The sequence below is a fragment of the Crocodylus siamensis genome, chromosome 1, assembly GCF_052110815.1.
Source record: "Crocodylus siamensis isolate JL-2025a chromosome 1, ASM5211081v1, whole genome shotgun sequence".
Taxonomy (NCBI): Eukaryota; Metazoa; Chordata; order Crocodylia; family Crocodylidae; genus Crocodylus; species Crocodylus siamensis.
In genome coordinates, this window is record NC_143395.1 from 210,009,650 (window position 1) to 210,079,290 (window position 69,641).

Consider the following 69,641-nt stretch of genomic DNA (forward strand, 5'->3'; position numbering starts at 1 on the left):
CCCTGGTGGGGGGTGGGAAACTACCAAGAGCTCTTTGTATTAAGGTATCACTCTCTTTGTTTTGCAAATTTACTATCTCTTTGTTACACTAAATCATACTCCCTTTCATGCTCCCTTCACTTTCTTATGTAGATAAGAGAAATTGCAGTTTTAATTAGTTGTGTCCTTGGGACAGAGAGAGTTTGAACTTTTGACGACCTAAAAGAGCTTTCTAAGCATGCGTAATTAGCTAATGCATATAAGCCTATCCGCCCCGCATACTTAAGTAGTTAATTATAATGCACATGGGACGTATGAAGTGACGTATTTACGTATATGTTTGTATGAACTGGAAATGAGTTGTAAGAGTTCCTGCTTCTGCACACATGCTCAGGAGAGAGAGGATGAAAGCCAGCTGAGAGTTGTCCTCAGCGGGCGGAGTGGTCCTTTGTTTCCACTCCAACCCTATTTGCAAATATACCTTTTGTGTTGCTAATAGAGTGTGTCTGAGAGTTCTTCGCCTCCCGAGAAACGAACCCCGATTTCTGCAACAACCATTACCTAACTCTATTCCCAGCCACGTGCATGTGTGTACATGCACAGGGCACCCCCTGCACCCCGCTCCCCCAGCCCCAAGCAGCCCTTTGCAGACTGGAACTCTGCTAGCCTGCAATGGGAAACCCACTGTTTCCTGCAGTTTGCTGCTTCAGAAGAAGAACATCTGTATTTTTTCACAGCCATCTGAAAACCTGGATCCCTGCACATGATACTGGAATGAAATGTTGTCATTCAGCCCAGGACTGGGACTGGGACTTGATGCTTATATTTCAGGACTGTTCTGCCTGAAGGCTAGAAAATGACATTTAGAGGTTAGCTTTTGGGAATGCCTTGTAGGTAAATATATATATATACTAGCCAACTGCCCATCAAGAATGATGGGGGGAAAGTGGGGAGGAAGACCTGGGCCACTGCAGCAGGGGGGTGGTGGGCCTGGGCCACCCCAGTGGCAGCAGTGGGACAGGAGAAGCGAGCTTGGGGCCAATGCAGGGAAGCGGGGGTGGGGCAGGACTGGGCCTGGCCCCAGCAGGAGGAGGAGGCTGGCTCCTACCCTCCCTCCACAGCAGCTGTGTTGGGCTGAGCCAGGCTGAGCTGGGCCAGGCCTGCTGCCCACACCCATCACTGCCGCGGCAGGCTGGCTTTTCCCCCCCCCTTGGGCTCACTCCCCTGCATTGGGCTTGCGCCCACTCCCCCTCCCCCGCACCCTTGCATTGAGCCTGGGGGAGCCCCAAACCCCAAGCCCTGCTGGCCTCGCCCCCCCGCTCCATCCCCTGTGTCCCCACCATTATGGCGGTGGGCTGCCTTCTGTCAGAACACTTCTTCATGCTCTGTTTGGCTGTTTCCATCAGCCAATCAGAACATGAATTAAGCGTTATGGACAGACAGACAGACAGACTTAGGCTTTTATAATATTAGAATTAAAATAATGGTTCAGAACAAGGGTTAACAGCAAGGGTTAATTGATTTTGATAGGTCTGGTTGTCACATAGTTCTCACAGCATTGGAGGCAGACAGTGTATCTAACCCAGGAAAGCAACAAGGCCAGCAGATATACACGTATCGTGGGAAGTTATGGACATGTACCACATTGTCCCAGGACATGAAATAAGGTGGCACTAGCTCACAAGGTCCCAGAATGGAGGGCCTGAGAGTTCTGGTTTTGGGGGAACTGACTTAGTGAGGTGGCTGCTACCCTGGCTGGAAAAAGGTCACAGGGTTTAGCCTGAAGCCTTGTAAATTGTTTGCAAGGTTGTTGCTGGGGAGGCAAGTGAATTGAGCATAAGCCATAAGCATACCATGGCCATCCTTATGTACACCACTGCTGTGTGGCAACAGCACTTTCCTGTATATGGAAAGCCATCTTATAAATGCCTCTTAATTGTATCCCTTCCCCGCTCTTCTCATCCCTGAAAAGGAGGCCTTGTAACAGGCAAAATCCCTTTATGTGCAAAAAGAGAAAATAAACTTCCCTAAACAAAACAGAACAAAACCCTGCCTTCCCTCTCTCACACAGAAAAAGCAGAAAGAAGGCAAGGTTTCCTAAATAACAAAGCCTAATGGCTGTAGCTATGCCCTCTGCAGACGGGGTAGCAATCACATCTGGGATCCTGGCAGGACTGTGCTCCCCCCTCATGAAGATGCCATTTTCTCTTTATAGATCTGAAGAAGATGGAGAACAAGGTGCAGCAGTGTTCAGCCTGATGCAAGGTGGCTGGATTTATTGGCTTTCCCTGTCTAAATCTAGATGTACATTTCAGTTTGGAAAGTGAGAGCCATCCACCCTCAGCCCTGCTGATCCTCCCCAATCCTAGGCTGCTGCCTATTCAATTTCTCTTTTTCCTGTTTGAGCCTGTCAGGCTGTACTGCCCCGAAAGGACAGCGTTAATGCACTCGAGTGTGCAAGGCAAAGTGAAAGTGAAATTAGAAGTTGACTGTGCAGACTCAGAGCAGCGTGATTCCTGAACAAGCCCCAGGGTCCCTGGCAGTCTGGAAGTCTTTTGTGTGGAGCACAATGAGCCGGGGGCTTGTCCTTTTCTGTGGACTGCTGGCTCTGAAGGCGGGTGAGTTAAAGGGAGGTGGAGGTGTGCAACGGGGTGAGCTCGCTGGATCCCCAGGACAGTCTCTTTAGGGGTCTGTTTTAAGATCAGGCATCAAGAGAAGGAACCTGCAACAGCCTGCAACAGGCCAGAGAAACAAACTACCTCTCTCTTACATGGAAGGACCCTGAGCTTATGCTGCTGAGAGTCTGGGTTTTCCAGTAGCAAGAGGTGGCAGAGAGGCCAAGGAGCCCTGCGGAGTCAGAGCTACTTCTGGGGAAGGGACAGCCTGCTGCAGGAATCCCTTGGATCCTCCCCTTCTCTGCAGGGGTGCATATGTGTTTGGGAGTGCGTGTGCCATATATCTCAGCTGGTTCATTTCCATCCCTACAGGGTGGACGGAAGATCTAGGCCCCAGTTCCTCATTACGCTCTGTGGACGTGGTTCTGGACTGCCTGTACATAGAGGAAGCTGCAGGAAATTTGCCAGGTTCATTTGCTAGCTCATTCTCCCAGGACAGTGCCACTCTGGTGCTGAGAGATGTCAGTGTCATCGATGATGGGACCTTGGACGATGTCACCAATTATGACGTGCCAGGGGCAAGCACTGGCTCCGCACCCCCCCTCATCTTTGAGGCTTCGGGTGAGTGAGGGAGCTGGGAATAGATTTGTTGCTATGTCAGCCATGGTAATACCCCACAGACTCAAAGCAAGGGCCCAGCCCTCAGGCTTATTGGGTGTTTTATGGACTGAGGGTATAGATGCATACTGTGTTTATTCCAAAGTACTCTCAGTTTACTCTGGGGGAGAAGTGCAGTGCACATGTGACACAGCATTTAGTCCACCGGAAATGCTGTTGTTCAATACAAAGTTACTTCTGGGGGAGTCAGAAGTAAATTAGCTCTGAAGAAAGTGATTCTAATATGTATAAATGACATGCACCCTCTATCACTTTTAATTTCATTCCTAAGTAGCCATTTTGCACCATGCTAACTGGCTTGCCTGTCACCTAGTGGTCAGACACTGGTGTAGCACCCGACTGAGGACAGTCAGCTTGGGAGAGCTGCTTCTTACTGGGTGCATCAACATGTGCAATTAGTACGTAGCAATGAACTCCTGCTGTGCTGCGGCTCAACATGCTGTGGAGGGGCTGGCTGGGGCACGAGGGTGCTACAGTACAGGACTAGGTGGCAGACAGCCCTTGAACTATAGCACTGTCATGCCTCACCCAGCCCCTGTCACAGTCTACATGTGCATTGTAGTATATGTAACTACTCCGCTGTAGGATAGTACTAGGATAGTACGACAGTATTATCCTACAGCAGAGTTAATTTACTGTGCCATAATACTGGCACCCTTGTAGACTATGACACTTTACTGCAAAGCTAATTAGTCAACTTTGCAGTAAAGCGCACTGTGGAGTAAATTACTGCCAAATAAAGGTGTAACTCCATAATAAACGCTTCTTCTGGTTGGACCCGGAGAGGTCACCATTTAACTACAACCCAGAGGTGTGCTAGCCACACCTGTTGTGTGTTTCCACCCTCTGCCGTAAGGAGGTGCAGTTGGAAAGTTCCCTTTGTAGTGATCTGAGCCCACTATTGGCACATCTCATTCCCTGAAGTATTGTCCGTTGCCTAAGTAAGCTGAGAGCCCCAAACTGCAAACTAAAGCTCTCTAATGTTTGTGCAGAGCAGTCTGGCCCTGGGTAGCATTGCTGAGTCTGTGGTGTTTTCTAACACATGACCTTCTATCTCTTTGGGCCCTGCCGCACATTTAAATTAAAGTTGTATAGAATCACCTATAAAGTAGTTACACATTTTCGAGCACTAACTTTGTTGATGATTGGCTCTTTTTATAGTTAGATGGACATTTTTATGGCCTGATAGTTACTTCGCATGTGTGGCTGGTCTGAAGTTACTGCACAACTAACCACTTAATTGTGTGAACAGGGATCCCGGTTGTCTCTGTTTAAAAATTGCAAATTCTCTCAAAACCCCAGATTCTCTGATTAAAGAACCCCAAATCCACATTTTTTCTTGATTAAAATGAAATGCCACTAATATATATGTGTATACACACAGGTATCAATTTACCACAATGCTTTATTGATATACTTACAATTTTAAAGCAATTTAGAAGCCTACTGGTGCCTCATTCATTATAATAAAACAAATTCTAAATACCTATATACTTTGGTATTTGATTTGGGGTTTTTTATCATGGAAAAGGAGAGCTCCCCCTGCCACCTTTGCTCACCAGGATGCAGATCCAGTTGTAGTTGTCCCCTCCACACCCAGCCCTCTCCCACACCCTGTTGCTTCTTTGGACTGAGCAACCCTGATATTCTGGTGCCCTGCCCATGTTGGTGCTTTGCACTTCCACTTCAGTCCCCCAGCCCTGCTAATGCCCCTCACTTCCGACCCCGTGCTGCCAGCTGGGGTGAAGCTGGGAGGACCAGTGCCGTGCTCCACAACAGCTGTGTGAAGCAGAGCACAGCTCTGGGCCAGCCATGCTGCAGGCAGGAGGAGGAGGGTGAGGACCTCCAGGTCCCGTCCTGCCCAGGCTAGCATGCAGCAGCTGTGGTGGCTCTGACTCATGTGGGTGGCAGTGAAGCAAATCTGGCCCTGAGATGGGATGGGGTGGGATGGGATGGAGGGAGGAGGAGGAGGGGAGGCCTGTGGCACCCCCTGCCCTGGACTAGAGATCCTTCACAGTGCCAGGCAGCCTGGCCACACACCCCTGCCTCTGGGTAGTATCTGCTGGCTGCCTCTGCCCCTGGCCCTGAGAGCATGGGCACCAGCCCTGGCACTGCTGGCCCTGCCATGTAGTTCCCCACTACCCCTGATGGGACCCCCACTCCCTTCCCTCACTGGAGGGGCAGGTACCTCTGGGCAGACTCAGTTGGCAACAGTGCAGAAGTGGACTTGCTGGTGGCACTGAGTACTGCCTCAGCCCCCCTATCCTGCCACAGCCCCAGCCCCAGCACCCAGATACCTTCTCCCAGTGCTGACAGGTGCCCCTCCCAACACACACAGCCCCCCAGATGCTCTTCAAGCTATGGCCCTCCAACCCCCACCTCCCAGACTTAACTTCATGAGCAGGTGCAAACAGAAGACCTGGATACCTGGTGATAATTACTTTGCATGTGTGGCTGCTCTTACTTTGCATGTGTGGTGGGTCTAAATTTATTCCACAATTAACCAGTTAATTGTGTAATATATGTACTATGGGGGAGGGGCCTAAGACACTCATTGTATAACATTTCCCCCCTTCTTGTTACAGCCAAGTTGGTAGCCATCCCACATGCAGAATCCCTGCTGCATGCAGACTGTTCTGGGGAGGAGGTGACTTGTGAGATCTCTTTGTACAGCGGACACCAGGCAGACGAGGGGACCTGCCAGTCCTCCTGGTTCATGGGGACCCTGAAGCTGTCCAGTGGGATCAGTATTGCTCTAGTGCTGAGGGGCCCCTGCAGCAGTGATGGGAAGGAAGAGGAGAGAATGACTGTGCTGCACCCAAAGCTGAAGGTCCCTGTAAGCAATGAGGGGACAGTGCTAACAACAGGTAATTAAATGGGGCTGGGATGCACCTGCTGCAGCAAGAGGCATTAGGGGCATTGGGGACCCCAGAATCTTATTCATGCTCTATAAGCAGGTATCCAGTGAAAGCAGAAGTGTGGACTGTGTGGACAGCTGCTAGGGGGAAATCACAAGTGGGTGCCAGAACTAAACAGTCTCCTCAATAAAGGAGAACTAAAATGTATGGGACCCTTGGGGCCACCTCCTTACCTCAGTGAGTCTGCAGTGAGCCCCCCCCAAACAACTCTGCTTTCCCCTGCTCTGCCCTTAGGCATCCAGTTCTGCTCCTGCTGCTCCTCCCCACCACTGTGCCAGTCTGCTGGCTCCTGACTGTGGCAAGTGCCTTGTTTCTCTTCAAAAACATGTTGTAGGGAGAGTAACCATGTGCACCTAGTCCCCATAGTCTGTAGGCTGTGGGAAAAAGGGGAGCTTCTTTTGTGGGAAAGGCACAGTTTATGTGCCTCCACCCACTCCACAACATGGGTCCTCTTGTGTGGGCTGGTTCACTGGGTCCCTTTCCCTACTGTTCTGCACAAGGCCACATGTTTGTAACAGTCTCTCTATCCTTCTTTCCCCCTCTCTGGGTTTCTAGTTGAATTCCAGTCATCATCTCTCACCCCAACCCTGCGCACCCGTCTTGGCAGCTCTGTCATCCTGAACTGCAGGTTTGCCTTGGCACCTGGCTCTCCACTGGCCTGGGTGGAGTGGAGGCTGCAGCACCAAGGCAGTGGGCGCAGTGTGTTCCGGTACCAGGCAGGGAGTGAGCCACAAGAAGGGCAGCCAACGGCCCACGTGGACATGGTGCAGCTGCTGGAGACTGGCGATGCATCACTTAGCCTGCGTGATGTGGGCATGAAGGATGAGGGGACGTATATCTGCTTGGTGTCCAGCCCCAAGCATCAAACACAGCACATCATTCAGCTGCAGCTGGCCGGTGAGGAAATGGGGAGTCTAGTCAGTGGGGAGGTGAGGGAGACAGGCCCTGTGAGCTGAAACCTAACTTAACCTGCCCAGCATCGTTGCTCCCCTTTTTGATTCTGCAGTCCCTTCTCCATTCCTTATTGCCAGGGCAAGGGACTCCTTTGTACTTTTTCATCCCCTCCAAACCAGTTTCTCACTGACCTAACTTTCTTTTCACCCCCCACAGAGCCCCCAAGAGTCCACTTGTTCCCAGAGCTAGTGTCACGGGAGGGGGATGGAACTACGACCCTGACCTGTGAGATCTCTGGCTACTACCCCCTGGATGTCTCAGTGAGCTGGACCCGGGAGTCCCCTGAGGATGAAGACAAGGTGCCCATCCCAAGCTCGGACATATATTTTTCCAGCCACAGGCAAGTCCAGATGGGCACCTACGGCATCAGCTCCTACCTGCTCATCAACTTAGCAACAGAACTGACACCAGTCACCTTCAGCTGCCATGTTTCACACCTAGCCCTTGAGGAGCCAGTTGTGGTTAGTGCCCATCTCAGAGCACCAGGTAAGTAGGTCAGCACTCACTGCCCCTGCTTCCCAGCCTCTGCATCAAGTCTATGATCTCTTAGCCCCAGCTTGCTCATAATACTCCACTCTACATATAGAGTATAGCTCCATTTCTCTTTGCTCCTCTCCCCATTCTTTTTCAACTCCAGTTTCTTTTTCCTACCTGACCTTTCAGGCTTGCTTCCTCCACTCATGTTTTAACCTTATAAAGCCCCATGCAAGTCATATCTCCTACATTATGAAGCACTTTGCACAGTTTGGGATGGAGATCACAAGCATCAAGGGATGCCTTGGAGCAGTGGTGGCCAACCTTTTTCTTTTTTTTTTGCTGGTGGACCACAAGCTTTGGCCTTCCCCAAATGCCACTCTGATCCCTGCCCCCCCAGAGGCATACCTGATAAGTTTTTGCACCCAGGGGCACCAGAAGTTGACTGGGGCTCACTTGCCACACATCATCTTCCTGTGCCACTCATGACATGTGTGCTGAGGGTGAGTCACCTCTTCCTTAGAGTAAGGGAACCAAAAATGGCTGTATTTGGCTCTAGACCTGCTCAAGACCTGTTGTGGGAGTTCAGCCATGCCCAAGGTGTTCCCTGCACTGTCACCCACAACCAGCTATGACCTAGCCACCTCCCACTTCCCATTTCCTTCCTCTGGGGAACTAAACACTGCTCAAGCTCTCTACTGCACTGTTCTACCCAGTGTGCTACCAACTCTGCCTAAGAGCTCCTCTTTTCTGGCACAGGCTACTTTCCTTGGTTGAGCTTGATGCTGTCCCAGAGCTTCTCACTTCTATATCAGGGGAACTAATCTTCTCCCAGGATTCTTTCACATTCTTTCCTCCAATTAGACCAAAACCCCATCCTGGGGCACTTGTGAGGGTTTTAGCTCTGTGAAACACAGGGTCTGCTGAGTCTCCATTTCCTTCTTTCTCCAACAGACCAAAAAACATCCAAAGTGGTTGTGGGAATCATCATCTCTACTGCCCTCTTCGTCGTTGCTCTCTTTGGCCTCATACACAGATGGAGAAAGCCAGGTAAAAGTCTACAGAGCTAAAGCCTCCTCCCCAGCCAGAGCTTCGCAGGTGTTTCTGCACCACATTCCCAGCCCTCCTGGGCAGGGATGCCTGACAATGTCCTGCCAATCTACTCGCAGTGGACAAACTTCAAAATGTGGTGGTGAAACTGCTGTGGGGAACCTCCCTGCATGACTGACCACTCTCAACATCTCTATTGTTTAAATATGCCCAAGAGCCAGGGGAGTTATCCCAGAGCAGTCTCACCAATACATTTTTTGGATTTGGGACTTGTGTGTGCAAGTAGTTATGTGGGGTATACATGAAAGCAGGACAGAGGGATGTTGTACAGACACATACCTGCAATAAGAAATCCTGTACTCTCCTTATTCCCAACCCCTCCTTCCACTGCTTCTGGCTGGGAGAGGCAGGAGGTAGAATAATTTGGAGCATCCTGTAGAGCAGGGGTGGGTAAAATATGGCCTGCGGGCCAGATGAGGCCTACAGAGGGATTTTTGTCTTCCCCATGGTGGGTCCCTTGGTCCTGCCCAGTGCAGGCACAGGGGGCGGCCTGGGCCAGGATGCTGGACAGCACTAGACATGCCTGCCAAGAGAGTGGAGGTAGTTGCTGGCTTCTGAGCCAGAGCGCCAGCACCCAGGTGGCCACTCCCGCCCATCTGCCCCAGTGATCAGAGAGAGCATCGGTGCCTGACATGGGCTGCACGGTACGGCCCCATGCTGGGTGCCTTGGGACAAGAGCCCAGCACCGCTGGCTTCATTCCCAGAGCTGCTGCTCTGAAACACCCCTACTGCATGGCATCTCCAGCTTGACCCCACTGTGCGGCTTCCGTCTGGCACTTACCACCTGATGCATCCCACACAGTCCTATCTGGTCTACACTTTCTCTCCGTGGCCCAGGCCCTCCACTCCTCCCCACCTTGGTGACAGCTCCACTGCCTCCAGAGCCCTGACTCACTGCCAGGCTCCTGCTTCCACTCAGCCCTTTGTTGCCATTCCCAGCTCCTTTCAGCCATACCTGGGGCTGCAAATGACACCTGCTTGGATCTCTCTCCCAGCATTGTTTGGACTGGGCTAATGCTTGGCTTCATGCAGCACTGGGAGTCCACAGAAAGAGCTGAGCTCCCACTGGGTCTGCAGAGGTGGGAACCCCTTGCATTCCGCTGGCTCTGGGGCCCTTCAGCTCCCAAAACTGGGCCCCATCGGCCACGAACCTGGTGCTTACTGTTTGGGTTTCATGGGCTTCTGCCGTTCAACTGGGGATCACAGCTCTGGCCCTGCCTGACTCCCAGATGCCACTCCCCACCCATTCACAGCCCCATCCTGGCTGAGCATGGAGCAGGCCCACGATCTGTTGCCTGCACATCCCTGTGACATGCACCAGTTCCATGAGCAGGGACAAGCAGGAAGTGATGCCTGTTGCAGAGGCATACAGGCAACAGATTGTGGCTCTGCTCCACGTTCGGCCAGGAGGGGCTGTGGACAGGCAGGGAGCACCATCTGGGAGCAGGACAGGCAGGCAGGACTGGGGCTGAGATCCCCAGCTAAGTGGCACCAGCCCATGAAACCCAAACAATGAGCAGTGGCTAGGACCCACATGGGCAGGACATGTGGCCAGGCTGACAGGATCAACCACTTAGGGAGTTTTGGGGAGGGAAGGATGCTGACCCAGTCCACAACAGCTCACCAAAACCTGTGTTACCTGCAGGGCCAAATAATTGTCCACCCCTGCTCTACAGTAAACTCTCAGGCTCCTCTACAGTGCCTTCTGTGGGGAGTGCATAGCTGGAAGCCCCCTTAGCTGGCTCTGCCTCACATATGAAGTAGAAACCTTACTGGGTGAAGAGGTCAGGGCTGACATATCTGGGAGCTCCCCCATAGCTAGTGCTCCTGTTTCAATCCTGTGGCGCCTCCTGCCAGAAGAAACTGAAAATAGGGTAACTGGGAGGTCATCCCAGTGCTTGTGCTTCTCTTCTGACAGGGCCTCTTGGCTGGCAGAGGTAAGGAGAAGGTGGAAAGTTTGTTACCCTTCAGCTGCTGTTAGCAGTAGACCACTAGGGAGGGGGGGAGGGGTAGTACTGATCACTTTTGTCCTGAAACATTTCTGTCTTTCTTTTCAGTTGATCTAAAAGCTGAATAATTTCTGGAGACTTCAGAATGAAAGGGACAGTGACCTCAGCTACCCATGTTCCTGTACCACCTCTGACAGGTGCCATCCCAGAGGGCAATCCAACCACTTAAAAACTGATCTCTTGTTTTACATTAACATTTTTGTCAGGCACCTGAGCCGCATGTGGTAGGGTCAAGAACCCTCACGCTGCTTCTTGTTGGAAGAACAGAGGAGCAATGTGATCTGGGAAAATGGATTCACTGAAAAGGGAATGTCTCCACCTTGGGAAGTTTACCTTGTTAACCCCACTGGCATTGTTCTTCCCACACCACAGGGTCTCACTGCCTTAAGTAGCTGATAACAGGGTTAGGAACTGTTGCTTTATCAAAACAAATAGGGAGTAGGTTGCCTCTAAACCATGGACGCTCTGGGGTGGGGGAACAGCCAGCTCACATCCAGTCTGTGCTGAACATGGAAGGGTTGGTAGAAACTCAATTTCCCACTGGAATTATCCCATCTCTGGTCTTAGTTATGGCTCTAATTAGCCAACAAAGCCCACCTGGATATCTTTTCTGAAAACTGCATTTAGAAAACTCAGAGGAGAGAGAGAATCTGTAATGAATGGGGGTCACTCTAGAGCTGAACCAGACCACACCTGCACAGTTTACTGTTGGGTTTTTTTAGGACCTCTCCAGTTTGATTTGTGGCACATATTAGGTATGAGGTTGGTAGAACAGAGCAGACCTTCACTAATCATTATGTAATTCACAGCTTTCGCCCTTTTGACAGAAATAATCAGCAAAGTAGAAATAGTTTATTCTCTCAGACTTAGTCAAGAGCAGTAGAGTGGAAAACAGGGAAAAAATACTAGGGTAAAGAGATTCTTCCCAGCACTGATCCCTTCCCCATGGGGCACTTCAGCCCTAGCAGCAAAGAGAAATTGAGGCTGGGCAAAAATGTGAACTTCATTTCTTTGATAAATAAATGTAGGACAGATCCAACTGGCACTATTCATAGGCTCTAAGGCAGGCGTGGGCAGTTATTTGGGCCAGAGGGCCACAAAGAGAGTTTTGGTGAGCTGTCATGGGCCAGGTCACCCCTCCAATAGCTCACCAAAACTCCGTAAGTGGCCCTCCAGCCCAAATAATTGCCCACCTCAAATCTAAAGGCAGAAAGAAAACAGGTTACAGAAACCTCACCTTTGTTCCCTCTTCTCCTTGCATCCCCTTCCCTGCCCTGAGTCCCTGATACACTGCCGGGCTGGTATCACTCTGTGTTCCCGCATGCTGCTTCAGGCCAAGTGGGTGCAGCTGGCATGGCTCCTGTCCAACCCAGTTACATGCTGGGGACTCAGGGTCAGGGAGTAGCTGCATCAGCCACTCCAGCTGTGCCCATGTGGCTCAGCCTGAAGCAGCACAGGGGAACACAACGCAGCGCCACGTTAACCACACCCATGCCCCACCATGCATGGCAGAGCCCAGATAACCTAGAGCTCGTGGCCATCTTCCCTTGCACCCCTTTCCTCACCACGGGGGAGAACCTTACCTGAGCTTCCACTTGCTGGGGACCGAGCTGTCTGGTCTGCAAATGGCCACAGGGTCAGGGCTGCACACAGACAGCCTCACCAGGCAGAAGCCTGGCCAGCGCCTCCTGCCTTGAAGTGTACACTGGGGCCTGAGGAGTGGGACAAGACAGTCCTGCCAGGGAAGAGAGTGGCTGCTGAGGCTGCTTCTATAGCCAGCTTGCATGGGGAAGGGAAAAGGGCATGAAGCACCAAAAGCCAGGCCAGACGCAGGCTGGATACAATTCTCAATTCTGCAACCCAAATAACATCATGTGGCAGGCCAGATCTAGCCCACAGGCAATATTTTGACCACCCCTGATCTAAGGCCAGAAGGTATTGCCATGATCATCAACTCTGGATTAAAGCAGGTCTTTAAAAAGATTATCTATATTTATATATTTATATAATTTATGTAATCTTTTTAAAGATATACATATGTATATGTAGTTTCATTGTGTATAGTATATGTAGATATGTGTGTGCAAGTATATAGTTTGTGTTTTGAAAGGGATAAATTCCCAATGCTGAAAAAACATATGCACAAAATTGATTGTGAGTAAGCCTTTTGGCCAAGAAAAATGTGATGAAAATTGAGAGATATTTTAGAAGAGTTCACAAAACGGTTAAAATCTGATTCCATAGCTATGAATCAGGACAGATATGCTTAATATCTATCCTGGTTAAGAGAGGAACCAAAGGGAGTGATTATATTTGATGGGGAATGCTAAAGACATGTTGGAAAATGCCATCATTGGTAGAGCTAAGGACAATAAAAAATATATTTTTTAATGTATTGGGCACGTCTACATGTGCCCCTTTGGCACCATTATTACTGCACCGTGCGCACAGTTATTTTTCACTCCTACATCACTGTAGCAACTCACTATACTGAGGAAGTGCACCTCTACACCAACATAGGCTGCAGCATCGTGGTTTTTGCTCATGGATGCTATGTTAGGAACAAAAGACATCCTTCCAATGGCTAGATCCTTTGGTACATGAAGATGGAACAATAACTAATGATGCAGAAAAGGCACAATTTTTCAATAAATACATTTATGATCCATATATGGAAAGGAGCAGAATGATATATTCAGCTCGCATGAGGATAGTAGTGAACTAGGAGTTCAAGTAGTAGCTAGCATCTGCTAAGGATAATTATTTTTAAATGGGCACACCTACATAATTTAGACCCATTATCCAAGCATGAGGATAACTCTCTCCCACTGTTGTTAATCCTTAATACAACTTGGAATACTGGAGAAATTCCAGAGGATTTGAAGTATGCTAATGGTTTAGCAGTAATCGTAAAGGACAAGTGAGGGGAAAATTAGTGGTCTATTTGTATTCACAGTCCCAGAGAAAACAATGGAAAAACAGGTAGAAAAATAGTTTAACAAGGACTTAAAAGATGGAAGTATAACTAGTACCAGTCAACATGTTTTTTTGAAAAATGGGTCTTGTCAAGTAAGCCTGATTCATGGCTGACATAACACACAGGGTTAGTAAAGATAACTGAAATATAAAGACCTTTGGGAGGCATTGACTTAGCACAGCACCACTTTCTGATGAAGCAGTAATATGCGCTAATGAAAAAGCTCACATTCTCTGGATTAAGCGCTGACCGACAATATTAGAACAGCAGTTGTCAACATAGAATCATCAACACAAAATGGGGTTGTTTATACTGGAGTTTTGCGGAGAGAGGTTTTAGCTTTATGATATTCCATATTGTTGTCAGTGGAAGTAACTCTAAAAGGACTGCTGAAAAATGTGTGGATGATATGAAGATAAGTAGTGTGGCAAATAATGAGAAAAGTAAGGCGGTCATTCTGAGTGACATGGATTGCCTAGTAAACCGGGCATATTCAAACTAAATGCATTGAAATGCACCCAAATACTTGGACAGAAAATGCAACCTATACCTCGAGGATGTGGATTGCATCCTGGAGAGCAGTGGCTTGAAAGAAAGAGTTAGGGGTCATAGTGCCAGGCACCCAAATATATTTTACCTAATATGTTGCCCAGTGCAAAAAAGGAGAGCACAGTCCTGGAGGGGAGTAATGAGTTGGAATGTGATTTTTTTTAACCTCTGTGTACCACACTGATGAGAACTGTGGTAGAATCCTATTGTAAAGAATATGGTAGACTTTTCTATTTATTTTATGAGAATTATGTATATTTCTGTGGGATTAGGTTTACTGTTTTTCTGGCTGAAAGATAATGAAGAGTTAAAAAGTCTTAGTTTCATCTGCAAGAATTCACAAATTCACATTCACAGGCAGAGTCCAGTAGCTAGCAAACAGACAATGGAGGTGTTCATTCATACACTTCAGATGCAGTATGATGGGAAATGTAAAGCAAAGAACTTAAAAAAAAAGAAAAGCTGAGGCTCTGAGGCAAAGATGCTGAGTACATGGGGTCCTGAGGGCCCTGACCCTCTTAGGAAGAGGACTGCCACCTGAAATGCGTAAAACTTTCTAAATGTCCATGATCTTAGCATAACCCCCTTCCCCGCCTCCCCATGACCAAAATAAAAGTCAGTGCCTATGCTTTGAGGACACAAGGGAAAAGGACCTGCAGACAAAGAGTATTGTATGGCTTCCAGCTATTGGGCACTGTTGAGGCCTACTTCATCTTGCAAGGAATGGCCAAATTTAGTTAAGGTAACAGGCTTATAAATTAGTTGTTTTAGCTTTTTTCCTTTCTGGTTTTGATGCTTTTATGAAAAAGAAAATGTTTATATTGAACAACCTGTGCTTTGTTTCTGATCTTGCATACTGATCTTAGACTCCTAGGCTATAAACAGATGTTGTATTTCTCGCAGGACTGGTTGTGCAGCAACTTGTCCCAGAAGGGAGCTCATTGAATTGGCAAGTCCACATGTTGTCCTGAGGAGGGTTCAGAGTGGCTAAATGCACTGCTGCTCTTCTGCCAGCAGGTGGCCAGAGAGCACGTATGGCAGTATGCCTGGTGCTGGAAAGTATCATGGATTCCCCTGACAATGCCAATACTGAGTGGAAGGCTCCTTGGTTGTTCAAGTTGTGCATGGCAAAAAAATTTTGGGAGCAGTTTTGGTGTGATTCACTGTGCAACTCGTGTCCATGACTTTCCATCTGTATTTCCACTGCATTTGTGCTGCCACTACTGACCATGACCCAGGAGCTTCCACCATTGCTGGTCCCTATGGATCTGTATATGGTTGTTGCCTTGAGGACCTTGCTGGTCCAGCATTATGAACTCATGAGCAATACTGAGCAGGAAAGGGAACATTAGTGGACCCTGATGGCTGCCATGACTACTTCCATTCACCACCAAGACTGAGGGAGCTGTACTTGCAGGGGGGGAACCTCGTGTGTGCTTGCTGCCAAACAATGGAGGGTCCGTGGCTATGTCTGACTCCTAATTCATGGCAACAGCTGTCATCCTGAAGTTGTTTTGGATGAAGGTCAGCACACTGTAGTTGGGCAGATGTGGGACCAGCTCCAAACCATAAAGTGGCTTTTCTGGACCAAGGAGATGACAAATGGTGGAAGTCAGTCATCATGGTCACCTTGGACAATAAGCAGAGGCACATAAACTTCCACATGTCTAGGAGCACTTTCATGGAGCTCTGCGCTTAGCTTGTCTCATACATACAGCACTGGACAACAGCAAAACAGGCTCCCTTACCTGTGGAGAAACATGATGCCATTGCTATATGGAAGCTCAGGAACCCAGATGGCCTCTGGGCCATGGCAAACCCTTTTGGTGTGGGCAAGTTGAGAGGCAGTGTAAGAAGTGTGTCCGGCAATCGAATGGGTAACAGCCCCATGCATCATATGCTTTGCCAACCCACAGGAGGTCATGCACAAATTTGCCAGGGGTTCCCCAACTGCACCGGGGTTGTCTATGGTACATAAATTGCCATCCTTTCTCCTGCATACTATGATCAAAAATTCATCACCAACAAGGGGGTTGAGGGAAGGGAGGTGATGAAAGCTTGGGCTGCGTGAGCCTGTGGGCTTTACACAGACCCAGATGAAGGGAGGTGGGAAAAAGATAAACAGGGAAGTAAGAACAGCTTTGGCTGGCTGTGCACAGCTCTTTTCTACCCTTTTTTTTTTATACACTATAGGCATAATTTTGACAACAGGCAGTATTTTTATTATGCAGAACAACAGAAATGTGAAAAGGGGAGGTCCACCAGACAAGTAAACAAATGAAACAAAATAAAGAAATGCCATGGGAAAAACCCCCCAGAAGTGTTTAAGGACACCCATTACTCCCTGTGAATGCCAGCATTCTGTGGGCCTGGTACAGCTGCAGTGCACACATGTGGCATGTCTCCAGGTGGCAGTGGCCACCACTGGAGGACTGTTCAAGCTGTGGGATATGCCTAACTGAGGGCCACGGGGTGCTTACCCCTGCTCCTGCCACAGGGGACTACTGTGGGACGGTGAGGTCCAGTGGCAGCATGTACCCCAGGAGCTATTGGACAGTCCTGCTGGTGGGTTAATCTGCAGGGCAATGGAAGGAACAGTTCAAGGCAGACACAAGGCAATCTGCACACTCTTTCTCCATCTTCACAGATTTCCTATCTTATTTGTGCAGCAATGGCCTCAGCATCTACATATTACCCGGCCAGCCAAATATCAGTGCACCATACCATGACTCCTCAGTCCGACGCCTGACCATGGACAAGTATTGGTTGTGGTACAGTTTCTCTTCCTCCCTCTACCTAGCCTCTGCAACCCAAGAGCATCTGGTCTCCTCCAAAGAAGCTAGTATGTCTGCCTTTGTGGAGGTGCTGGTCTTCCTTTGCCTGGAAGCTTTCTGGGCCCCAGTTTCTGACTGTTGCCTTGGGCTATTATCAGCTACTGAGGTTTCATCACCGCCATTTGCAGGTGTTAGAATGAAAGGTGTTCATTGTTTTTCTCACTGTTCCCTTGATAGCATGAAGAACTCCCCAACAAAAGTTTCAGCTTGCAAGGCCAGCCAGCCAGGGGACAGGCTCGTTCACCCTTCTGACTCAACATGCCAAGTTCACTCTCCCTTGTGCTCCCTAGGGGCCCGGGGCAGTAGGGGACATGGTTGCACAGCCATGGGGCAAACAGCCATGAAGTACAATAAGGGCCAAGTGGGTACAGCCATAGGAACCATGAAACATAGTGGGCCAGTTGAGGGGGGTGGGTGCAGTCTTCTGAGCATGATCTGTTGTCTTGGGACCCCCCTAATGCCCCTCGTCCATAACCACACAATGGTGGCACCCTGGCTGATGTTACCCTGATCCATCTGACCCCACTCTGGAGGCAACACCTGTTCATTGCTGCATAGTGAGAGGCAGTCCAGCAGTCTTTTTTTGCTTCTTACTGCAAGAGATGATAATCCCTGATTGCTCTGACTTGTGAAAACAGCAGGCATGCTGCGATAGGTCACCGGTGAATCTGGCTCTTATGTGGACTGTCAGGAAATATCTAATGGTGTACCTCACTACCATCTACAACCACCTTATGCAGGCTGAGCAGCATGCTAGAAGGGGCATGATCAATCTGCCTCTAGTTTAATCATCAGCCAATAATTCACAAAGACTGAAGACAAGCAGCCACTGCACCACTCAGAGTGCAAAGAAAGCAAGCATTCCCTTCCCCTGGCCCCTACCTGTCTTGAGTTAATTGGTAGACAGCAGCTATGAAGAGTCCACAATCCTAAGAGCTGTATCTGGTGTGCTGAAGGAATGTAGGTGGTGGGGGAGGCAAAAACCTTTTTAGGGTGGTGGGTCCCTTCCCTCCTCATCCTCGCTTCCCCCCCACCTCCTCCCACCATCAACCCCACATGGACTCAGAGCCCCTGGTCCAGCCCATGACCTATTCTCTCCCATAGTGAAATGGCTCTGGACTGCACGCACTGAGTTCACTAGGATGGGGGACCAGGGAAAGGTCATATTGACTTTTGGGGCTTGCATCAGGCTGTAGAAGAGTCTGAAACAATACAACTAATGCTGTGGTGGCCACTTACAGGGGAACCTAAATTGCCATGGTTGTGTGCACTGACTGACCAAGATGATGATTTAAAAGCCACTTGTTTTCTCCTTTCCTTGCTGACTAGCTTGCAATGAATTGCTTGTAATCTTCTTTGTCATGTCTCTGATCCAACCTTTCCATATGGTCTGTTCCCAAAATTCTGCACAGACCACTGCTTCTGATAGTGTTGCCACAACTTGTGGGGTGTATCATCGTGGTGCCACAGGGCATCTCAGGAGATGATCCATGGTTTGCTTCTGACAAACACTTTGGCTGGTTGCATATTGCTTGTAATAAAGTGGCTCTATCTATCCCCAGTGAGTTGTCTGCATGAGAGTGAAGGCTATTACTGCTATTTTCTCAGGGTGGGAGCCAAAGCAAAAAGCTCAAAGGGCATGATCCCTCGTGGCAGCACTTCATTACCCTAATATCTGGACCCAGGACTAGTGCCTTATCTCAAGCTCTGGGCATAAGGGGCCTATTGCTGAGCATTATGGCTATTGTTGTTTTGGTAGAAGGATGAATGAGGTGTTAAGTGAGCAATTAACTTTAAAAGTGCCAATCACTGAATAACTGAAATGGGATGCACAACACAATGACAGCTTAGTGACCATGAAGCACACCCCTCCAAAGAACAATTCAGATTCCATGAATTGCCCATTTGACTTTAGTACCTACTTGCATATCCACTTGGGGGGGTGGGGGCAGGGAGTAGAGAAGGACATGACAGGGCACTCCTCAAACACAGTCCTGCTGTTTCAGTACAGACCCAAACTGCAAGTCTTGGGGGGAAGAGACTGAGAGAAAGAGGCCAAGGGCTATGGTTCAAGCACTGCAGGTAGGGCAATGAGCCATTGAGTTCCAGAGCACTCCAGTTCCTCACCCACCAATCACCTATTGCTTGACTTCTCCCCTAACCTAATGCCATGTACCCTCCCTGAGATCCATTCTGTCACATGTCGAGTCTTTTGGAGTACCATGTTCATATTGGAAAAGAGCGGTCTTGGATGCTGAACATGGGTGGAGGATGGGAAGCTCCAGGCCCTCTGTGTCAGAGCCTAGGTCCATCTAGGAGCCCAGGCAGCTCTGGGGGATGGTCAGCGAGTCTGCTCAGCTCAGCTGGATGGAAAAGCCCTGATCTGGCTCACTGCCTGAGCTGCTGTGCTGACTTGCAAAGTCTGCATGTCTTCAACCATGCTCATGATGGCAGAGTCTTTGTTGCTCCCTTGGGTGGCAAGGTTCGTCATGTCCACTGCATTTTTTAACATGACCATGTAACTGACTATGAAGATAAGGGAGAGTTCCTCCTAGTGGGTATGCATAACTCTGCAAAGCAACCACACATCAGGTATATCTCATGTCTTTAACTGCTGCCTCAGTAACTGACACTTGGACCAGCACTGGACCTAGTCACAGTTATGTCCCCAGGCTGACATTTCCTCCATGAACTGCCTTTTTACAGTGGCTTGACTGGTGTACCCACCAGTTTTCAGTCTCACTGCACATGACAATGAGAATCACTACCTCCTCCTTGGTACAGTTGCTGTGTGCTTGCTTATGGTGCTGGAGGCATCAGACTGAGATGCCATGGTGGAGGGAAGATGGATGGACATTAGGGGTATGAAGGCTCAAACTTGCTTTGGTGGACAGGGGGCAGGTCTGATGGCCTCCCTGATAGCTCATTGTTTTGGTAGATGGAAGTCTCTGATGGTTGGTAGTAATTAGTGGCTAAAAGGCTCCGATGCCAGTCTTGGCTGAGTGACAAGCATGAAATGGCTAACGAATCATTGTGCATGGTAATTAATAGGTGGGGGCAGCCACCTGGGGCCTGACACCTCTGGGCAGTGGAATTCTATGATCAAGACCAGAGGAGCTACACAGGGTTCAAGAGGGGCCAGGATTGAGGCTGAAGTGGTGCATTGTGGGATGCCTGGAGGACTGACCATTCAGACATGCCCCACGATAGTTCAGGACTAAGTGTTACTATCACTTAAAGCACAAACCTTTTGAGGCCTTTGTCCCACAAGAAGCACAAAGGACATCTAAAAACTCATGTTTTGTCCCATGAGAAACCATTTTCTCCTGCAACAAGGACCACATCTGTTCGTAGCCCTAGAGTGAAGGACAGAAGGGCTATGCTCAGGTTACAGTTAGTAAACAGGGGTGCTGTGATTGGGGACTATAACAGGGGGCATGCTTGGGGACAAATCTCATGCCAGCCCGCCCACCTGTATCTGGGCAGATTGTCTATAGTATCGTCTGCTACAACTTTGTTGTTTCCACAAACTGCTGGTATAATGTAGGAGACCGCCCATTACTGTCCTGATGCCAGGGGGTGCTATCTAGAGCTCCAGCCTTCCCTACACTGCAGCCCATGCCTCGCAGATGGCATCACGGTTCTTACAGTCTCCAGCTCCACACTGGGCCCCATAATCCTTCAGTCTGGGCCCCAACTGGATCCCTCCAATCTGGGCTACCTAGCTCCCTGTACTCTTCCCCCTCTCAGGTGTGGCCTCCATGGGACCTTTTGCCACACAGGCCCTGGCCTCACCTCCAAGTCACCAGGCTCTGGGTGTCCCTCATGGTGGGCCCCTGGTCCTTTTGACCATTCTGGCCCTGGCCCCAGCATTGACCAGTCGAGGGTGCCTCAAGGCAGGCTTCTTGACCATCTAACCCACTCTATCTCATGGGTCCACCTTCTCAGCCCTATTATGGGGTTACCCACCCAGTTGTGCAGGAGCTGGGCTTAAGGCGCCCCGACCCATCTTTCACCAGGGTTGTAACTGGCCTGGCATTTCCTGGGGACTCCCATGCTACCAGGAGCCCCACCAGGCCACCCACCCCAGCAGGGTGCAGTTTTAGGTCATGCCTAGGACCAAGAGCCTCCTAGCCATCCCCATATGCTCTTGCTCTTGCTCTTGCTCTTGCCTCCTGTTGCTCCTGCTGCAGCTCAGCTAGGCAATGTTTCTGCCTAGGCTAGCAGCAGCAGACTGCAGCCTTTATATACTAGGGTCTCAAAATGGCTGCTGCCATCAGGCACCTGCTGGATGCCTGACCCAGCCCTTAAAGTGGCAGCTGCCACAGCGATCCAGTGGACCATGGTAATTACAAAATTTCTCCCTTGGAGAAATATAGACCGAGGTATGTGACTTGGGAAGGGGAGCTAACTGAAAGGTCCAACCTGCAGCCCATTCTGGGACTGTGACAACTGCATAGACTTCAGGTGTCCACATTTTACAAGGATATTGAGGAACTGGGAAGAGGAAAAGAAGAGTCCAAAAAATTATACAAGGGCTCAGAACAAAAAAGCCTCAGAGTAAGAGATGGGTGTCACACTGTTTAGTTTATCAAAAAGGGAAGCAAGTGGAAAATGACAATAGACAAGCACCTTCATTGGGAGAAAATAGCAGGCACTACCCATCTCTCTAATCCAGAAAAAAAGAAAAGTAAAATAAACAAACAATGGCTAGAAGTTAAAATGAGAGACATGCTTGCCCTAAAGCATAACAATTTTACCTGGGAGAATGAGCAACCCCTGAAACCAACTGTCAAGGGAAATGATGGAGCCCCCCTTTGTTCTTACCTCTGAATCCAGACTGGATGCATTTTTGGAGATGGGTTCAGTGTGGGGACAGCTGGATGCTGTTCCATGGCCTGTGTTACTCAGGAGCTCAAACCAGATGATCTGGTCAGGCCAGTTCCTTTCTGATCTAGGTATCTATTATGACAAGAATTTTCACAAAAATAAATAGACTTCATCTTAAAATGGAAACAAAAGAAAAAAAGTGAAACGGAATACAAACGTCCCTTCCCTGCCATGCCCTGATGAGAACCATGTGCAGAGACTGACCCCCTTGAAAGAGGGGATAGAGTCTTACCTTTTGTTTAATCTGGCCACGGGCTCTATGGCTTGGGTTGTTTATCGGCTGTTAGGGGTGTAGTAGTTAAGGCATTTTGCTACTGTTTAAGAAACATGAATGTGAGACTTGCTTTGCACTTGCACTGAAGGTACCAGGGAAAACAAAGGAGTGGCAGTGGCATGCAGCTGGAAATTTAATAATACTGTCACCAAATCTACTATTCAAGATTTGTATGGTGAGGGAGTACTGGTCTGAAGCATGCCAGCCTGCTCCACACACATGACCTTCCAAAATAGAAACAATGAAGCTGCCTTGTGCTGAGCATATGCCAATGAGCACCCTCTTCAGGGAAATTGACTGGTGAATGCCAGAAAGAACACTTTGACTCCGGGGTCTGCCAAAAATATTAAACTGGGTCACTGGAAGGAGCAATCCGATCAGAGACCACCCCCCAGGTTACAACCTTCCAATCTTCAAATCTTGTCTCTTAGAGGGGGCTTGGTCCTCCTCAGCTCCCCCGTAATTCACACCCTAGGTGCCAGGTTTGCTCATGGGCTGGATCTGGTGTGGCAGGGGCCCGATCTGGCTATGGTGGGGTGCACAATCTGCCCCGATCCATCCACCTGAGGGGCAAGGGTGGAGGCTCCAGGAGAGGATATTATGACTTACATTATGATAATAAATCTATGGGTTTGGGCAGATGCGAGCCAAGCAGGGTGCAGGGCCTGGGGCAAATCAGCCCATGCGGGGCCCCACCCCCACTCTGATCCCATGGACCCCAGAGCTGAAGAAGCTGTCACCACCACCATTGGGCAGCCACAATCCAGATGCATGGGGGTGGGGAGCAGCCCAGCTCCAGTAAGGATGCCCCGGGAGTAAAGCGGCTTTGGTTGGGATGCATTGGTTGTGTGGGGGGGAGGGATGTGGCGAGCCTGTGATCCAAATGTAGGGGTAGGGAGGCATGGGATGGGGAACAGCCCTGTCTGATCTTGATGCGTGGGGTAGTGGCTCTGATCATGCTGTGGAACAGTGGCTTGGGTGAAGCTGGATCCAACCACCTAGAGCTTCTGTCACTCCCCACTGCCAAATTTTCCAGCCCATGGTGATTCTTGTGAGCTGGAAGCCATGGCTCTGCAGGCTGGACTTGGCTGGCAGGATGGAAGTTGAGTACCCCTGCTCAAAGACATTATTAGGCATGTTAGTATCTGTTGAGAGGGCAGGCAACTCCCCATAACTTCTTCATTCTACAGGGTTTTGGGAGGTAGCACATGGAGAGAGGTGAGGTTATACTTCTCTATCTCTCCCTGGTGCCATAGTGAGGCAGCAGAAACATGTCCTTTGTGTTTTCCCATGTAATCAGGATGGCTCTGAATGCCATCACATCCCTCAGACTGATTTGTCATTGATTTAGGAGGAACTTTTGTCAGTGGAGTAGCTTCCTTGCAGACTTTTTCAGTTCACAAGGTCTTTCTTCTGTGTCATCCCTGAGACTAGGTTGATTGAATTTGTTAATCTGAACAGTTATGTAGGGTTCACATAGGAGTGGGTTCCACCAAGAGGGCCAGAGGACTGCCTCTAGTCTGACCCTTCAAGTTATCTGGGACGGGTGACCCTACCAGGCATTATATTCCCTCCTGCTGTAGCAAAACCCCTGGTTCTTCTTTTTTTTTAATGCATTTTCTCCCCTTCCCTAACCATTTCTGACTTTGTCCTTCCTTTCTATTCCCTATAGATAAGTATAAGTAAGCTAAGATGTAGGATAAGCTTTAAGATTTTATTTTAGGTAGTAAGTTTTATTTCTCTCCCCTCTGCAAATAGGTGTCCTGCTATTTTGATATAGATATCCACTGTTTTATAAGTGATAATTATTATGTTTGTATTGATTTTTTACTGCTTTTATATTGTGTGATTACTGTTTTAGGCCTACATATGTAAGTTTGTATAAGTCATGTCAAGTTTCCATCTTGTAATGTCAAGCCTCCATCCTGTCCCTAGGCCCCATTGTGTAACCTATGACTCAGATTACCCCTCCTATGTAACTTGGTTCCTGAATGAATGGGGATGAATGAGGGTGTTTGAGAGACAATGGCAGTAGGTCTAAAAATAGCTCCTTCTGAATGACCAAACCATCAACACCAATACCTGGACCAAGGACCCAGCCATTGGAACCACCTTCAGCATTCAAGAAACAAAAGATGAGGCAACCCACCATTGTGCCAAGGCTGCACATGCTCAGTAAGAACACCTGGAACAGGACTGACATTGCCTGGATAGGCCCTCCCATAGGAGATCAGAGGTAGTCTGCCCCATAAAAGGGGTAGTGAAGACTGAATCCTTGAGACGCCCTCTCCATCCAGACCAGCACCATGCCACACCACCTATTCACCCAGAGGCCCTGCCAGTGACCCCCCTCTGGATAACACCTGCTGGACAAGGACCCCTTTCCAGCCTGGATAGGTAGTTATCACCCCCACCGCCTCTTCAGCCAAGGATTCAGACTCTGTTTCTCTTCTCTACCTGGACTTCAACCCTTCCACTGAGTTTCTTTCTCCTGCTGCCATTGTGAGTGCTTGTGTGTGTGCACACGTTGTGTGTGAACCAATAACTTCATGGGGCTGTGTAGTGTGTTGTCTGTTTAATAAAACTGTTATTTGGACCCCTGATTTCAGTTTGCTTTATTACAGTCCGGCCCTGCTCCAATCTCTGCTCCTTGCCCCTCTAACTTCTGTCTCATTTCTCCCACTCCTGCTTCTGGCTCACTGCCACCTCCAACATCTGCCCTGAGCTCCTCTCTGCCTGCAAACCCCCTGCTTCTTTACCACTGTCTTATCCCCACTGCCTTTTCCCCTGAGCTCCCAGGTTTCTGACTCAATTTCTTTCCTGGCTGTCTCGTCCTTGCCACCAGTCTTTTTTTTTTTTTCTCTTGCACCAGTGACCTCAAGTAACCCTGGGGCCACTTGGTCTTAAGTAAACCCAAGCCTCAGTTCCTCAGCCAGCTTCTCTCTAGTCATAGTTTATTCATAGTTGTTAGGGTTGGAAGGGACGTGAGCAGATCATCAAGTCCACCCCCCTGCCATGGCAGGAAAGAGAACTGGGGTCAGATGACCCCGGCTAGGTAATTATTTAGCCTCCTTTTGAAGACCCCCAGGTCCACTTCCCTAGCTGCCCTGACTATGTAGTGCCTCATGATATCTAGTCTGAATCTACTCTTGGTCAATTTATGGCTGTTATTCCTTGTTACTCCCAGTAGTGCTTGGGGGAACAGGGACTCTCCCATTGCCTGCTGGTCTCCCTTGGCCAGTTTTTAGATGGCCACTAGATCCCCTCTCAGCCTTCTCTGGTGGAAGCTGAACAGGTTCAGGTCCCATAGCCTCCACTCGTAGAGCCTGCCCTGCTGCCCCCTGATCATGCAAGTGGCCCTCCTCTGGACTGGTTCTAATCCTGGTTCTAATCTAGTCCACTGGTTCTAATTCTGGTTCTGGCAACTTTAACTCTAACTTTAACTTTAATTATTCTGCGCTGGTCTGGTCCTGCAGGGAGCAAACCAGGAAAGCCAAGGCTGCAACTGAACTCCAACTAGCTTCAAGCATCAAGGACAACAAAAAGTCCTTTTTCAGATATGTGGGGAGCTGGAGGAAAAGCAAGGGCAACGTTGGACCCCTGCTAAACCAGATGGGGCAACTGACAACTGACGCCCAGGAAAAAGCCAACCTATTAAATAGGTACTTTGCATCAGTCTTTCATCAGTCCCATGGGACGCCCATGCCTGCTATGGGACAGGGAGATCCGGGTGATGGGGATCCCCTACCCTCCATTAATGCTGACCTTGAGAAGCTGGATACCTTCAAGTCAGCTGGCCCTGACAATCTGCACCCCAGGGTACTCAAGGAGCTGGCGAGCGTCATAGCCCAGCCCCTGGCACGGATCTTTGAAAACTCCTGGCACTCTGGTGTAGTGCCCGAAGACTGGAAGAAGGCCAATGTGGTGCCAATCTTCAAGAAAGGGAGGAGAGTGGATCCGGCTAACTACAGGCCCATTAGCCTGACTTCTATCCTGGGGAAGATCTTAGAAAAGTTTATTAAGGAGGCCATCCTTGAGGGACTGGCCCAGGCTAACATCCTAAGGGATAGCCAGCACGGGTTTGTTGCGGGTAGGTCTTGTTTGACCAATCTCATTTCCTTCTACGACCAGGTGACCTATCACCTGGATGAGGGAGAAGAGATTGATGTCATATATCTTGACTTCAAAAAAGCTTTTGATCTAGTATCCCATGATCACCTCTTGGCCAAACTGGCTAGTTGTGGTCTTGGCTCCACCATGATCCGCTGGCTGGGAAATTGGCTCCGTGGTCGGACCCAGAGGGTTGTAATTGATGGCAGTCACTCATCGTGGTGCCCTGTGACCAGTGGGGTCCCTCAAGGCTCTGTCCTGGGACCCATACTGTTCAACATCTTCATTAATGATGTGGACATTGGAGTCAGGAGTGGACTGGCCAAGTTCGCCGATGACACCAAACTTTGGGGCAAAGCATCCACGCCAGAAGATAGGCGAGTGATCCAGGCTGACCTGGACAAGCTCAGCAAATGGGCGGATGAGAACCTGATGGTGTTTAACACCGAAAAATGCAAGGTTCTCCACCTTGGGAGGAAAAACCTGCAGCATCCTTATAGGCTCGGCAGTGCTACGTTGGATAGCACTACAGAAGAAAGAGACTTGGGGGTCATCATTGACCACAAGATGAACATGAGCCTGCAATGCGATGCTGCGGCTAATAAAGTGACCAAAACGCTGGTTTGCATCCATAGATGCTTCTCGAGCAAATCCCGGGGATGTCATTCTCCCCTTGTACTCGGCCTTGGTGAGGCCGCAGCTGGAGTACTGCGTCCAGTTTTGGGCTCCACAATTCAAAAAGGATGTGGAGAAGCTTGAGAGAGTCCAGAGGAGAGCCACGTGCATGATCAGAGGTCAGGAAAACAGATCTTACGATGATAGGCTGAGAGCCATGGGACTCTTTAGCCTGGAAAAGCGTAGGCTCAGGCGTGATCTGATGGCCACCTATAAGTTTATCAGGGGTGACCACCAGGATCTGGGGGAACGTTTGTTCACCAGAGCGCCCCAAGGGATGACTAGGTCAAACGGTCACAAACTCCTGCAAGACCGTTTCAGGCTGGACATAAGGAAGAATTTCTTTACTGTCTGAGCCCCCAAGGTCTGGAACAGTCTGCCAGCGGAGGTGGTTCAAGTACCTACATTGAACACCTTCAAGAGTAAATTGGATGCTTATCTTGCTGGGATCCTATGACCCCAGCTGACTTCCTGCCCTTTGGGCAGGGGGCTGGACTCGATGATCTCCCGAGGTCCCTTCCAGCCCTGATGTCTATGAAATCTATGAAATCTATGAAACTCTGTCTCACCTTAACCTTCCCCCAGGTACCCCAAGCATACACATACATACTGTACCATCCAAGTTAGGTGTAGGTAGGTTGTATGTGTGTGAACTGGTGTGTGTGTGTGTATATATATATATACGTCATTGTGTGCATGATATATGAATTAGTGATCTGTGTATGTGTATTGAGTGTGCAGGTATAGACAATTGATTTTTGTCTAACTTTTGGGGTGTATAGTGAATGGCCTTGAATTGGTGATAGGTATGCATGTGCCTAGGCTGGTTTGGATGTGTATGTACCTGAGTGTGTGTGTATGAGTAACACCTGGCTGCATGGCAGCACTATGGAAAAGGGTTTGGGAGTCTTGGAGATCTAAGTCTGCAGTATGATACTGCCACACAAAAGGTGAATGCAGTTTTGGGATGCATCAGTTGAAGCATTAGGTGCAAGAAGCAGGAGGGGATAGTGCCTCTCAATTTGGCACTGGTTAGACCTCATCTGAAGTATTATGTGCAGATCTGGGCTCCACATTTTAAAAAGGACATGAAGAAGTTAGAGAGGATCCAGAGGTGGGCAACAAAGATAAAGGGCTTGGAAAACAAATTATATGAGGAAAGGCTGAAGGAGCAAGACACGTTCAGCTTGCAGAAAAGGTGCTTAAGGGAAGACATGATAGCAGACTTCAAATACTTGAAAGGGCTGCCATAAAGAAGAGGGAAATCACTTTTTCTCTCTTGCTGCAGAAAAAAGAACACAATCTTGAAGTTGCCGCAAAATAAGTTTAGATTGAAAATCTGAAAAAAACGTATTTCCTGTTAGAATAACAACACTTAGGGAAGTTGTGGACCCTCTGTGTGTTTAGGAAGAGGTTGGACAGCTGCTGATCAGAGATGATCTAGTTGTAGTGATGCCTATGTTTGTTCTACTATGGGGATTTCCCATTTCTGCTACATGTGCTTTTAAGCCTCCCTCAGAGGCGTTGGGTGTTGGCTACCGCCAAAGCTGGAGATTCTGACTATAGTTTGCCAATGCTCCTGCTGGGATCAAAGCCAAAGGTTTCTGGCTACAGCGTCTTGCCCCTCCACTGAGTCAGATCAAATGCAATAATTGGGGTCAGGAAGGAATTTTATCTCATGGCCAGATTGGTATGGACTATGGGAGTTTTTGCCTTCTTCTGTAGCAGGGACTACGGTCCTCTCCCTGGGATTTCTTGAGCATATATTGACAAGCTTTTATAGAAGCAGACGTTGGTTGCTTTACCTGTGGGAGGTAAGGGTGTTATGTCTCTGTTGTGTCAGGGTTGACAGTAGTTTTATGTAGAGTTTAGATAGGTTATGGTATGTATGGGATGGTTTGGATAGGGATAATCCTACCTCAGGCAGGGGGTTGGACTAGATGACTTCTGGAGGTCCTTACTTCTCTATGAGTTTATGATTCTTATTCTTGTATTATTACTTGATTCTCATTTTTCATCTTATTTCTAGCTTTTTCCTTTTTGACATGCTTTGTGTGTTTTGGGGTTATTTTGGGGGGGTTATATTACACATATTATTTGTCTATTTTTGTGTTTTTTTTCTATTTTTTGAACTGAGTAATTTTTTATTATCATTTTATTCTACATTTCTAAACACAATATAATTTTTTTTGTCACACTTAGTTGATTTTTATTATTTTTAAGAAATTTCTTTTGGGGGATTTTTAACAGTATTTTGTCCCTTTTCTTACTATTTTTAATTTTTCTTCTGTGTTATTTTTGTTCATTTTTTCCCATTTTTAATTTATTTCATGCTGGTTTCTGTTTCTGCTGCTTTTCCAATGTATATTTTCATTTTTGTGCCATATGAGGATTATATCATTTTTATTGTTTTTCCTGTTTTTCTCCATATTATTTCTTTTCCTCATTTTTGTTTGTGCGTTCATATTATTCATCATATTTATTCTTCCTTTCTCTTTTTTCTTGTTTTATTTTTTTTCTTCTTTTCCTGTGAGCTTCAGTTTTGATGATGTACATTTTCCATTAGGAGAGAATAATACTTTTTACATTTTACCTTGCAGGGATTCTGTTTTTTCTGTTAGAAAATCCAGAATTCTCTGATTAAAACACCCAAAACCCATGTTTTTCCACAATTAAAATGAAAGATAGGAATCAGTTGAGCATAGTGTTTTTTTGATACTAAGCCTGTGCGAGTTAGCAGCAATCCGATTCAGTTTTGGAGCAGCCACTTTGGATGGCTGTGATCTGATCTGGAGCTCCGGGCTGAGTTTCTGCTTCAATCCGGCCAAAGCGACTCCGAAGCCGCCTCGGAGATCCAGCCATAGGGTATAATGGGGAATCAATGAAATATCTATAACTTTGTTGTTTCTTGTCCGATTTAGATTAAACTTGCAGGGATGGTAGCCTCTTTTGAGAGCATGAAACATGCTAGATTTCAAGAAGATCAGTATATTGGTTTGGGGGGAACTGTACTGCAAATTCTTGAAAGCCAAACTCGTGTCATAGCTGTGTGTCACACCACAGGGGGGTTAAAACCTCAGGGCTGGTAGCTTTTACTGAGGCCACAAAGCCTGCCAAGCTTCAAGGAGATTGGTGCAGGGGTTTGGGGGGGACTGCCTCTCAAGCTGCGGACAAGCAAGACTCGTGCCATGGGTGACCCTGAGTGTGTTAAGGTGCAGCGGGGCGACAGCTGCAGGGATGGTGGCCCCTGCTGTGATGCCTGCCAGCTCTGGAGGAGATCGATGCAGGGGGTCCTGGGGCCCTGCACCCCTAGCTGGTGACGGACAAAACTCCTGCCAAGACTGTGTCTGTCCTGGGCAGTTGATTGTCTGTGTTGAGTCTTTCCTCTCCTTAGCCTGGTTTTGTAGGTGCTAACTGGTGCCCATTAAGTCCTTATGTAGTAGCAGGTCCTCTGTATTGAGCTGGTCCCAGAGTCCCTGGTCCCTGAGTGAATCATGATTGATTCATTGATTGGTAACTGGTAACACAGCAGCTCAGCAGCCAGGCCTGCAGCAGTCTCCCCTCCCCGCCCCAAGACAGACACAGTCAGTCCCACAAGCACCCATGGCACAAGTTTTGTTTGTCCATAGCTTGAGAGGCAGTTTCCCTCAAACCCCTGCACCGATCTTCTTGAAACTTGGCCTCAGTAAGAGCTAGCACCCCTGCAGTTTTTACCCCACTATGTTGTAACACCTAGACCTGACATGAGTTTTGCTTTCAAGAATTTGGGGTGCTGTTCCCCTCAAACCCCTATACTGAACTTCTTGAAACTTGGCAGGCTTCATCCTTTCTACAGAGTGTACCAACTCTGAAAATATCATCCAAATTGGACAAAAAACAACAAAGTTATAGATACTTTATTATTTCCCCAATACACCCTATGGCCAGATCTCCAAGGCAGCTCCAAACCGCTTGGGGAAGCCGAACGAGGCAGCGCTTCAACCCAGATGTGCTGCTGCGGACTCCAAAGTGGATCTGAAGCTCTGTCCGAAGCCTCGCACAGCCCTAATTGATATATTTACAATTTTTAAGTAATTTGGAAGCCTACCTGTGCCTCAATCATTGTAATAAAATATATTCTAAATACCTCTATATTTTGGTATTTGGTTTTGGTTTATCATGGAAAATCAGATCTCCCCCTGCCCCCTTCACTCACCAGGATGTGGTCCCAGCTGCTGCTAAAATCAAGGTACATCACATCCACCAGTCTCCCCACATCCACAGAGCCAGTCACATCATCATAGAAGTCAATCAGGGTGGTCAGGCATGACTTACCTCTGATGAATCCATGTTGACTGTTCCTAATCACCTTTTTCTCCTCCAAGTGTTTAGAAATGGATTCCTTGAGGACTTGCTTCAGGATTTTTCCAGAGACTGATTAGTCTGTAGTTCCCTGGATCCTCCTTCTTCCCTCATATATGGGCATTCTGTTTGCCTTTTTCCAATCAACCAGAACCTCTCCTAATTGCCATGAGTTTTCAAAGATGGTGGCCAATGGCTCTGCAATCACATCAGCCAACTCCCTCAGCACCCTCAGGTACATCCCATCCAGCTCCCGCAGGTGGAGGTGAAGATCTCTGCTTACTGCCAGAAGTCACAAGCCTCCAGCTTCCACCCTCTTGGGTGTCCATGTCCTCTCTCTTCTCTAGCACTGCATTTGGCATTTCTTCATCCATGGTGCTGGAGGTCTCCTCCAGGATTGAATCGATGAATGCCTCATGGCAGACCATGCTTTGGAGCCTCACCACCTCTTCCTGTAACTTCCTGAAACCACCAGAAGGCATTGCTCACACTGCAGGCACTCTCTGACCTGGCCATCACTGGAAGGAACCTGCAAGCCACAGTCCGCACAGTGCCAAACCTGGCCCTGGGTGGAAGTGTCAATGGTGAGCAGTCCTGCCTAGATAGAAAACTCACAGATGTAAGCAGATGCAGTGGCTCTGGCATTGCAGCTTCCTCCTTTCCCTGAGTCTCTTAATCTGACTTCTCTCTCTCACTGCTCTTCTTCCAAGCACACCTTCCATAACAAACTTACCTGGAACTGGCCTGTTTATTTCTCAGTGGCCCCAAAAGGTTCCTTTTTTTTCTGCTTCCTCATACCAAGCTGGAAGACTTGCCCCTCAAAAAAGGGGGAAGGATCCACAAACTGGCCGCAGAACTGACCTGTAAATTGCCTGCAAACTGCTTAATGATGTCCTGGTGTGCAATGTGGGGGGCCACCTGGGTGATGATATCTGTGAAGGTGTCCTGTCACATGTGGAAGGTGTGTAACCACAGTTTGTCATTGCAGGTGCCAAGGACAATCTGCTCCCACCAGTTAGTGCTGGTAGAGTGTGCCCAGACCATGTGCTCAACAATATGGAGGTGGTCCCAGAGTACCCCGATGTTCATGGCATCCAGGATGCCCTCGTCATCGTTATCCAGGAAGAAGTCATGGATGCTTGGTGGACAGGGGTGCAGAGGCAGCACAGATGGTTTGGTGCATGAGGGTGCATTCAGGGCCTCCCACTGCTGCGTCAGGTTCAGCAGGCTGTGCATGATGTACCATATCCTACCATGATAGTCATGCAGGGTGATCAGCAGGGAAGCAGGAAGCCATAGTGTGGTATGGGGTAGCTGGGACACACAGTGAGAAGACAGCAGGGGCTGATTGCTGGAAGTAGCTTGGTACTCACTAAGGCATGGGTCCTGGTATGCAACTGTTCCTCTAACAGTGGCTGTGTGAGGCCACTACTTTGTCTGGAGCAGGGGCTCAGATAGTCAGGACATCACCAGAAATTACTCCTTGATCATGAAAACAATCCCTTGATCATAAATAATCCTGTCCCTGATGAATGCCCATTGTCTTCCACTGGCCACACCTGGGCACACCCTGCCTGCTGATGGTGATCTCAGGGGCCAGCAATCAGCCAGCGCAGGGGGGGCTGGTTGGCCCCCCACCCTGAGAAGCAGTGTGCCCAGTGCCTGCTGGCACCGGCCCTGGGAGTGGAGAAGCCCCCAGCTCCCCCACCCACCTGCACGGAGGCAGCTAGCCACACCAGGGACTGGGCTGGCCAGCCAGCTGCCTCTGCACAGCAATTGGGGCTGGGGGGGCCTGGCTAGGTCCCCAGAGAGAGGGTCCTCATTGCTCCACACACACAAGGACAGCTGCCCGGATCAGACAGCTGGCCGGCCAGCGGGCTGCTGGCTGGGACCGTGTGCGCAGGCGAGGAAGCAAGCCAGGCATCGGGGTGTGGGGGCTGGCCACAGTTGTGCTATCCCAGTCAGCCAAGGAACTGCAGGTGTAGGGAAACTGGTTCTAGGTGGCTGAATCTGCCCGAAGTTTCCAGGAAAAGAAAGAAGCACGGACAGGGGAGGAGGCAGCGAGGTGGGAGGTGAAGCAAGGGAAGCCAGGTGGCTCTAACAGTTTTATTGTTAAGGCTGGAATGAGGAAGCTGGGGAGAATGGAAAAATACTCAGATGCAAACACACCTCAGCATAGAGCTCCCCAGTCACTAATGGCTTCATAGGGATTCACTCCTCCCTGAATCCTGCCTCAAGCCCATCCCTCCCAGTCTTCAGCCAGCTGCTATTCCAGTTCTGACCTGTACACACGGCTTTTCCGAGTCCAGCCCTGGAAGCTTCACATGGATGGGCCATAAACCAGACTCTTTGCAATGTTGAGTCTGTGGCTGAGATCTCCTAAATTATTGCTAGAGCAGGAGAAGTCAGAACTGTAGAGAAACTGGTAGTTAGGTGTGGTCTGTGGTGTGTTAGCAGAGTTTAGTGCAGGGCCGAAGGTGGCATAAGTGAATCAATTGTGTGCGGGCAGGAGATAATCAGGAAAATGATGGGGTAAGAGCTATAAAGCATCTCAGTGTTTTTTATTGTGAAAGGGGGAGGGAGAGAGGGTTCTCTCTTTTATTTGTTTCCCCACCAGCCTCCTTTATACCCTGTCAACATTTTTCCAGGAACAACTCTCTCTGCATGGGCCAAAGAAGCGATCTCCCTGTACATAAAAGCCTCCATGGAGCAGCAGGAGATGTGCAGGTATGTATAGGCAAGCGTCCCCTTCTGTCTGGAACATAAGCCACGCTGTCTGAGAGGCCACACTGGCACCAGGGAAGGAGTTTCTGTTCAGCCCAGGCAAACTGCTCAGGAAACTAATCCTTGATGGAATTTTCATAATAATACTTAACACAGGCGACTCCGCTCTCCCCAGAGCAGTTTATGAATCTCAGCTGTCTAATCCACCCAGGAAATGTCATTCCGGTCCCCGTTACACATCTGAGAAAGCTAAAGCAAATGCAGATGTGAACACAGAGGCAGGACAACTCAGGAGAATACAGTGCATCCCAAAGAGGAAAGGTGGTAGTTATGAGACACAGTCAGGAGCTTTTTTTGAAGCTGGGTAAAGAGCAAGCTCACAGCATTTATGGAAGAGATGATCCGAAGGCTAGAGATGCAGCTGGAGCTCCCGGTGAAATTCAGACAAAGTGAAAGTGAAAACAAAGTGAAGGAGAAAAGAAGCTCCATGAACAACTCAAGATTCAGGTGGGAGGACCTGAACAGCAAATCACTAGACAAGGAGGGCAACCTATGTATGAATGTCACCAAGAGAATAAGGCAGGCGAAGAGCCAGGCTACTTGAGGAGAAACAGGGCTGGCTGAAGAATTGGGTTTGTTGCCCCCGGTAAGCAGGCAGTAGATATGATGGCAAGAGACAAAATTAGGGAAGCCAGTCCCAGCAAATAGAGGGTAGAAAAGGTCAGAAAGCAGAAGGAAGAAGGAATGGTTTGAAATGTGAGGACTGCAAGAGACAACAACAGGTACAAATCTCACACCCTGTCCTTTCTGTTCTTTCTGTACGAGAAGTCTGCTGTGGGGAACTGGTGAGACTCCTGTCACCAGAACTGATCCTGAGAAGAGAAGGTAGTGCTGTCTGCCAGGAATAAATATTGAGCCGTGGACCTAATTCTGGGAAGAAGCAGAGCAGGGAAGAATCCACTGACTGTCCCTTCAGGTCAGGACAAATAGCTTTCCCACGTGTATTCTGGAGCAGGCCTAGGGGTCTTGTCAGAGGGACAAAAAAGTGGGGGCTCAGGCTTCTGTGGACAGTCCCTAGAAAAGGAGACCTAACGTGCAGGACCGGAGTGAAGATCAGACGGTCACTTGAAGGTGGGTGCTGTGAATGACAAGCTGCAGAGAAGCCTTTGTGGGAAGAGGGGCACTGGCCTCGTGGAGGTACCGGGGTCCAAGCAGTCTGGGATGTAGACTGGCTGGAGTGCTAGGAAGAGCCTTGGCGGTGGTAGAGGCGGGGGCAGGATTGAGTTGTGCGAGGTGCTTTGTTTGAATATGAGGGGGCAGGGAAAGGTGGCAGCTGAGGGGGAGCAGAGGAGACGGGGCACCGGGCGGCCAGGAGAGAGCGAGCACGGCAAGGCCCGCCTAAGGAAGCGGGAGGGAGCCTGGAGCAGTGGCGGCGGTGCAGGTGCGCCGCTGCATGGGGCTGCCCCGCGGCCGTGAAGACTGGCGGCCCGGGCAGGGCCGGCCCCGGGGCTGCAGCCGGGCTCCGCCGGCCGACGCCGCGCCCCGCCCGCGGGCAATGCCATGCTAATGAGGCGGCGCGGGGAGCCAGCCGGAGCCGGAGCCGGAGCCGGAGCCGGTCCGGTCCTGAGCGGCGGGCAGGGCAGGGCTGGGCTGGACTCCCAGCCGGCCGCACGGAGCGGGCAGCGGAGCGCGGGCGCAGCGCCCGGGGATAAGGTGCAGCAGCGCCGCCGGGTCCTGCGGTGCGGTGGGCGCTTGAGGGGCGCGGGCGCGTGCGCATGCTCAGTGCGCGCGTGTATCCACTTCGGTGGGGGGGGTGCGGGCGCGCGCGCAGCTTTCGTGTGCGTACTTGGTCAGTGTACATGAAAGCACCGTACATGTGCGCTTACCGTGTGTTGGGGGAGGAGAGCACCTGGTGTAGGAGGATTACAGGGTGTCTGCAGAGGCCCAGGTGAGGGAGGAGGGGTTATCTGGACAGCATGGTCCTGGTAGGGCATGCATGGATGGCGTGTGTGCACGTGGGTGCATGTGTGTGTAGTCATGAGGGCAATGGAAGGAGAGGAGTGTGGCTGTGGAGGTCACCAGGCCCTACGGAGGATGGTGGTGAATGGGACAGAAGCCGTTGCTGGGGAGAAGGGGCTGTAGGTGTGCACTTTTGGGAGGACACAAGGGGAAGCAGGTGGAGGGGCTGGGGTAATGGATAGGGTGGCATTGGTGAGGACAAGTGGTGAGTGTGTGGAGAGGTCAGAGCCTGGGGCGGGGTATCTGTTTGGACTGGGCAGTGTTGGGTGGGGTAAGTATGACTAAGTGGTAGAGAGGTTGGGAGAACTGGCATATTATCAAGAAAATATGGATGGCATGTCCAGAGGAGCCAAGTTGTTGGGGAAGAGGCAGACACTGAGTGTGTGCATGGGGGGACTGGGGGCTTGGGCTGGATGGCAGCTTGTTCACAGAAGTGAGAGTGCGCTTGGGAAGATAGGTGTGCTTGGAGGTACCGGAGATATGAGTGCAAGCAGGCAGGAATTGGAGTGGTGGGGAGAGAACGTGTCCAAGAGTGTGAAGGGACCAGGTTGCTGCATAGGATGATGGTGTGTGTGGATGGATCATGGTCTTGGACATATTAGCAGTTTGTAAAAGGAAATGGCAGAGTGCTGGATAGGACACAAGTGTGCATGCGTGTCTGTAGAAGGGCCAAGTTGAGGAGGAGGGACTGTGGGTAGAACAGGGCACTGGTAGAGTGTGTGGAGTGGTCAGAGAGGTGGGGAAATAGCAGTGTGGGTGTGGAGAGCACAGGACACTGGAGAGGGTGGTAGTATGTAGAAGAGAGGCTGTAATGCTGTGCATATGGAGTGACCAGGATGCTGGGAGTGATCAGTTTGTATGCAGTGAAGCCTAGGTGTTAGAACAATCTGAGTGTCTGTTTGAAGAGGTCTGAGTCTTTTGGAAAGTGATGTGTATGGACAGAACAGGGTGTTTGACAAGGTGATACGGTTAATGTTATTATGCGCTGGAGGAGTGCTGGATTGGGGAAATCATAGTGCTGGGAAGACATGGATGTATGTTTTGAGAAGCCAGGCTGCTGGAGAACTTAAGCAGGCCAGAAGTCACTGGATGGAGTGGCTGGTGCCATAGCATAAAGGGATAGGGTTTAAGTATTGTGGTGCTGGGGTATTGGGCAGGATACTGGAGCCAGGGTTTTGCATGGGCACAGATTTCCTATATTAGGTGGGTTGCAGTAGTCACAGCTAGTATCTGCAGTGCCTGATTCTGAGCTTTCTGTGTCATAGGGTGGAGCTGCAAAGGTAGAAAAGATGCCCCAAGAGGAGAGTATGAGGCAGCGCAAACAGGGAGCACAACACCAGCAAAAGCATGAGGAGGTGCCAGAGAAAGCAGAAGAGAAGCACGAAGGTCTCATTGAATTCCACAACTCTTACCGGGAGCTCTTCCAGTTTTTCTGCAGCAACACAACCATCCACGGAGCCATCCGGCTGGTGTGCTCCAAGAAGAACAAAATGAAGACGGCCTTCTGGTCTGTGCTCTTCTTCCTCACCTTTGGACTAATGTACTGGCAGTTTGGGATCCTCTACAGGGAGTACTTCAGCTTCCCCGTCAGCCTGAACCTTAACCTCAACTCAGACAGGCTGACCTTCCCTGCTGTCACACTGTGTACCCTCAACCCATACAGGTATGAGAGTGACTCCCATGGCCTGCAAGCATATGTTGTACCCTTGTGGGATCAAGGTGAATATCCATGTTCTTGTTTTTTTCCTGCACAGGAGGTAGAGACATAAAGTACATGTCTCCATAACAAAATCAGAGTACATGCTCCACTGCTATTTAACAATGGAGTAACTATATCAGAGCAAAAACACTCTTATACCGGAATAGTGTCCACACAGGCACTTACACAGGTGTAGCTGTAGCAGAGTAAGTGCAACTATGATGGGAAAGTTCCTTGTGCAGACACACCCTGATTTGGGAGTCTCTTTTATCCACCTCATAGATACAGTGCTGTTCAGAAGGAGCTGGATGAACTGGACCGGATCACCCACCAGACACTGATGGACATGTACAACTACAACATGTCTGTGGCACAAAGTGATTGGGCTGCCCAGTACACACACAAACGTAGCTCCAGAAGCCTGTTCCACTATGTTCAGCGACACCCACTGCGGAGGCACAAGCGTGATAACCCAGCTATTGTGGAGGAGAACAACCCTCCTGTAGATAAAAGTGACTGGAAAATTGGCTTTCTCTTGGTAAGGTATCTAGCTCCCTTCTGGTCCTGTCCTCTGTGATCTGATGAGGCAGCTGGAACTATCTTGTAACAATAGCTTCAGCCACCACCACCACCTAGGAATACAGTTAAGTTGTTGCAGCCATTGCTGAAGAAAGAGTTGGGAAGAGTGTTCAGGTCCCAGCCTGTTCCCTCAAGAACCCGAGGAGTGAGCTTGCTAGAATCTCATAGAAGAAAAAAGGTCTAGTCATGACTCACCCATGGAGAAGGATCCTCTCTTTCAGAGTGTAAAACTTTTGTTCGCACACCACACTGGGCGTTTTTACATGTGCTCCCAGGGTGGGGGTGCTTTAATTAGAGCAGCTCTGAGAGCCACTCTAATTAAAATTCGGAGTGTCTTCACCATGCTTCAAAATGGTGACAGGGACACTTTAACTAAAGCTCATTGAACAAGCTTTAGTTAAAGTGCTTCAACCACCATTTTGAAGCACAGGGATGATGATAGACAAGATGCCAAGACTGGCTGGGGCACACCAGTTAGCACACTCCAGCAGGCTTGGTTAATTACAGCATGTCAGAGCAGCCTCCTGGCATGTGTGCAAACACCCATAGCTAGGTCTTTCTTATCCCTCTGGAAACTTCTCTGCAATTTGCTGCCTCCTCCATCACTCTCAGCTCTTTTCTCCTGCCCAGGAGCTTCTCTTCCACAGAGGATCTGGATTGTGGGACTCTTCTCCCATGTCCATTATATGCATGTGTCAAGTATTACCTTGCTTTGTTCCCTATCCATAGTCAGGGAGCTCATATACCTCCTGCTTCATCCCTTCCTCATGAACTTGGAATCTGTGACATAGCTGCTTTTTCTCTTGCAGTGCAATGAGAAAAGTGATGACTGTTTCCACCAAACATACTCATCGGGTGTGGATGCTGTGCGAGAGTGGTACAGTTTCCACTACATCAACATTCTGGCACGGATGCCTAGCACTAAGGACGTAGATGAGTCTAATTTTGAGAGTTTCATCTATGCTTGCCGCTTCAATGATGTTACATGTGACAAGGCGTGAGTACTTGGGGGACTTCCACATCTTATGCTGAGAGCCCTCTGCATTCTTCCTCTTGGGTCAGGATACAAAAGCTGATGGAATATAGGACACAAGTCAGATTCATTCTCCATTGTTAAGTCCTCAGGCACCTACTTCCTATAATCTTAGACTGTGGGGTTGAGTTCTTCCCTTGGGGTCTTGGCATCTCCAGTTCAAAGATTCTGCTATGCCAGGGTCAGTTTTTGGGCTCTGTCTCCAAGGCCTGGTTCATACCACAGACATGTTTCTCCTGCAGTGCTTGAAGCCCCTTACTGTTGGGTGGGAGGAGGAGTGGTTCCTTTCAGAATATACTGCCTCTGCTCCAGAGCCCTGACAGCCCCTCATCTGAACATTTCCATTTCTCTCCAGGAATTACACTCATTTCCATCATCCTATTTATGGAAATTGCTACACATTCAATGATGACAATAGCAGCCTGTGGACATCCTCACTGCCTGGGATCAATAATGGTGAGAGTGACAGAAGATGCTGAGGGGCAGAAGGAGATTGTGGGCAGTGGGACACTGCTGGGCTTATTCCTTTTGGTAGTGGCAGATTTCTTCCCTCCCTGTGAGCTCTGTCTCTATCAGTCCCAGATCCTTACCTTCTTGTTCTTAGCTTATCTTGGCTCTATGTTACCCCTCATTGAACTTTGATCTCTGTTTTCCCTGCCTTCCATGGCCCTGATCACCCTAGTTTTCTGACACCACTGCAGGCCTTTCACTGGTGGTGCGCACGGAGCAGAACGACTTCATTCCCCTGCTGTCCACAGTGACAGGAGCCAGGGTGATGGTCCATAACCAAAATGAACCAGCTTTCATGGATGATGGGGGCTTCAATGTACGTCCAGGGATAGAGACCTCCATCAGCATGAGAAAGGTGAGGAAGGAATAGTTGAGATGGGGAAGAGGGGGTGTGGGCTTCCATGGAGAACCACATGGGAAGATTTCCTTCAGTAGGAAATTGGTGAGATAGAAAAGGGGAAAGCAGGGAGAAAGTGGTAGCAGGAAGGAATACCCAGTTATTGGTTGGAGTAGATGGGACTAAAAGCTGGTAGAAAGGAAGTTGGGTATCAGATGCTTTAGGCTATACTATTGTTTGAATCATCAGGAGATGACTCTGCGTCTTGGGGGCAGCTACAGTGACTGCACAGAGGATGGGAAAGATGTGCCTGTGCAGAACCTCTACTCATCCCGTTACACTGAACAGGTAACCCATGACCTCTGGTACAAGGCAAGCTTGTTCCTTACCTTTCTGGAATACCATCTCAGCCCCACTTGCCACAAAGGGATCTCTGTTTTCTTGGTACTGGGATTTGAAGTGAGGTCTGTGGATTTGGGTTCCTTTGAGCTCTCCCCTTCTCTCATGGGTTCCAGGTCTGCATTCGATCCTGTTTTCAGCTGAATATGGTGAAACGCTGTGGATGTGCATATTACTTCTACCCCCTGCCCTCTGGAGCAGAGTACTGTGACTATACTAAGCATATAGCCTGGGGTAAGTGATCACAGGACAGGAGGAATTACATAGCAATACCCCAGGCTTTTGTAAACCTACCTATTCTAACCTTAACTGTTAGAATCTCCCAGCAGACCCTCGTGGAAGGTGCTCACCCCTCTGATAGGGGTCTTCTCTGGGATTTTCTCCCTAGCGCAGTAGGCCCCTCAGAATGTTAAAGGAGGTAGGGGCAAGGGAAGGGTACCCATTTCTGGGCTACTCTTGCCCACATACATGCCTCCAAGATTCTCTTCCTTGTTCAGAGATGTTGACCTTGCATTTCACTCATTTGTCCCTTGCTCAGGTTACTGCTATTATAAGCTCCAGGCTGAATTCAAAGCTGACATTCTGGGCTGTTTCCGTAAATGCCGGAAACCTTGCAAGTAAGTTTCAGTTTGTTGTAAGGTGAACTAAAATTTTTCTCATTCCTAGAGATGGATTAATGCCAAAGAATTAGATTGGCTAGAGAAACTGTTCAGTGATATGGGGCAGAGGAGAGTTTGAGCATCTATAGTAAGAAGTCTCAGGGACATTTAACTTCTTACCTCTCAGCATGAAGCAAAGTTAGGCTGCATGTGGTGGAGGCTGCTGTGTTAGCACTTACCTTGTGGATGTCCCAGTCTGACCCATCACCAATGCCTCTCTCCCTTCAGGATGACAGAATACCACCTATCAGCTGGATACTCCCGATGGCCTTCTGCCCTCTCTGAGGTAACAAGATATCTTCCTGCTTTTACTCCCTTCCCCAGCACAGGGTGTCAGGCCTGTTCCATCAGTTTCATCAGTTTCTTATCCCCCAAAAAGAGATCCCAGCCTCCTCACAGTAGAACGTATTGATGATGCCCTTGGTACTTTCATTTCAGGATTGGGTGTTTCACATGCTTTCCCAACAGAATAAGTATAATATCACATCCAAGAGGTAAGAACTCGGGGGGGAGGGAGGAATCATTAGGGTGAGGGGACTGAGATGATTCTATGGGTAGAGATAAAATGCAGGGATGGTCAGGGCCTGGGGCCCAAACTAGTGACAGTTCAGCATAGTTTCATAGTTTCATAGTAGCTAGAGTCAGAAGGGACCTAGGTAGATCATCTAGTCCGACCCCCTGCCTTGGCAGCAAAGAGCACCGGGGTCAGATGACCCCGGCAAGGTGCTCATCTAACTTCCTTTTAAAAATCCCCAGGCTAGGAGCCTGCACCACTTCCCCTGGAAGCTGGTTCCAGGCCCTAGCCGCCCTGACTGTGAAGTAGCGCCTCCTAATATCTAATCTAAACTTACCCTCCGCCAGCTTGTGACCGTTATTCCTGGTCACTCCTGGGAGCGCACGGGGGAACAGGGACTCCCCCAATACCTGCTGATCCCCCCTGACCAGTTTGTAGCAGGCCACAAGGTCCCCCCTTAACCTTCTCTTGTGGAGGCTGAACAGGTTCAGGTCCCGTAGCCTCTCCTCATAAGGCCTGCCCTGCTGACCCCTGATCATACGAGTGGCCCTCCTCTGGACTCTATCCATATCGTCCACGTCCCTCTTGAAGTGTGGCGCCCAGAACTGGACGCAGTACTCCAGCTGCGGCCTGACCAGTGCCGTATAGAGGGGGAGGATCACCTCCCTGGACCTGCTCGAGATGCATCTGTGGATGCACGACAGGGTACGGTTGGCCTTCTTGACTGCCTCCCCACACTGCCGGCCCATGTTCATCGTGGAGTCAATGACGACTCCAAGATCCTGTGAGACTGGGCAGAAGGAATGATCCAGTCTTAAGGAAGGGCTAAACTGACAGTCGCATGAATTTCCATGAATAGTAAGAGCATGGGTTTAGTGCTGTGAAGTTTAGCAGAGTGTTAAAGGATGGGGGTAGGGGGCCAGGAAGGGGTAGGGGTGACATGAGAACTGTAGTTGCCGTGGATCTGAGGGATCATAGGTTTGAAATGACACTACATTTTTGGGAATTTTCTTCCTGTTTGGAAGGTCCCCATGGAATCTGGGAAAGACTTCAGGCTTAAATGTCGGACTGAAGTCTCAAGAACAGCAGGATGAGGGAACTGTACAAATCAAGGGGATGTGAAAGTTTAATGGAAAAACAAAATGAGGAGGTTATGCCAACAGGCAGAGGCTGCAAGATTGTCATCATTTCCCTCCTTCTCTCTTAATAATAGGAATGGAGTTGCCAAAGTGAACATATTTTTTGAGGAGTGGAAGTATAAAACCAATGGAGAGTCTCCTGCCTTCACGGTACATACTGCAACCCCTTGCCATCTCTACCAACCTGCTCTTTCTCCAGCATGATGCTCTGCTGCTTTGGAGGCTGTTCCTTTCAGCTGCATCACTAGCATCTATGTTTTTCTTCCTGTAGAAGGATGGGGGATGGAGATGTCGTCCTAGGCCAGGCATGGATGCTTTTGCTGGGAACGTGCCTGCTAGTGAGTGGAAAGACCAGGGCCCTTTTGCAGACCACATTATCACTCTCTCCATCTGTTTCCTTTAGGTGGTGACCCTCCTCTCCCAGCTGGGGAATCAGTGGAGCCTCTGGTTTGGTTCTTCTGTTCTCTCTGTGGCTGAGCTTGCAGAGCTGATTTTGGACTTCGTCGTCATCACCTGTATCCTGTCCTTCCGCTGGCTCCGCACCTGGCATGAGCCTGCCTCCACTATGCCACCCCCAGGTGGCCATGACAACACTGACTTCCAGTCCGAGGTGTCTGGCCCCAGCACCCCACACCGCTTCACTGTTGAAGCTGTTGTGACCACGTTGCCCCCCTACAACAGCTTGGAAAGATGCGAGTCCAGCAGGGATGCTGAAACGGGATTGGAGTGAGGACTCTGGTGCCATATCCTGCCTACATGTAGCTCAGGGGTCACATGCGCTACACCATTGATCTTGTCCTTGGGTCTGCAGCTGTGTGGCGGACCGAAGCAGGGACCAATTTCCTGCTTGGTGCTAGAGGAACTGTGGATTAGCTATACCTGTCCTTTCTTTACCTGGATCAGATCATAGCAGATCACTGCACTATTACTGGTGATGGGTAATTTATACTCTCTTCTGGTGGCAAATTCTACAATCCTTCTCCCACAATGCAATGTCCTTAGTATCTGGTACTTACCATTGTCATGGGTACCCAGTGAAACAAATATATTGTGGGGGTCAACTGAGCTCTTTCAGGTTCACATACACACTCTCTCTCTTTTTCCTTGTACCAAGGTCACACCCACTCTGGTCTGTAACCATTAGAAAACAAGAACTAATCAAAGAGGATTTTGTGTGTGGCTTGGTTTGCCTGTGTGTAACAAGGGACAGAGGCAAGGGGATGTGAAATTCTACAGCATAGATACGTTACAAATCTGCACACATGACTCTTCCCAGTATGGGGAACATTTTTCCAAAGATTTAATTGTTCTAAAAAAAATATCACATTTACCCAAAGAACCTTGTTAGCTCTGAGCTGTTAATTTTGCAGCTGAGTCCAGGCTGACTATTTCTGCCCCTGCTAGAGTCTGGGGAGGAGGCTGGGAATACCTGCCTGGAATTAGTTTTTCTGTACAGTTGTCCTCACTGTGCAGATCAGTATCCTCTCCTTCACCAAACTCCAGACAGTCCCAGAGTTTGTGACTGGGTTGGGGTGGGGGGAGGAAGAGAAGGCAGGGACAGACAGGTTGGGGTCCAGTATGGATGCATGAGCTGCCTCCAAACACATTCTAGCTTAAGATCTGAAATCTTCTGAAGCATGCTACTGGCCAATAGAAAAGGCTATCTGCAACCCAACACACATCTCATTTCTGCACTCCATGCAGCTAATTGCCTCTTTCCTGAATGTTCTGGGACAACTTTATTGTCTTGTGCCGCCTTTAGTTAGGACCTCTAGGAAACAGAGTAGTGCCTGTCATTGAGAACATACCTAGACTGAGCTGCCAAAACACTAGCTCAGGTGCATGCTATGGCAGAATAGAGCCAGCCTAGTGCAGAGCCAGGACAGCCCTTATGAGCTCATCCCTTTTGTGTTCAAAAGCTGAACATTCCCCCCAGTGGCAGAGAGGCTGCTGTGCAGCCAGCACAGGGAAGGACTGATTGCAACTTGGGAATTATTAATGGAAAACAAGTTTGGAGACCTTTCATTTTGCACTGCAATGAAGCACGAGAACACTAAGAAACTTTTATGGAAATCGTACAAGAGACAATGAAGCTGTAGTGATAGAATGTATAACGTAAAGATGCTCCATAACTAAGGGACTGAGGAAGTTGGTAACCGGGAGATGGATCCACAGTTAAGCAGCTGCAGGACCACAAACTGAAGGACTGCCTCCTCAAAAAAGGGTGCAGACAGAAGTGCAGCTCCGAGTTGTAACTCAGAATGATTTCTGTTCTGAGAGACAAAGTTACCCCAGACCAAACAGAAGTTCACTGTTGGTTCCAGGGGGAAGGAAGCCTGCAGTCAGGTTCCCATAGCAATGGTAAAGCTCACTGCCAGTGCTTGCTGCTTCCAGAATGGGAGGGGGAAAGGCATTCTTAGGGCTCCCCAGCAGATGCTGAAGGGTGGAGTGGATGAACTGAAGCCCCCTTCACCTCAGGGGGGGCTCTAATACATCCATCCTACCCTCAAGGGGACGGAGGGGGAGAGGAGAAAAAATCGCAGACTAAACTCCTCCACTCTTTCCCCCACTCCCATTCTGAAAAGAGCAACAGGCTGGGAACTGCAGACACAAGTTACAAAAGAAGATACATTTTGAATTCTGATACCTGATGCAATGAGGGGGGCAGATTTTCACTGGATCGGCCATTTTTAAAGTTGTTTACAGCCATGTACTTACATTTGGTCACAGCTATAAACTGCTTTCTGTGGCCAGATTGGGCAAAATTTGTCACTTCGGTCTGCACCCAAAGCTCATCACTGAGTTATTCTCATTTAGGTATGCTTGTGTTTATGGAACCCAGTGATCACAAAAGGGTACTTGGTTGAGACACAGGACCTGGAATTCAGTCCTAGTCTGCCTGGTTCACAGCACAGATTTCAACCAAGGTCTCCCCAACCCTGGGTCAGAGTCTAATCACCAGGAATCCGGGTTTTCCATTTCCCATGGAAATGAAAAAAAAAAATGCAGATTTTGTCTTTTAACCAAGAAAAAAGTGGATTTTTCATTTTAACAGAAAAACACATGGATTTTCCTCTTTTACGAAGAGCTCTTTGCAGGCTGGCAGAGTTCCAGCCTGCAAGAGCCTCTTGCAAAAAGGGCAGAAAACCCTAAACCTTGCCCCAAGTCAGAGGGAGAGGAGGCAGGGGTGGGGCCTAAGACTCTCGAGTTAGCCAGAGCTTGGATCAGGCTCACTTTCCCTCCTGAAGCCTTTGGGGCACGTAAAGCTTGCAGAGGGCTAGGGACCAGCTTGACCCACCCCCCCTGCAGGGCTGGAGTAGGGGGCAGTGGGTTGGGAATGAGAGACACTAGTAGGGCCGGGGGTGGGGGGTGCAGGTGACTGCCAGGGCTGTGGAAAGAGCCAGCAGGGCAGGTGGAAGGCAAGGCAGGACAGGTGTGCTGAAGGAGTGGGGAGATGTCTGTGGGCAATCTCAGGCTACCACAAGAGAACCTGGACAACATCCCTATGCCCTGCTGCCAGGGGTAGGAATGGGCAAGCAGGCAGGGTCTTTTGCTTGTGTGCCTCGCAGTGTCGAACACCAGGACCACCTGCCTTCCTGCCTGCTCCCACGAAGAGGAGGCAGTGGTCACAGCTCAGCACTGCAGCTCAAGGGATGTTGTGGTGTGCTGGAGGCCAGGTCAGGTGCCAAGCTGCTGCTGCTGTCCATGGACCATTGGGCAGAATGGCCAGCTCCATGCCTCCACGTGGGGCTAGTAGCACTCCACCAGAAAGCCGCATGCAGAGGCAAGTAGGAGCCCACCCAGGCTGATGGCATGCAACTCTATGCCTCCGTGTATGGTTCCTGCTGGAGTGCTGAAAGCCCCATGTGGAGGACCCACCCAGCCTGATGGCACATGGACTGGGAACTGCTTGCCATTGGCCTGGACAGCAAACCATACATGGAGGCACCGAGTTGTGCACCATCAGGCCAGGCAGATTCCTGTTTGCCTCCGCATAGTTTCCCACTTCCTGCTGAGTGGTGGAAGCTCCATGTGGAGGGCCAGCCAGGCCGATGGTGCATGGACTGGGAGCCACATGCCATTCAGCTGGGCAGGAAGATGTACATGGCATGCAGCTCAGTGCCTCCATTGGACTGGGTGGGCTCCTGCTTGCTTTCACATGTGGTTTCCTGCTGGAGTGCTGGAAGCCCCATGTGGAGGCATGAAGCTGGCTGGCCCGACCTGATGGCACGTGGTCTGGGAGCCATACAATCAAAGGACCAGAAGGGACCTGCAAAATCATGCCATTGGGCTGGGCAGAAAGCTGTACATGGAGGCACTGAGTTGCACGACATTGGGCTGGTGGGCTCCTGCTTGCTTCCACGTGTGGCTTCCCACTGGAGTGCTAGAAGCCCCACATGGAGGCACTGAGCCCACCCAGCCCAATAGCACATGGCTCACAGACCACATGCCATTGGGCCAGGCCAGCCCGCCATGTGGTGCTTCAAGCACTTCAGCAGGAAGCTGCATGTGGAGGCAAGCAGGAGCCCACCCAGCCCAATGGTGCATGCAGCAGAGCTTGCTTGGTCAGCAGCTGTCCCCACAGTGTTCCATGTGGGGTTAAGCCCTGCTGAGGGCAGCCAGTGCCATACTCCCACCCATGAAGAACACAGGCCCCCGGAGGCTGAGGGGGCACAGCAACCACCCGCAGGTGGCAGCAGTGGCATCAGCGGTATGGCGGTGAGCGGGGACTGCCCGCAGGTAGTCACGGTGACATCAGTGGTCAGGGTGGGCCAAGCAGGGACCGCCTACAGTAGGCTGCAGTGGTGTCGGTGGCAAGGTCGGAGAATGGTGAGTGGTGGGCAGCAAGTGGGGAGCACCTGCAGCTGCCATTCATGATGTTGGCGGTGTTGAGAGGGGACTGCCAGTAGCCGCATCAGCAGTGGAGGGATGGGGGTTGGGCAATGACCACCCACAGAAGAAAGTGGTGGCCAACAATCTCATCCTATGCTCCCACCCACAGCCACCAGCCCTGGCTTGGGTCCCAAGGCAGGGTGGGCCATTCCCAGCATGGCTGCATCCAGCCAGGCTCCCATTCAATTGTCACAGCAAGGCAAGGGGAGCAGAGCAGCACCTGGCTGGCTGCAACCACACCAGAAGCTGCGAGCAGGCTGAGGCCAGCAGGCTTGCTCTGCTTCTCCAACCTTCAGCATCACCCCTGCCATGCTACTCTGGGTGGGCAAGTAGGAAGCCTCAGCAAGAGACTGCTGCCCAGCACACAGAGCTCTGACCCCAGCTGCCCCCCTCCCACTCTGCCCATCCAGCATGAGCATCCTGAGGGTGGGCAGAAGGTGACTGGAAGCTGGAGCTCCATGTGCTGGGCAGGAGCTGCTGGGCTGAAGCTTCCACTTTTTTTTTTTAATGAAAATGTTTTGTGTTCCAAGTCAAATCAGCCAAATTGATTCCAAATCTGTGGGTCAGTCAAGAACCATAAGTGGCCCTACTACTGGCAAACATCCTCCATCCCACCTGGGGCTTCAGGTGTTTCCAAATCCTTTGGTAGGCATCCTGCTCGGAGGCTTGGGGTTCAGATGCCCCCGAGTTTCACTTGCCCCTAGCCATAAGGACCCAGAAGCAAGCTTGGGAGGAGTCTCTGCCTGCCCAGAACAGCATAGTGTGGCAAGAGCAGGAGTCATAACTGGGGGCAAGGAGAGCAAAACAGGCTTTCCAACCCCAGCCACCGCGCAGCTTCCAGTGGGGCTGGTCCCAGTGCAGCTGCAACCTGCTGGGTACTGCTGTGCTCCCCTCACCTCCAGCAGCCACTCCTCCTCCAACTCCTGCCCACTACTGCAGCACTCTGGGCAGGTGGGCAGGGGGAAGCTTCAGTGCAGTGGCTCCCGCTGAAGGCAAGGGGAGCAAAGAAACACCCAGCCAGCTGCAGCTGCACTGGGAATAGCCCTGCTAGAAACCATGTGCCAGCCAGGCGGGGCCTAGCGGGAGTGCAGCATGGGCTGCCCTGGTGAGAGCAGGTGGGACTCAGCCCCACGTGAAGCATTGTAGGGGAAGCTCTGGGTCAGATCCAGCCACTTGGTGGGCTGGATCTGGCCCACAGGTCGTATTTTGCCTGCCCTTGGAGAAGGGAGGAGTGTGAGAGCTTGGAAAAGGCACAGGGCCCATAACTTACTTTCTGCAGCAAGAAACATGCCAACAAGGTCCGGCAGGGACTGCATGCCAAGCTGGGCTGGGTCCTGCCGGCACTGGGGCCTCCCACGCAGCCAGGTTTCGCCAGTCCCAAATTTGCAGCGCAGGTAACATTTTTTCATTTGCACACATGCCTCTTGACATGTCTCAAAGGGGTTTGAGACATGGCAAGAGGCACATGTGCGCTCATCTGGACACACCCTTTGTCACGAGCATGGTATAAAATTTCTTTTTTAGAGCCAAGAGCCTGGGGAAGAGAGAAGTAAGTTTTTTTGGAAGTATCAGGGTCTCAAAGTAAAAAAAAGATGCATGTACTTTTAGATGGTCAGGCTTGGGGAAGACTAGGGACAGCATTTTTTAAGGAAGTGGGGTTTTTAAGAACTGGGGTGTAGGAGAGAAGGGGGTTGGAAGATCACAAGTTTTTCCACAAGAATCATAATCTTGGAAGGAGGTTGTGTCCCCTGGATAACATTGCTCTATCTCTTCTCCAAAATCCTTTCCCTTCCATGGTTTAAAGAAAAGGTTCAGTATTTTGTTAAAGACAAAGATCCTGTAGAAGACAGCAGTGTTTGAGCACTGAAGCCAGGGTTCTGGAGAAGAGAGGCCTACATGTTTTCAAAGGGCTCAGGTTTTGGAGAAGAAACAGATGTACATACTAGGAAGGAATGAGGATAACAGAAGAGAAGGATTAAGGTTTTGGATCAAGCAAATGTCTCAATGAAGAAAGGGGTATCCTTACTTGGAACAGGGAATGGTTTGTGCTTGAAAGGTGCTTATTTGTGGGGGGGAGGGGGGAAGTGGAGGAGCTATGTGCTTAGAAGAGGGTAGAGTGCACATAATATGAGCTATGTGCACATTTGGATAGGGCCTAGATCTTGGAGAAGAGAAGGTTTGTGTTTTGCAAGGTGGTGTTTTGGAACAACATGTTTTAGCTTGGAATAGGCTATGGGCTTGGAGAAGAGAGGTGTTTCATGTTTTTAAGGTAATGGGGTCTTGGAAAAGAACATGTCTGAAATGGGCCTGAGTCTTGGAGAAGAGAAGCATCACAATTTTGTTAGGGGCTACAACCTTGAAGGGAACATGGATGCTTGGGAGAGATGGCTCATGAAGTGTCAGAAGACTGAAGGGGCAGCTTTTGGGAAGAAAGGTCAGGATTATTTTTTAATGTCCAAGTTCAGAGAAGAGTCAGTTCTATATGGGGTCAGGCCTTTGCAGGATAGATAGAAGTATTGACTGAAGCTGTTCCAGGACCTTGAAGAAGAGAATCATCAGTGATTTGGAAGGGGGTGTAATCTTAGACAAAGCAAGTAAGATTGGAAAGGTTTTGAAAAAAAACAACAGTCTGTACTTTAGAAGGGCTGTAGTTCTGGAAAAGAAAGAAAAGTTGACAAAGAAAAGTATGAGGTGCGTACCTAGACAGGGTCTAAGAACATTAAATATTTTGTCAAGGTGCATCATCTTGCAGATGAGAGGGGTGTGGGTGTTGCAAAGGAGTCTGGTCTTGTAGAAAACAGGTGGGTCCATGCTTGGATGGGATTAGGACTAGAGAAGAAAGGCTTGACATTTAGTAACAGACTGCAGTATATCGAGAGAAGGATGTGCACGCTTGGAAGGGCCTAAGGTCTTGAGGGGGAAAAAAAAGGGTTGCGAGTTCATGAGAGGCCAGGATTCCAGAAAAGAGAAGTGTGAGTATTTCAGAAAGACTGGTGTGACAGACTCTGTATTTTGGAAGTAGCCAGAGAGGTCTGAGTGCTTGAGGGAACACAGTTTTGGGTTAGAATTTCAGAAAGGCTTGAAAAGTGTATGGAGTTAAGGAAGAGACAAGATTCTTGGAGGAAAGACAGGTCAGTGACAATGTGCTGAAAGGGTCAGAATCATGATAGAACTGATTGGTCTTTTCAAGTGTTTGTGCTTGAAGGAGTCTGGATCATAGAAAAGACTGTGGTGAATATGATTGCAGCAGCCAGGGTCTCAGAGAAGGACAGAGTGTGCTTTAAAGAGGTTGGAGCACTGAAAAAACAAGGTCAGGGATTTTGTTAGAAGCCAGAATCATGAGCAAGTTTGGAATGAGGACATCTTGGAGACAAGAAAGTGTTTAAGAATGGACTGAGGTTTCAAGAGAAGAGATGCATGACTATTTAGAAAGGGATGAGTCCTTAATAGGAGGTAGAGTATGAATGAGTCCTGTTCTTCAAAAAGGGACAAGTGTTGACTGGTTTGGAAGGGGCCATGGTCTTGGAGGTCTGATCAAAATTTTGGGCTGTTTGCTGGCTGTTTCGTTTCCACACTGTTTCAACTCGTTTTGAGCTCAAAACAGCAAAATCAAAACAAAACGAAGGGCTTCAAAACAGCCTCAAAACGAAATGAGGGCAGTCAAAACATTTTGAAAGTTTCAAAACATTTCAAGTTTCGAAGTTCAAGCTGGGCTTGCCTGCAGGGAAACAGAAAGTAAGGAGAAGGATGGGGAAGAACTGCACTCATATTGACTGTGTAGCTGGCCAGTGACTGATCCTTCCCTGAGGTCCCTTCCAATCCCTTTGTGCTCTGGGGAAGAGATGGAAAAACAGGATAAAAGGCAGCATTGTTTGAACTGGCCTGCTTTCTGCCTTAGGGTCTGACAGTTACTGAGCTGTGTCTGCCAGGAGCTCAGGAGTGTTAGACAACAAAGGTTACTACTAGCATTGATTTGAATGATTTCCTACTTGCTAGCCTAGCAAGTGGGATTCCAAAATACCTTTTTCTTTCTTCTAGACCCTTTTATTTCATTATTATATTAATTGATTTATTCTTTTCAATGTTATAATTATATTGGATATTACACTATAGAATTTGATTTATATAGGAAGGGAGATACATTTATATTTTATTTCTATACATTTATACCTTGTGACAGACTACACACCTTAGACAATTTATATAGGAACACAGATACATTTATATATTTGTATAAAAGCAAGCCACTATGAAACACACCATGAAGTGTGGTGGAAAAGCAGCTGGCAAGCCTTCAGGGAGGGGCAGAAGAGGAGGTAGAGGGAGAGGTGCAAGTGTTCCCCCCCTCAACTGAGATGCAGCCTCTTTCCTACAACTAGCAGGGATGAGGCTTCCACAAGCAGCAGAGGGGAGCAGTGCCAGTTCTACTGTCTGTGCCTGAGCCTGCATCCACTCAAAGAGCACCAGCCATAACCCACCCCCACCCACCACCATGACAACGAGCAGCAGCACCAGCATGATAGTCTCCCATTTCACTTCCCATGCTGAGCTTTCCAGTGCCAGAGGAAGAGCTGGAGCTGAGTGCCCTAGCAAGGGGAATTCTGGGGAAGGAGGGAGAAACCAGCTGAGTTTGTGCTCCACACCCTTCAAGTTTCCCTTAGAGCCAGGTCTCCTTCCCCAGAAGGCACTTCAGAGGAGGCTGAGGTAGAGGTTGCAGAGGCAGCAGCTCAGCTGAGTCTGCTCCTCCTGTTGCTGTGCCTCTGCCTGCTGAGGAGGGGGAAATTGCAGCATCCACACATGCACCCACCCCCCAGCCAGCAGGTAGTGTGGTCTGGGATCATTTTGAGCTGGCAGATGATCCCACATATGCTATCTGCCTGCACTGGCAAGCCAAAACCAGCCAGGGCAGAGGAAAAAAAAAACACAAGCACCACAGGGTTGCCAATGCTTCTTCACAGGCACCACCCCCTTGCCCTTGCTCCTCCTCAGCCTGGTACCAGCAGGACTGTGCCCAAAAGAAAGTCCCCCTCTTGCTCCAAAGCCCCTGTCCCCCCAAAGCAAAGGCAGGTCACCCTGAAACAGTGAGGGAAAGGCAGACAGGAAGGGTGTGTGTGGGGGGTGGGGTGGGGAGGGGTTGTTGCAAGGGTAAGCGAGATCACCGAGGGCAATGGGGAGATGCTTACTGTCTATGACCAGCCCTTCTCCTTAGTTGAGCGGTGAGGGTTCAGGTGGCTCATGGCACTCATGGCCCCATCCTACGAAGTACCTGCATGCACCACCATTAGCAGGACAGTGGTGCCCTCCCTATATGAGGCATGCAGGGAGTACTTGAGGGAGGAGCTGTGCAAGGCAGGTCCGCAGGTGGCCTTACACTTAACCTCAGACATCTGGAGCAGCTGGGGTGGAGACCATGCCTACCTCTTCCTCACATGGCACTGGTGCGACTAGTCAGGCTGTCAGTGGTCTCTCCTTCAAGCAGAGGTGATGGATGAGTCCCACACAGCAACACAGATCGTGGGGGTCTCGAATCACTTGGTTGAGCAGGGCAAGCTCACCCATGGGTTCGTGGTCACCGACAATGGGGCCAATATGGTCATGGTGATCCATGATTCCAACTTTGTTGGCATCTGTTGCGTGGCACATAAATTCCACCTCATTGTCAGGGATGCCTTGGAGGGGGACAGGGCTGCTGGAGATGGCACCAGCACCACCTGCAAGCTCATTTCCAAATGCGGGAAAGTGGCAGGATACTTCCACTGGAGCATTTAGAGGGGCAAGATGCTGCAGGACAAACAAGCAGAGTTGAACATCCCAGAGCACAAAATCATGCAGTGTGTGGAGACTCAGTGCAACTCCACACACCTGATGTTCAAGAAACTGGTGGAGTAACAGAAGGCCATCCATGAGATGGCCTTGTTCAGGGAGATTGGAATCGGCACCCCCCCTTAACAGAGCTGAGTGGGATACTATCTCCCAGATCTTGGTGCTCCTCAAGCCCTTCCTCAAAGCCACCGAGACCCTCAGTGCTGGCAATGCTCTCCTTAGTCAGCTGATCCCCATAGTGAGGGAACTTCAGAGCCAAATGGAGAGCTTCCAGGGGATCAATGTTCCTGGCTGGGGCAAGCCACTGTCACCAGACATCCAAGCACCGTTGAAGCGGCTGAAGAAGGACATCAGGAAACGGCTTGATCCCTTGCAGTCCAGTACAGTCCACGTGCTGGCCGCCATGTGTGACCTGAGGGTGAAGGAAGGCATATGCAACAGCCAAAGCCAGAATCAGTGGATGGAGGTGCTGGTGAAGAGTCAGGGAGGCAGAACGGCAGAGGCGGGAAGAAGTGGAAGAGGAGGATCCACTATCCCATGCTAGCATGCCATCCACTAGCCAGTCTCTTTCTCCACCACAGGTGCTGCCAATGTGGACCAAGGGCATGGCTTCCATGGTGCAGTCCAGAGGCACCTGACCCCACTGTCAGGCAGGCAGCACTCAGGCCTTGGTGGCTGCCTAGCTTGCCAAGGATGTGGAGCTGCTGCTGTGCAACCCTGTGACCTACTGGGCAAGCCACAGCCAGAGGTAGCCAAATCTGGCCACGGTTGCCCATGAACACCTGTCCTGTCCACTGACCAGTGTTCCAAGCCAGAGGGTGTTCAGCATTGCTGGGGATGTAGTGGCACCCCACTACACCTGCTTGGATTCTGGTTTGGTGGAACAGCTGGTGTTCCTGAAGGTGAAGCTTCCACTGCTAGGGTTCCCCCAAGCTCCAGGTGCAGACAGAGTGAATGCCACCCTCCTCACCCTGTCCACACCCATTTCCTTTTTTCATTCTTTAAAAAGCCATTGAATGCCCCACTCTCAGAGATGGAGGGGGCACTCACTGCATCACCAGCCAGCAACGGAAGAACATGCCCCAACTGAGCTCCTGTGCCAAGATGAACTTGGAGGTATGGGCTGGGGCTATGGTAAAAGGAAGAGGCCCCAGATCCTGGGGATGATCACTAAAACTGCACGCTACCAGGGTCAGGGAGGCCTGGTGGGACTGCCGGGGCGCGGCAGCCCTAGGAAGTACCAGGATCAAGGATCCCCCTGGTGAAAGGCAGGTAGATCAAAATGAAACACTGCTGTTGAAAGGGAACGGTGCTGTTTCAGACAGCCCTATCACAAAGTACTAGAGGACTGGGAAGAAGACAGCTGTGTATGCCACAAACTCCTGGAAGACGACTTCAGGCTCAACTCTAGGAAAAAAATTCTTCACAGTTAGAATAAACTCACCCCAAAGATTCTGGAAAATCTTCAAGAGGAGACTAGACAGTCACCTCACTAGGGTCACCTGACCTCAGTTACCTCTCCTGCCTACTGCAGGGGGCTGGACCCAATGATCTTGTAAGGTCCCTTCCAGCCTCTAACACAGTCTACAAATCTATGCTTGATGCCCCTGTCTTGGGCTCATTAGTATTTTCCTTAAGGAGCATTTGCAGACATGAAAGCTTACACCCCCAGTGTCAAGTGTTAGCAATATGTGGTGTTAGGAACAGTGGCTGTGGGAAGAGATCAAGCTGGAATGTTGTATGTGGAAAAAATTCCCCATCATTGAACTCAGGGCTGCCTTGCCTATAGAATCTCTCTTCCTCTAGGAAGACAAAGCACCTGCTATTAAGTAGATCCTGCTGCTTGCCTTCACAGCATGAGTTTTCTTGTTGTAACCCCCTCCACTGAGGAGAGGGGAAACTCTTCTCTGCACATGAGGTTGAATAACTGAGTTTGACATGTTGATTTTAGACTTGCCCCTTCCAATAAATAGCCAGCCCCAACAACAATCCCACTCTCCCCTCAATGAAATGTATTGATGACACCCTTGGTAACAATGAAAGCATTTTAGGACTGGGTATTTTAATGCAGCTTCCCAACAGAACAAATACAGTATCACATCCAAGAGATGAGAGCTCTGGGGTAAGAGGCACAGGACCAGAGACAGACACAGTGATGGCAGGGTGAAGAGATTGAGGCCCATGTCCAGATGGGGCGTGGGAACAGTGAGACAGAGATCAAGCCCGTCAGAGAGAAGAGACTGGCAGAATGACCAAGAAACAGGGCTCAATTTACCTAATAATAGCAAGCATTGCAAGTGGCTGGGCTGGTCAGGCCAGGCCCCAGCCCCGCATGGTTTGACTTGCGTATTTACACACACTTAAGCTTAAAAGAAACAACACAGAGAATATAAACTAGAGAGCCTTTAATTATGGTCAGCTAGCTGATTAAACTGGCTAGCAGAAGGGAAGTATACAGAGGTTACACATTTTAGGAGTATGATAGAATAGTTACATCTTTTATAACTTTGTTTTATATTGCATAACTATATAAACTAGTTAGATTTTGAGATCAAGGTCAGAAAACTAATTGGTACTTATTATACAGATAACTATGCAGGTGTACCCTATTTTACTACTTTGGTATGTATATTAACAACATCCGGAACTACAAATCCACATACAAAAATGTGGTACAGAAGGAAAAAAAAAGAAAAAAAAGTGCTTCAGAGAGACTTGGGATAGGGTTCATGGATTTAGTTTGGTGATCAGTAATAAATTTGAACTGTGCAACAATGAGGTGCTGAAATATGCATGGGGAAAGGGATCTGCAATCTCAGGCAGGGACTCAAAAGGTAAAAGCATGGGGGGAGGTTCTGATGAACAGACTGAATTGACAGGAAGTTTAGGGCTCTATATTGCAGTGGGGGGGGCGGGGGGGGAAGTATTAGGCATTCAAGAATCACATGTTAGTTTGTAGTCACTGTAGATCTGACCATATCTGGGGTGTTATCCTGCCATGTCTGGGATAGAGCATAGGTTTGAAAGGCTGCAGGAACACCAGCCTGAGATCCTACTTTGGTGCCCGGTGATCACCATGCCCAGCTCATAACTTAGGACTGGACACTCTAGAAGAATTGCTAGGCATCAGGAAAAATACTCCTCAGAGACAGAACTACTAGAAGCATTAAGATAACCTTGTTTTTGAATAAGACACTTAACACTGCCAGAGGAAAAAAAAAGGAGCCTAGCTTACAGTAACTGCGATTCCCCGAGCTGTATTATCTACACAGCCATCTCCTAGTGCTCTATACACCATGTTAGATGCTTTTGACTTCCAGTACCTCTTGAAGTTATTCCCGTATGCCAAATACCCTTGCACCTAGCATCCCCTCCCCTACACAAGGACATAAAGAGAACAGGTTCCTCTGTCCCACAAGTCAAGTATAGAACAACAGAGAAGTAGGTGAAAAGGTGTCAAAAGTTGCAAATAAAATACTTTGAAGAGCTTTAGATACCACAGGTATCTTAAGCGACTGCCTACATAGATTTTTGTTTTGGTAGCAAGGAGTTGTGCGTACTTGATGGTGGGCATTATGAAACCCAATTAAGAGCAACTGAAACAGTCCTCCCCCCCCCCACCTAGTTTCTTATAAAAGCATCTCTCAAAACTCCACAAAAGGGGGCTATGAATTTCAAAAGTAGGAACACTAGCAAAATGATTCAGTAGATATGCTGTCTAATTAGTAACATGAATTTACAGAGCTGAAGAGAAAAGTAGCCAGAGAAGGTTCAGTCGGAATATTCTCTTCAAGGGACAGAAGGTGCCAGGATATACCTCTAAATGGCTTTCTGCTAGAGAAGGATATTGCCTTTATATCCCCTTGTTAGCAGAATGAGGGGGACCTATGTCTGAATTCAGCTGACTGGGTGGTAATTTAATTTGCCCACATTAAACTTGGCACTGGTGGCATATTAACTTTCAATTCCCACTGGCTCATGAAGGATACAGCTTCTTCAAGTTTCCCTCCCCCAAACAACAGTTTAAAACCAGATATCTACCTGGGAAGTAGAATGGAAACTTTACACAGAACACAAGTCCACATCTTCGTTCCCACTTACCCTTTGGCCTGTCCACCAAATACATACTCCCAGCATGACTGGAACTGGTGCTGTACTGTTGAAAGGCTGTGCTTCACTTCCAGATGCCTGGAACCACTTTTTCCCCCCGCCCCACCCACATGGGAGGATTTCAAAGCAAGTAGTACAATTAGAATGAAGTCCCTTTCCCTCAAGGGCAAAGTGTAAGGTCACCCTTCCCTTTCCCCACTCATATCCACACAGAGACAATAAGGTGGCAGACGCAATAAGGTGGTGGGATTGTGTTTGTTAGCAGAGTTCAGAGTACATGAGCTGGTTGCTCTACATGCCAGAAAGGGAGGTTTACAGTTGTATTTATAGAGGAGATACACAAACCACACGTGCGTGAGACAGCGGCTGAAGTCCTGTGGACAGGGAGGGAAGTCCCTTGCTTCATCTTCTGGGGGCCTGGGGATAGGTATATTTTTGCCCATGCAGAAAGACAGAACAGGGTTAAGGAGGAGGAGAGAAAGGCAAGATACAACACCCTAGAGGAAGAGACGGAAGAGACAGCCTAGAGGCCTCAGCCACCAGAAGACCAAGGAGGAACGAGGTGCCAAAGCCTTGTCTGGGAGAGTTCGAGAGATGATTTTACTTCTGTCCAGCCATAACCAAAGCTCAATTCCACGGGGGATGGGGAAGTCCTCAAAGGACGAGGGCTGCTTCACTCCAGATCTTCATCTCTACCCTTTCCGAATGGGAAGGATGGGGAAATAGCAGGGAGATGGACTCAATGCAAGTGAAATGTCAGTGCATGGGAGGTAAACATGCAAAATCTAGCCCCTTCTCAGCAAGCCCTGAGGGAGGAGACCCTTCCCAGCATGCCAAGACAGCAAGCAGCTTTCATTCTCACTAACAGTTCTCAACCTCACTCTCACAGAGGCCCCACCAATTGCACCCCACCCTTCCCAGTATTCTACCTGGCTATGGTATATAAACCTCGGAGCACCAGGCTGAACAGTTACAGGAGTTCTAGTTGAAGGGGCCTTCCTTCAATCCAAAACACATCTTCACTCTTTTCTCCACACTCTCTCCCCTTTCATCCTCTGGAGGTAACAAGTCACTCATAAAAAACCAAAACCACCCACAACACAAAACACACCTTTTGTAAAGACTTACTATGCAACTCACTTGTCCATTGAGTCCACAGCTGCACTTGAAGGATTCAGAGCAGCCTTGTGAAACACAGCCCTACCCAAATAGGATTTGCCTATATAAGATCATACCCTAGCCTCAGTGAGGAAGCTGCACATCTCCTTCCTGTAACTGAGACTAGATCTCAGGAACACTGGCAAGTTCCTACTCTTGGCTTCAGAAATCTAGGGCAGAGTTTGCAGACCCAGGAAGTAACAGAGACTTAAGCTTGTCAATGGACAAATTCTCAGAGAAACAGGAGTTGCTGGATGTGGGAATCTGGTGCCTCTTTTCCAAAACCCATCCTCAGAGCAGGGTTGCACTTGGAAGCCACTCTTGAGAGTCTGCTTAGAATCTCTCTTAACTCTTGCAGAGCATAAGGGGTTTTAGAAAAAACCAGCAATAACCAAGGACTGGCCAAGAAACACAGAATCCAGCCTGGGACAGGCCTGACCTGACTATGCTACAGAACATGTTAAGCATGCTGTCCTAGGAAGCCCTTGCATTCCTACTCCTGATCCAGTCCTGCTCCACCCCCTCACCTTGCCCCACTATACCCCTAGCATAAGCTGCATGCCAGCAGATAGCTAGTGGTTCATGTGCTCACTTGAGTCTTGTAGGTGTATAGAACATCAATTCAAATACTCCTGCTGCTACTGCCCCCGCATGTCATTCCCCATGTTGCAGAAGAGTGCCTATAGCCTACTGCTTTGGAGTGGAAGACTAAGTAACCAATGTTAACCAGATTTCAGAGGTTAAAAAGGGAAACAATTGTTGCCATGGGCTCCTTTCAGATGAAACGATGCTGAACAGCCAGCATGGGAGTCCTTTCAATCCCTGGAGCTCCTTACTGCCAAGGAACTACTTAAGGAAGCTCACACTACCAGAGCCCAACCCTCAAGGCACTGCTGTGAAGAAAGTTCACACTGAAGGGTGTGCTACAACTCCAAATTACAATTGCAACAGAAGCTGGAGGGGGCAGCATTCTCCCTCCCTTTCCCTTCTCAAGTGGAGCTGCCCCTCCCTGGGGCTGCAGCAGCTGTCGAAGGGATTAGCCCAGGTCCAGAAAAGATGCATCAGAACCTCATACAGAAGACAAACAAACAAAAGTTAATGATGGAAAAGCCAGGTGGAGGGAGGGAGCTTGGGCAGGGGAGAGATAGGGTGATCAGGGAAGGTAGGCTGCAGATTATGGGGGACCACATTCAAGTAAAAAAGTAGACTGCAGACAGAAAACAAAACAAAAACAGAGAGGGAGAGAAAGGAGAGAACAAGAGGGCCAGTTACACCAAAGTCCCCACACTCTTCAACCAAGATCTCCCCCAGCTAGGGATCTGGGTATTTCAACCCTTCTACTCCCAGGCACAGGTCCTTTTGTGTAGAAGGTAAAGAGCAGCACTTCCAAGAGAAACTGCTCCCAAACCTTATGAAAAGTTTTACAAATATGTAAGTCTCTGGGACTGACAGGAGGTTCCAGTTCCCTGTCCTGTCTCATCAAGCAGTGAAAGTTGCCACACAAGTAGGCAAAGTTACTCTCAAGGCTCCTAATCAAGAGGGAGAAATTTCCCTACTGTCCAGGATTCCCTGACCTTGTATTCTGGTCCACCCATGGTACTTACGTGCAATAGCCACCACCACAATGGCACAAATGACTCCCAATATGATCATCATCTGGGGAGAGATTATGAAATGGTGACACTCAGTAGGCTGGCATGAAGTAGCATCCCATGCCAACTGGAGCATCTATCTCTAGCCTTCCACATAGCATGGCCTGACAATAATACAAGCCTATCATCTCAGTGTAACCAGGCAGATGTACTGGCTGCATCAGGCACTTCCAAATCTGAGTGACTAGCAACCCTAGGTCAGAAGCTTAAAATTCTGGTTAAGTCTGATCTTGACCCAGCCAACCTTGTGCCTCAGAGGCTGAAAAGGAAAAGGCAGAGAACCATTGAAAGGATACAATTCACACACTCCTAAGAAAATTTACACCCTTCAGCTAATCCTGCTTGCAACACACCCTGTTCTCTACACATAGCTAAAAGGCAGAATCATGGGCAAGATGCTCCACTAGCTTGGCATACAGCTATGCAAGGCCAGAGACAGGCAACTTTTCAGCTTTGGTGTAAGGAGGGGGCTGGGCAGCCAGGCTCACCTTCATGTTCTTCCAAAAGTACTTCCTCTTGAGCTTTCCAGCACTGCTTTCAAACTGTGAGGCACCAGCCTGGAGAGCATCTGCCCGGTCATCCAGCTCTGACAGTTTCTGGTCTCGCTCCAGTACTTTGTCCACATTCACACGCATGATGTCTACCACCTGCAAGAGGAAGGGAACGACCCTTGGAGTGTCTCCAGATGCTGCTACATAACAGCTCAGAGAAAGAAGGGCAGGCTCACAGATAGTGACTTACCTCCTCCACCTGGGCCTGTGTCTGCTGCAGCCGACGGTTACTACTCATGTTGGGTGGAGGGCCGGGGGGACCCCCACCCGGCGCTCCCCCTTCTGGGCCTGCTTGCTGTGCTGGGTCAGACCTGAGGAGACAAGGCGACATGCCAGAGAAGAAACTGGAAGGTGATGTGCGTTTTACCCCAGACTACAAACTGTGCAGGAACAGAAAGGCTGGGGGGGACGACAGAGAAGGGAACCCAGGAGGCCTGGCAGAGGTGCCAAATGCCCGGATGTGCTCGAGACCAGAACTGCTCCTCACTGAAACCCGACACAGGTGGATGGGGCTGCTGAGGAGCCAGGGGCTGATGGGCATCCTCAGGGCAGGGGCACCCACTGGCAGCCTCCCAGCCACAGTCGCCTGCACAGGGACAAGGACAGGGTCAGCACCTGTGCCCGCCATGCGCGGGGGAGCAGAGCCGCAGTCAGCCAGCCCCGCGGGGCAGGAGCCGCAGAGCCGACAGCCGGGCCCCCGCCCCTTTCCTGCGCAGGGGCCCGGGCGCCACGGCTCGGGAGGCGGCCGCCCTGGGCCGCGCAGGGAGAGCGGAGCCCCGCGCCCGGCAGGTGAGGGCGGCCCTGCCCGGCCGCGGCGCCGCCCTCGGGACGCCCTTGCGCGCGGCCGGGCACTGCGGCGAGCCGGGCTGCGCCCGCAGCGTGTCGCAAAGGCCGGGCCGGGCCGGGCCGGGGGCGCCCTCGCCAGGCGCAGCCCGGGCGGAGGCTGCTGCAATGCGCCACTCGGGGCCGCCGCCGCCGCCACCGCCAGAGCAACACAGGCCGCGCCGGGCCGGGCCGGGCCAGGCAAGCCGGCTCCGCGCCGCGCCCCGCCACCGGCCCCCACGCCGAGCACTCACATGGTCGGGTCGGGTCGCGCCGCACCGCACCGAGCCGGTCCCACTAGTCACTACGCTCCCCTCTGCGCCAGGCTATGAATGCGACGACCGCCGCCTCCAGCCTTTTATAGGTCGATCTGGTCACGCCCACGGCGGCGCCGGCCAATGGCGGGCGCTCCGCGCGGTGCCCCTCGGCACATGGAGGCAGCTCCGGGCCAGCCACCTCCCCCCGCCGCCGACCAATAAGCACTTCCGTCTCTTCTCTTGCTACACGCTTGACCAATCAACGCCCACCTCGCACCGGCCACGGCTGTGACGACAGAAGCCAGCTGGGGACTTCCGCATCCGTAGTCGCTGCCGGTGGGAGCTGCGTGCACATGTAGGACCCGTGCTGCGGCCGGGCGGTTCCGGGTCGCCGATGGAAAGCGCTGCTACCCAGCATCGTCTGCACAGTCGGGTGCGGTACAGGATCCAGGCTGCAGCCCTGAGTGACACAGGGCGGTTGATCTCCCCAGCCGCAGGTTTCCTTTGCCCCCACCCCAAGTCACAGTGCTACCAACCACTGCATCCCAGGGAATTCTGCGCAGAGATAGTCAAAGTTATGCAAAATTATTATTTTTTTTACACATTAAGCTCAATGTAATGCTAATTGAACCTTCTTTAGAACTATATGGAGGTACTTGTGTTGGGGGGATCTGATTGAGGGATAGGTGTTGGGTGAGCGTGTGGGGGGCAGGGTTGTGAATGTGTGGTGAGATGTGGGTGAGAGAAGATTATGAAGGGATGCTAGGGGTGTGGGCTGCCTGCTGCCACACCCCCATATGCTCCCCTTCCCCTCCCCTCCCCTGCACACAGCCCCAACATCACCACACAGCTCCCTGGCATAGCCCCTGCTGCCAGCAGGCCTTCTGGGCAGTCCTGTCTGCAGCAGGCACAGTCCTCAGTGGGGCACAAATTCTGGGTGCTGCACGTGGCAGCACAGACTCAGCCCGGTTTGGCCTGCTGGCAGGTGCCTTTGGGCCAGACTACGCTGGCTCTGTGCTAGCATGTGGGGCTCATGGCACTGCAGGTAGGAACCACATGGAGCTGCAGGTACTCAGCTGCATCCATATGCCACTAGAGGCTCTGCTTGTCCCAGCCAGGAAGGGACCCAGGGTTTATCACCTGGTGCTGCCACTAGCAGTGGGGGCTCTGCACCATGGGATGTGGCGCATGTGGCAGGGGACACACCTACACACACCCCGACACATACGCCCCTCTCCTGCAGGCAGAAACTCCCCTTCGCGCTCCCCAGCTACACTCCATGGAATTACGCAATGTTATTATGCACAGTCATATGTTTACATGCAAAATTACATGGGCATGTAATTACATGGTGTGTAAACCACCATCACATCTTTGTCCTCTCTTGGTTCAGCTTTCATTGTTTTACCTACATCCAGTCCTCAGCTGTAGGCAGGCACTAGGTAAGAACCAAGACTGCTGGGTCTGGGTGATGTGAAAAAGAAGCGGGGGTGTCATCAGTACTTGAGATCTCTGCACAATCTCACTCAATGGCCTGATACACAAATAGGAGATAAGATGGAACCCTTCATAGACATCAGGGCTGGAAGGGACCTCGGAAGATCGAGTCCAGCCCCCCCACCCAAAGGGCAGGAAGTCAGCTGAGGTCATAGGATCCCAGCAAGGAAAGCATCCAATTTGCTTTTGAAGGTGTTCAACGTAGGTGCTTGAACCACCTCCGATGGCAGGCTGTTCCAGACCTTGGGGGCTCGGACAGTAAAGAAATTCTTCCTTACGTCCAGCCTGAAATGGTCTTGCAGGAGTTTGTGACCGTTCAACCTCGTCATCCCTTGGGGCGCTCTGGTGAACAAACGTTCCCCCAGATCCTGGTGGTCACCCCTGATAAAGTTATAGGTAGCCATCAGATCACGCCTGTGCCTGCGCTTTTCCAGGCTAAAGAGCCCCATGACTCTCAGCCTGTCATCCTAAGGCCTGCTTTCCTGGCCTCTCTGATCATGTGCGTGGCTCTTCTCTGAACCCTTGAAGAACACCTCACAGGAAAGGTTGAGACCAGGGTGAGCACTTAGCCATCACCACACTCTGGGACCATCCTGTTAGGAAGGAGTGGAACCAGTTAAGAGGGTCCCACAAATACTCACCCGGTCCTATAAGCATGCTATCAGCACCTCATGGTCAACTGCAAAGAGCGCTGAAAAACCTAGGAAGATCAATACTAAAATTTATGCTGTTGATCTGCAGATTGTTTGCCCAGGCTACAAGCAATTTAATCCAGTCAATATAAATGGGACAAGACCAGGCTTCTCTGCCCCCAACTCTGATTCTGCAACTGCACTGGAGGTTCCCAAGCCATGCCAAATATGGGTGATTTTGCCTAGATAAGTGGTCGCAAACTGCTGCTGGAAATTGGCCAGCACATCATAAGCAAGGAAACATTGTAATAGTTTCTTTAGGGTGGGAGGAGAAAAAGTAATGCAGCCATGCTGCAACTGGGGCTTCCTACCTGCTCTGTGGACACCTCCCTTTTCACCCATTTGTCCCTTTCCGCAGAGGCTCCCACTACAGGAACAAGGAAAGATCTTTTTTCCTTTGTTCTGCCTTTCAAAACCAAGTTGTGTATCTTATTTGGGGACATGTCATATGGGAGACAATATTGTGTTAACCATCAACCTTGCATTAAATAGCGATATATCAGGCTCTCCACCAGTTGTGACAGAACAAGGAAACACCAAGTGTCTCCAAAGACGTTTTCTTACTCCTCCCACCATCCAAGCCAGCCTCGTTTCCCAACCTCCCAACCCTCATTCACTTCCTGCCTTCAAAAAAGCAATGTCCTTCCCCTACTCCCTCCCATCCACCCCCACTCTTCCGCCAAGTTCTGCTTGGAGTCTTCAGCAGAAGAGAGGGTTTTCAAGAGGCATCTTCAGAAGGCATAGGGGAGCCCCCAGTGCACTTGTTTCCTGTAGCAATACTAGTTTGCCCAAGGACAAAGCCAGGTCATCTGAATACACTTGACAGGTGACGACTCCTTTCTCTGCTCCTCCCCACACCACATGCTTCCATGGATATGGTACAATCAAATGTCTACATTATGAGAAGTAGCCGGCATACAAAAACTACAGACAGATCATACGCACCCAAACCTGAGTTACCTTTACCCAGTCAGTGACAACTTTAGCCTTGCACATGGGTGAGGGCACACCAGTTTCAAATGTACTCAGAATACTTTACCCCAAACCCCAGCTTGGTTTAGCTGATTGGTCCACTACTGCTTTGCCGCTTTGCTGAGCTAGGCATATGGATCACCTCTGACCTGGACTGCTCCATATTCACAGTGACAGGGTGTGATGTACCAGATGATAAACTAAATGCTTTTTGGTCCAGCTCATGCCTGTCTTTTGCTCTGTCTACACACTACTGCTCTGCAGATATTCACCCCCACTCTTGCTGCCTCCCGGGTGGGAGGTCAGCTGCAGAGCCCCCAGTATCAGTGGCCAGCACCACTTCGAGCTTCATGTATATCCTGGGAACTGACCTTGCTCCACACCTTTGAAATTGAAAGGAACTTGCTGTCCTGTACAGCTGTCCCTGTATTCTATCTCCTGCTGTGGGCCACAATACCTGGTATAAAAGAAAAAAAAATGTACTGATGTACTCTGATGCCTACCAGGAAGGGGAAGAATACTTGGTGCTACCAAGCTTCCACCCAGGTCCTGGTTTGACATTGTGGAGGCTCCAGCTTGTGGGTTCTTTACAGTGACAGCCGGGGGTGGGGGGGAATGCCTGCGATGCCAGTTGTGCCTCCTGGTGGTATCCCCCAGGGAGCAGACAAGAGAGCCATAGGAGGAGGTGGCAAGGCTCCAAACCATCCTCCACCATAAGGACGTGATTGATTCAAAACCTGGCTGGAGGATACCTGGACTGTCAGAGGCAGTGCTAGAGGAGTACATGGACTACCAGAAAGGAGGAAGTTTGTGAATGCTGGAAGTAAGCAGAAGTCTTCATCTCCACCTGCAGCAGCTTTCCTGGCAAACAGATATGGAGCCTTAGCAACAGGGGAGGAGGAGCACATTCCATTGGTAAAAGAAACCAGCCCAGGCATCCCCAAGGTTGGGAGGATCAAGACCACTGCCACCAAGAAGAAGCAACAGGTGGTGATGGTTACTGGAGACTCCCTTTCTGCAGGGGATGGAGGCATCCAACTGCCAGCTTGACCCCTTGTCACAGGTCTGCTCCTTGCCTGGAGCCCAGACTTGAGATGTCACAGAAGGATTACTGAGACTCATCCAGCCTTCTGACTGCTCATCAATGCTGCTTGTTCATGTGGGCACAAATGATACTCTCAGGGGCCCTGAGCAGATCAAAAGTGACTACAGGGCTCTGGGAGAAAGGGTGAAGGAGACAGGAGCTCAGACAGTGTTCTCCTCAATCCTTTTGTTCAAGGGCAGGGGCCTGGGTAGGAGCAAATGCATGACTGTGTGGACAGCCTTGCTAGCAGGGCTTTTGTTTCCTCAACCATGGGATGTTGGAAGAGACAGGACCCACCTGACAAAGAGATGGAACAGCATCTTTGTAGACAGGCTCGCTAACTTAGGAGGGCTTTAAAACTAGGTTCAGTGGGGGATGGAGACCAAAGCCCTGAGGTAAGTAGGGAAGTGAGTAACCTGGAGGAAGCACAAGCAGGAGGGCACAACAGCGGAGGCCTTCTTTTTCTTCCTGAAAAAGTAGGGCAGTCAGCTTGCCAGCTCAGGTGTCTGCATACAAATGCACAGAGCCTGGGAAACAAGCAGGAAGAATCCAAAGTTTTCACACGGTCACGGAACTATGATGTGATTGGAATAACAGAGGCTTGATAGGATAGCTTGCAGGACTGAAGCACTGTCATGGATGGGCATAAACTGTTCAGGAATGATAGGCGAGGTGAGAAGAGGAGGAGGAGTTGCACTGCTTAGAACTCCAATATGAAACTGGAGACAGGCCTGCTGAAAGTCTCTGGGTTAGGGTCAGAGGGGAGAGCAACAAGGGTGATATCATCGTGGGTATCTACTTTAGGCCACCAGACTAGAAGGTGGAAGTAGATGAGGCTGTCTTCAAAAAACTAGCGGCAGTTTCCTTGACCACAGGGCCTGGTACTCATGGGGGACTTCAGTCAACCTGATTTCTGCTGGAAAGGCAACATAGCAGTGCACAGGCAATCCAGGAAGTTTTCAGAGAGTACTGGGGACAACCTCCTGATACAAGTGTTGGAGAGGCCAACTAGGGATTGTGCTCTTCTTGACCTGCTGCTCACAATCAGGGAAGAATTGGTGGGGAATGTAGAAGAAGATGGCAACTTGGGCAGCAGCAACCACAAGATGATTGAGTTGAGGATTCTGAGGAAAGGAAGGAGAGCAGCAGAGTAAGGACATTGGACTACAGAACAGAAAAACAGACTTTGCTACTCACTCAGGGAACTGAAGGGCAAAATCCCCAGGAGGCCCATCTGAAGGGTAAAGGAGTCCAGGGAGCTGGCTGCACTTTAAAGAAGCCTTACTGAGGGCGCAGGAACAAGCCGTCCCAATGCACATGAAGACTAGCAAAGTGGAACTCTGGACAAATGACTAGGGAGGAGTACATAAGTATTGCTTGGGCATCCCAGGATTAAATCAGAAAGGCTGACACGCAGTTGGAGTTGCAACTAGCAAGGGATGTGAAGGACAACAAGAAGGGCTTCAATAAGCATATCAGCAAAAAGAGGAAGATCAGGGAAAGTGTGGGTCCCTTACTGAATGGGAGAGACAACCTAGTGAAAGAAGATGCAAAGGCTGACGTACTCAGTGTCTTTTGCACCCTGCTATTCACAGGCAAAGTAAGCTCCCAGACTACTGCACCTGGCAGCACAGCTTGAGGAGAAAGTGAGCAGCCAACAATGGCAAAAGAACAGGTTAGGGACTATTTAGAAGAGTTGCATGTGTACAAGTCCATGGGGTTGGACGCGATGCATGCAAGGGTGCTGAGGGAGTTGGCCATTACAACTGCAGAGCCTCTGACCATTATCTTTGAAAATCTGTGGCAGTTGGGAGAGGCCCTGGAGGACTGGAAAAGGGCAAATATAGTGCCCATCTTTAAGAAAGGGAAGGAGGAGGATCCAGGGAACTACAGCCTCACCTCAGTCCCTGGAAAAATCATGGAACAGATCCTCAAGGAATCCATTTGTAAGCACTTGGATAAGAAAAGGATTAGGAACAGTCAGCATGGATTCACCAAGCGTGAGTCATGCCTGACCAACCTGATTGTCTTCTACGATGAGATGACTGACTCTGTGGATGTGGAGAGCAGCGGACATGATATATCTTGAGACTTTACAGGGCTTTTGATGCAATCTCCCAAGCAAGCTAGGGAAGTACAGGTTGGATGAATGGCCTGTAAGTTGGATATACAACTGGCTGGGTTGTCAGACTGAAAGGGTAGTAATTCCTAGCTGTCTAGTCGGCAGCTGCTATCAAGTGGAGTACCCTGGGGTCAATTCTGGGACTGGTTTTGTGCAGTATCTGCACCAACAATCTGGAAGATAATCCCAGTGTGATCTGAAGTGAACCCTTAGCAAGTTTGCAGATGACACCAAGCTTGGGGTGGGGTGTGGGGAGAGTGTACTAGATCCACTTTTAGGTGAGTATCTACTTTTAGAACTCTTTATTCCACAGGTGTTAACGGCCCTCTCAGTTTAACTGTCTTGGTGTTGCCCCAATCCAGCCAGCCTTTGTTCTGCATTCTGTCTGTCAACTGCTCCTGGTAACTCCTATTTCACAGCTCTTTTCAATGAATCCTAGAGAATCACAGAGAAGTAGGGACCTTCAGAAGTCATCTAGTCCACCCCCCTGCCTGAGGAAGGTTCATCTTGTTGTTAGGGTAGCTTATCATATTTTATGCTTTAAACTTGCACCTGCTTATAGGGTGGTGAATTATAATATTGTTTAAACTTTTTTTTTTATACTCAATCTTATTTAATCATTGTTTAAGTTCTGTATAGCATCATCACCTTTTTGTTTTGTTTATCAGCTGGCCTCGAGTTGTTTTTGTAGAGCTCATAGTGCTCATTATATCTTTTCTTTTTTATCACTGTGAGAAGTTTTTCTAATGTAACATAGTTGTGGCGTTGTTGCCAACTCAAATTAACTGCACTTGGCACTGAGCAGCTGAATCACAGGGGTGAAATGGACAATGCCCAAAGACAGACACTGGAAAAAGGCCAAATTAAGAGGTGTGCTCATGTTGGGTCTGTTGAACAAACTAATACGCTGACAGGATAAAATATGGACAGTATGCTGACTGCAGAGAAACCAATCTGAAAGCAAGGATTCATCAAAGGAGTGAAGTTAGAGAAAAGCACAGAAGGGGAC

The 69,641-nt window shown here is 49.7% G+C and overlaps 4 protein-coding genes across 10 annotated transcripts in view; 2 read left to right on the plus strand and 2 right to left on the minus strand.

The window, feature by feature from the left end:
* The first annotated feature begins 2,493 nt into the window (after positions 1-2,493).
* Positions 2,494-15,093, plus strand: TAPBPL (TAP binding protein like). The gene is made up of 7 exons (XM_090054502.1): positions 2,494-2,597; positions 2,967-3,215; positions 5,858-6,139; positions 6,746-7,087; positions 7,301-7,630; positions 8,573-8,668; positions 10,786-15,093. The coding sequence occupies exons 1-7, from the start codon at positions 2,549-2,551 to the stop codon at positions 10,803-10,805; spliced, it is 1,368 nt and encodes a 455-aa protein (XP_089910628.1). The 5' UTR covers positions 2,494-2,548; the 3' UTR covers positions 10,806-15,093.
* An 18,469-nt stretch (positions 15,094-33,562) lies between these two features.
* SCNN1A (sodium channel epithelial 1 subunit alpha) lies at positions 33,563-44,165 on the plus strand. 5 transcript variants are annotated; one of them, XM_090054531.1, is made up of 15 exons: positions 33,563-33,919; positions 34,036-34,114; positions 34,940-35,087; positions 37,396-37,793; positions 38,112-38,367; positions 39,218-39,405; positions 39,797-39,897; positions 40,143-40,306; positions 40,538-40,636; positions 40,804-40,921; positions 41,226-41,304; positions 41,575-41,632; positions 41,785-41,840; positions 43,074-43,149; positions 43,403-44,165. In XM_090054531.1, exons 4-15 carry the CDS (start codon positions 37,420-37,422, stop codon positions 43,727-43,729), a joined length of 1,896 nt encoding a protein of 631 aa, XP_089910657.1. In that variant the 5' UTR covers positions 33,563-33,919; positions 34,036-34,114; positions 34,940-35,087; positions 37,396-37,419; the 3' UTR covers positions 43,730-44,165. The 5 variants fall into 5 exon arrangements, with proteins under 5 accessions (XP_089910657.1, XP_089910648.1, XP_089910676.1 ...); XM_090054522.1 differs by lacking the exon at positions 34,940-35,087; XM_090054550.1 differs by lacking the exons at positions 33,563-33,919; positions 34,036-34,114; positions 34,940-35,087 and adding an exon at positions 35,113-35,242.
* Positions 44,166-56,105: 11,940 nt separating this feature from the next.
* On the minus strand, positions 56,106-62,403 carry LOC149874005 (vesicle-associated membrane protein 1). 2 transcript variants are annotated; one of them, XM_090054623.1, is made up of 5 exons: positions 62,263-62,403; positions 61,377-61,497; positions 61,124-61,282; positions 60,588-60,639; positions 56,106-60,190 (listed from the first exon to the last, which is right to left on the minus strand). In XM_090054623.1, coding segments are annotated over exons 1-5 (351 nt in total). In that variant the 5' UTR covers positions 62,265-62,403; the 3' UTR covers positions 56,106-60,173. The 2 variants fall into 2 exon arrangements, with proteins under 2 accessions (XP_089910749.1, XP_089910741.1); XM_090054615.1 differs by having other exon boundaries at positions 56,106-60,639.
* A 714-nt stretch (positions 62,404-63,117) lies between these two features.
* LOC149874006 (vesicle-associated membrane protein 1-like) overlaps positions 63,118-69,641 on the minus strand; it is a 14,831-nt gene continuing 8,307 nt past the window's right edge. For both annotated transcript variants that reach the window (XM_090054570.1, XM_090054589.1), the window contains exon 5: positions 63,118-69,641. This exon is cut by the window's right edge. The gene's annotated coding sequence lies outside the window, so the exon portion shown is untranslated.

Excerpts from the sequence above, each read along its gene's own strand:
- LOC149874005 (XM_090054615.1), bottom strand. Across the intron at positions 61,283-61,376 it reads CACAGGCCCAGGTGGAGGAG|GTGGTAGACATCATGCGTGT; the intron begins GTAAGTCACTAT and ends TTCCTCTTGCAG. Across the intron at positions 60,640-61,123 it reads ACTTTTGGAAGAACATGAAG|ATGATGATCATATTGGGAGT; the intron begins GTGAGCCTGGCT and ends ATCTCTCCCCAG.
- SCNN1A (XM_090054522.1), top strand. Across the intron at positions 40,307-40,537 it reads CCTCCATCAGCATGAGAAAG|GAGATGACTCTGCGTCTTGG; the intron begins GTGAGGAAGGAA and ends TTGAATCATCAG. Across the intron at positions 40,637-40,803 it reads CATCCCGTTACACTGAACAG|GTCTGCATTCGATCCTGTTT; the intron begins GTAACCCATGAC and ends CATGGGTTCCAG.
- TAPBPL (XM_090054502.1), top strand. The coding sequence starts at position 2,549 with ATGAGCCGGGGGCTTGTCCTTTTCTGTGGACTGCTGGCTCTGAAGGCG. Across the intron at positions 3,216-5,857 it reads CCTCATCTTTGAGGCTTCGG|CCAAGTTGGTAGCCATCCCA; the intron begins GTGAGTGAGGGA and ends TTCTTGTTACAG. Across the intron at positions 6,140-6,745 it reads GGGGACAGTGCTAACAACAG|TTGAATTCCAGTCATCATCT; the intron begins GTAATTAAATGG and ends CTGGGTTTCTAG.